At 45.0% G+C, this 72,089-nt stretch overlaps 1 protein-coding gene across 1 annotated transcript; it reads left to right on the top strand.

Moving 5' to 3' along the window:
- The first annotated feature begins 14,037 nt into the window (after positions 1–14,037).
- On the top strand, positions 14,038–38,658 carry SRD5A2 (steroid 5 alpha-reductase 2). The gene is made up of 5 exons (XM_004616070.2): positions 14,038–14,318; positions 28,687–28,850; positions 33,609–33,710; positions 35,633–35,783; positions 38,526–38,658. The coding sequence occupies exons 1-5, from the start codon at positions 14,038–14,040 to the stop codon at positions 38,590–38,592; spliced, it is 765 nt and encodes a 254-aa protein (XP_004616127.1). The 3' UTR covers positions 38,593–38,658.
- Positions 38,659–72,089: the final 33,431 nt, after the last annotated feature.

Genomic DNA, 72,089 nt, shown 5'->3' with positions numbered 1-72,089 from the left:
GCATGTGGAGAGCAGCCATGAGCACGCAGCGATTGAGTTCTGGAGATTTTTGGCTGCCAGGGCTGGGTCCCTTGGGGTGGGGAAGGTCCTCACCTGCCCCACTCCGGGGTGCCTGAATGAAACAGCCTGGCCTGGGGTCTGGTGGTATGGCTATGGCAGTGTTGCTTTATGCTGTGCTGTTAACTTTTTGATTAGGGTTGTATTGTTTCTTGTGCTGATCATTACTTTCGTGCTTTTGGGGGGGAATGTTGATTAGAGAAGGGCCTAATGACTATTCGTCTAATGTAATTGGGGTACCAGACTGCTTTGGTGAGAGTTCTGTATGAGGCTGATTTGTGGATCTTATAGGATACAGTGGGGGAGATTAATTGGCAGCTGCCAGTTTGCTGGTCCCCAGGAAAAATCTTCCCGCTGAGTCATGTCACATCTTTTACTCGCCTTTTGTTTTATTTTATTAAAAATTTTTTTTTTGGTGTTTAGGGGTACAATCTTGTAATGCACTCAATAAACCATGGACACCTAACATACTGCATGACGATCATAGACAATAATATGACATGAAAATATGCAGCATGATAAAATTTGCTTTGATGTTGATCATATTACAATACAATATATATTATGATATGTAGAATACAAAAACATATAATAGTAACACTGTCCACTTTACATTGATACAAATACAGCACTAAATTTATCAAATGTAAAGACATGGAAGGCAGCTGGGGCAGATCCGAGGATCGGAGCAGGAGTGCCATTCTGCTTTGTTCTCCCTTTGCAGAGACCAGCCAGATGTCTGTCCAGTCTCTGCCTTAGACAGATTCTACTTCTCATTTTAAGAATGTATGTGTCAACTTAAGAAGTCTATAACTATCAGGAAGTTCCTTCCCAGATCTTGACTTACCTGTTCCTTTGTGACTTTCCCAGCTAAACTCTAACGTTTTATTTTTGCATCAGGTGGACCTTTAACTGAACCATCCCAGGCACTACTGAAGACTTTTATCTCTGTTGTGTGAATATCTTAATATGTGGCTTAGATTGTGTGGGCAGGGGGAGAGTGGGATCCTGGAATGGCAAGCTAATAATGCAGCTTTGCACATGCTGAGTGGATGTATCAGCTAAGCTGTACAGACAACTGAGTTGTCTGAGTTGTACCACTAGGTGTTACAGAGGCACTGGGAGAAGTGCCCCAAGACAGGAGGCAAGGAGTGCAAGAGAGAACATGCTAGTGGCGCAGATGATACTGGAGGGAAAGCTACACAAAGTCAGAAGGAGATACTACAGAACATTTTCATGGAGGCTAAAATCACTGCCCTCACCACTGTAGCACTGTAGCACTGTCATCCTGTTGCTCATTGAATTGCAATTCAATGAGCATTGAATTGCAGGCACCAGTAACCAGTCCATTTTGAGACTTCTTGTTACTGTTTTTTGGCATATAGAGTACGCCACGGGTAGCTTGCCAGACTCTGCCGTGCGGGTGGGATACTATCGGTAGCTTGCCGGGCTCTCTGAGAAGGGCGGAGGAATCGAACCCAGGTCAGCCACGTATAAGGATAACGCCCTACCCGCTGTGCTATCGCTCCAGCCTACACCCTCACCACCTTATTCATTAATATATAATGGAGTAAGACCATATATTGGTATGACAAATGAAAGCCAGTAATGTTGAAAATAAATAAACATATATGTTTCACTGGCAGCACTCGCTGTAGTGTCCTAGAGCTCTCATCTCCTTTATTTAATTTTCTGATGACTGCTGTAACTTCATTTCCCTTGAACAAATTCTGTGAAATGCTGGAGTTGAACAAAAAGAAGCAGCAGCTCTTAAGTAAAAGAATAGATTTGGAGGATAAGGTCCTTGCCTTGCACACAGTTGATGCTGGTTGATCCCTGGGACCACTTAGTCTCCCAAGCTCCTCCAGGAACACCCCCTTAGCACAGAGTCAGGAGTATCTCTCAAGCTCATCAGGTACATCTTAGTGGCCTCCTCCAAAACAATCAAATGATTATATGTCTTAATATGAGACGAACACCCAAGGACAGTAGAAACAAGGACCAGGACGAATGGTCCATGGTTGGAAGCCTTCTTCAAGGGCTAGGGGAGAGAGCAGTTGAGATAGAGAAGGGACCACTATGTTAGTAATGGTTGGAAGGGGTTGCTCTGGATGGGAGATGTGTGCTGAAAGGGGTAAAGAACCAAATATTATGGTCTCTCAGTATCTGTAATGCAAATAATAGTGCTCAAAAGGAGAGAAAGGGAGAGACAGAGAGAGAGGAGACAGAGACAGAGACAGGGACAGAGAGACAGAGAGACAAACAGAAACAGCGACAGAGAGACAGAGACAGAGACAGAGACAGAGAGGAGAGAGAAAGAGGGGTGCAGGAAGTGCCTGCCATAGTTGCAGGCTGGAAGGTGGGTGACAAGGTACGGGGGATATTGGTGGTGGTAAATGTATACTGATGGGTGTTGAAATATTGTATGACTAAAACCCAACCACTAAAGCATTGTAACTATATCCTACAGTGATTTAATACAAAAGTAAATAAAAAAATATGTGTCTGTGTGTTAATGATGGACATTAACCAGATCTATCCGATGGCCATTTGGCAAAATATACAAATATTAACTCATTAGATGATACACTTGAATAATAGATCACATATTAATGATAACTGAAAGTGTAAAGGTACACTAGTTGGCAACAAAGAGATAAGAGGGAGAGTCTTGGTTGTTCTATAACCAAAAGATGACCCCTTTCCATTTCCACCTCCTGTTCCAGACCCTGGTTTTGATCACAGTTTCTCTTCATACTTCTCACCTCCTTCTCACTTTTTTATTTTCTTTTTCTAATTTTTTTAAAAAATTGAATCACCATGAAAAAAGTTGCAAATCTTTCAGGCTCAAGTCTCAGTCACTCAATGATCAGACCCCCATCCCTTCACCAGTTCACATGTTCCACCACCAAGAACCCCAGCATACCCCCGGCCCCCCCCCGACCTTTTTTGGCTAATGGTCTTCACTTTATTCTCTCTATACTTTGAATACATTCAATATTTCAACAGAAAACTATTATTATTTAGGATTATCCCCCAACAATCAAACCTGCTGAAAAGGCATCATTTGATGATTTGTTTTCCATTGCTGAGAATGAAGAATATAGGAGCTCTTCATTTGGATTTCTGATATTTTAGCTCACTTCACAGTCACTGCCACGTCACTGCAAACTCGTACCTCTGGGCAGTGGGTTCTAGAAGATGGCAGTCACCACATGGGTGCTGCCGCCACCGCTGCCGCCACCCAAGCCAAAAGAAAAGGTCGAGAGAGAAAAAACTTTCCCCTCCCAGGGTGGCATGGGGTTGTAGCTCAGTTCACAGTCTAGATGCATTTCTATAAGAAGCCGCTGGGTGCCAAAAGTAGTTAGTAGACCTCCAGGATCAGAGTCTTTAAGGAGCAGAGGAGCCATTAAATGTGCGGCTGCTCCGGAGCTCATCTGGGCGGAGCTCTTTTGCTTGCCTTTTAAATTGGTTATTAAAGTTTGTGCCTCACAATTTCAGTGCTATTGACTTCGTGGTTTGGATATTTGGCTCTATCATTCTTTAACACCACCAATGTACCTGGGTCCTCTTGACAACTATCCCAGTTGCTTCTCATCTATCTATTCTCCCCCTTCTTCACTCTAGTTCTTTCCTTCTCCCTCTCCTCTGGAATCAAGGGTGATCTAGGCACCCTCTTCCCCTTAAATTATTGCATTTTCTTACCTAGTTACTCTAAATAGCACATATAAGTGATATCATCCTGTGCTTGTCCTTCTTATTTTGGCTTACTTTATTTAACATGATACTATGATTCCAGTTCCATACATGTTGCATCGAATTGCATGATTTCATCATTCCTTACACCTATGTAGTATTATATACCACATCTTCAGGATCCACTGATCTGTTGTTGGACATTTTGGTTGATTCCAAATCTTAGTTACTGTACTTAGTGCTTTATTTACTTTTTTTTTGGCTATACTAAAAATCACTTGTATCACTTGTCAACCCATTGATCTTCGATTTGCTCGAGCGGGTGCCAGTAACATCTCTATTCGTCTCTGTCGCATAATAGTGTAGCCCAATAATAATACTAAAACTGTAACCTTAATTCTAGTATTTACCTGAGTTCTGTGCCTTGAGGGTGAGTGGAACTCTCAAATTTGAGGTCAGTGTTCATAAGTGTATGTGGCATGCCCAAAAGGAAAGGGGGAAAGAGAGGGAGAGAGATAGAGAGAGGGAGAGAGGGAGAGAGAGAGATAGAGAAGAAAAGCACCTGCCATAGAGGCAGGCAGGGGGTGGGGGTGGCGGGTGATGGGAGGGAAACTGGGGACACTGGTGCTGGGAAATGTACACTGGTGGAGGGATGGATGTTGGAATAGTGTATGACTGAAATCCAATCATGAATAATATCTTTGTAATGGTCTATCTCACAGTGATTCAATAAAAAAGTTTAAAAAATAAGTGTATGAGAAGCAGCCGGGCGTTCTGGTGAGCAACTCGGCCAGAGAATGCTCAGGACCTGAAACCGGGCCAGCAACACTGGGGATCCGGACGGAGGAGGTGCAGCCACCACACCTCCAGATGGAGCCCTGGCGACACTGAGCAGCAACTAACACGGCTCCGGGATGCGGGACTTGGGACAACTCTGAACTGCAGGGGAGCACTGGAGTGGGGCGGCGCCAGCCCAGCCTCCAGGTGGCCCCAGCCGCCGGAAGTCACGCCCTCGACCCACCCTTGGCGCCATCTTGCCACATTCAACAGAGAAGCAGCCGGGCATTCTGGTTTAGTGAGGGGGCTTTAAGTGTTTAAGGAAAACCAAACCACGTTAGAAAGGTTGGACTGCAGCTGAATCTAAACAAGACGATGCTCATGAAATAAGAACTAGTCCCTGAAGCTCCATTTGCTCTCAATAGAAAGAACATCTCTGAATGCCGCAGCAATGTGTACCTGTGTCGAAAACTCAACAAGAGGAAGGACTTGGCTCCAGAACTGCGCAGAAGGAAGAGAGCAGTGTGGAACACCTTCAAGAGTATCCAAGAAGTGGTTAAGAGGACAAAGAATCTCTGACTCTGGGCACATCTTTTCGATTCCACCGTTCTTCCTGCACTAACATACGCCTCAGAGACCTGGCCCTACGCAAACAGGATGAGAACGCTATTTGGATATCCCAAAGAGGAATCGAAAGAGCTATGCTAGGAGTATCACGTCTCACTCAAGTGAGAGAAGGAATCTGGAGTTCCGACCTCCATCAACAGTCAAGAATCAGGGATGCTGTCTCATTTGCCAAGGCATCAAAAATCAGATGAGCCAGACATGTAATGTGATTCAGAGATGACCGCTGAACTAGAGCTGTTACCGACTGGATTACACAGGACGTCAAAAGACCACGTGGCTGCCCACCAATGAAATGGTCAGATTTCTTCATCAAAACCCTGAATGAATGGTTTAAGGCTCTTCCTGTTCCTGGAGCGAGCAGATATCACTGGGCTACACTAGCTCGAGACGGGAACAAATGGAGACGTTACTGGCACCCACTCGAGCAAATCAAAGATCAACTGGATGACAAGTGATACAAGTGATAGAAGTGATTCTATGGACACTAACTAATGAATAAATTGCTATTCTTTCCTTGTTTCAGCTCCATGTAACATTTGTTGCTTTCTATATCTCTGTAACTTTAATATTCTCCATACATCTGATATAAATGGAATCATAACAATCTTTTTTATTTATCCCATTTTATTTAGAACAATGATTTTAAGCTTCCCCCCATATTAAATTTTCATCCACTTTAAGCTTAAATTTTATTACTTTTTGTTGTTATTGTTACACCCAGAGATGCTCAAGAGTTTACTTCTGGCTCTATCTTCATTCAGGAATCACTACTGGATGGATTCTAGGAGCCATATATAGGGTGAAGAGAATTAATCCAATATTGTAAATCATGGTGCCTAAAAAATGTAAAAAATAATTAGATATACATATTTTATATCATATAAAGTATTATATTAACTAGCTTAATAATTTTTGAGTCTTGGATTGGAATATTTTTAATAATTCTTGCTTTATATATAGTAATTGGGTCATAAATATAACAGAAAAATATTGCACTTTATAAATCAAAGTAATAAATATCTGGAAACTGCATATTAACAGATATGTTCTTAGAAATAGTGAATTAGTAATCAATGGAGATTACTAATGATACTGCATAATATAACAATTTGTGACATCATCTTATTATTATCATAATAATATGATTTAATAATATAATACAACAGTCATTACTACAATAAAAAAGTAAGTGTATACGGTCAGGAGATCTCTAGATTTGTTGTGTGGAGGGAGGGAAGTTTTGTGTAAGTGTTCCAGCTCTATAAAATTTGACTTGTCTCCAGTAATTGGTGTCAGAAATTGGTGTAATCTGCCTGGTAGTACAGGGGATATTTGATATGGTGAAGGCTGCATTGTTGTCTAAATCTAATGGTTCTCCTTTAAAGGGGATAGGATTTAATAAGTTACTGTGAATTATCTTGATCCCTTTGGGAGTCTTAGTTAACACATTGCTTGTTATTAAGGTAAGCCAAGAATAATATAGTATTTCTATCATTAAGGCATCTACTGGAACTTCTCTTTTTCTTCCCTGTCTCTGTCTCTGTCATGTCTCACTGTCTCTGTCACTATTCTCTCTCTCTTTCTCTTTCTCACACGCACATACATAATTGCACCTGCCATGTTTCACTGTACTCTTACACACTGTACCATTCTTCCACTGATCTAAACATGAGGTATCTGAGGTAACCCTTGAACCCAAGTCCAGTGGAATTAAAAGTAATCAACAATCCTAAATATTCTTATTCTGCCTCATGTTTCTTTCCGATAAAGACACCATAAGAGCTCATCTACATTTTTTCATACCTTCTGTCACCTGACTGATCTCATTATTTTTGTTTGTTGTGCTCCCATCTTCATGGCATCTGTGAGTATAAATTTCCTCCATGACAGCCATTCCTGTGTGTGCTTCTTATTGTAGCTGATTAAAATAAATACTAGGTATTTTAAAAATACACATACAAGGTATATCTATATAAAGTTCAAATACAGGGATAACTAATAATGATGTTAGAATTAGGATAAACATTATTCTGGAAAGCAGTGTATGGGGGAATGTGGGATCTTCTCATACACTAATAAAATCTGTTTTTTGACCTCGGTATGGGTTACAAGGGTGTGTTTGGTGTGTGCAGTGTAAAAATCATCCCCCTAACTAAAATCCCAAGGTTGGAATATTTCCCTGTGTAAAACAGTTTAGGTCCTAGAATATAATTACTTGCAAACAGGGTCTCAAATATGCACCTAGAAAACAAGAGAAGAGCAGGAAAGAATAGAATAAATGACAATATATAATAGTCGCAGACATGTACCCAGAAATGCATAGAATACAGTCGCTTAGGGTCTTAGAGGGCAATAGGGGTAAAAATACAATAGGAAACCACGATAACTTTATGCTATATTTTAAGGGTGCCTAGTGATTGGCTATGTGAAATACTCTAGCCTTTACTTGTCACACACCTACTGAATACTGATATGCTTACAATATTGTCCTTAGTGTTACTGTCAATTTAAATAATAGCTCAAGTGCTGGGATTCCAGGTGAGGGCGTGACGTTGTATTGAACAATTGTCCAGTGTGGAGACCACTGAAGGCTGCCTATGTGATCTTAAAGCTTGGTCAATATTTGTCTCCATATATCTGTTTGTTTTATTCTCTACAACTGGACTGGAGCAATAGCACAGCGAGTAGGGTGTTTGCCTTGCACGCGGAAGACCCAGGTTTGATTCCTCTGTCCCTCTCGGAGAGTATCCTGCCTGCACAGCAGAGCCTGGCAAGCTCCTCGTGGAGTATTCGATATGCCAAAAACAGTAACAACAAGTCTCACAATGGAGATGTTACTGGTGCCCGCTGGAGCAAATCGATGAACAACAGGATGACAGTGCTACATTCTCTACAACCAACACCTCCCACACACACACACTAGATGGAGGTCAAAAGTGCCAATCTAATTAGCATTTGATAGTGCAGCTCAATAATATAGTATATTTACAATTTTGACTCCCTCTCTGCATGTAAGCCAGAATGGTTGCACCATCGAATTTCCTACCTCTTCCATATTTTTGTCCCTTTCTGTGAGTTTCAAAGAAAAAGCTTGAGCTCAAGGTACTTGAGTGTTTGGCTGGCCCATGGCAATGGATGGATGAAGGCCCCAGGGAATGGAGAAACAGGGCCTCAGGCTGGTTGGTAGACATTTATTTCTCCTCCCCAGTGTCATAGTATGATCTCTTCCTTATAGCACAGTAGTAGTCATAGTTTTGGTCGTAGTCCCAATCATTGAAGTTCCATCACTCTAGTGCCATCCTTGTTCTTACAGTCCTTATCATAGTCCTAGTTCTTATCTTCCTCACCTTGTCCTAGTACCCTCCTTCCCCTTACAGCATAGTTATATGTAAATGATGAAGGATGGGGTGCACATAGATGGGGTTGAACATTGTCATAAAAACAAACATATATAAAGCCACTCTTTCAGAGGAAATTCTAGGAGATTAACTCAAGGACAAGATCTCATCTGAGGGTTCAGTCTCTAGATTACTAGGAGATTTGTTCAAGGGTGGGATTCCATCTAGGATGTATTGTTTTCTCCTTTCCTCAGCTAGTAATCCATTTAAGCAATCATAGTAAATTTACTTCTTATAATATTTCTAGTCATTATGTTTGGTTTTATAGTTTTATAGTCTCTGAATGTTGGCCATTGATGCAATTACACAGTGCCAGGGGCAGTTTCTGGGTGTGACTGCCTAGCTACTGGAAAATGGGGGATCTGGGTGGAAGAGGCCCAGTTCCGATCCGAGCAGCCTTGGAGATCTCGACCCTGGGTCCCACACACCAGATTTCCTCTGCCAGTTTCTTCATGTATAGGCTCGTCCAAATGTGTGGAGAGTGGCCTTGAGCATGGTTGTGGCTGGCGCGAAATCCAATAGCCTAGTTCTCCCTCTTGGAGAACCTGACAAGCTACCAAGAGTCTATTACACACACAGGAGAGCCTGGCAAGCTTCCCATGGCGTATTCATATTCCAAATACAGTAAAAGATATATACATAACTCTTGGAGAGCCCGACAAGCTACCGAGAGTATCCAGCCTGCACGGCAGAGCCTGGCAAGCTACCTGTGGCACATTCGACATGCCAAAAAAAAGTAACAATAGGTCTCATTCCCCTGACTCTGAAACAGCCTCCAATCGTTGGGAAAGATGAGTAAGGAGAGGCTGCTAAAATCTCAGGGCTGAGTGTAATAGAGACGTTACTGGTGCCTGCTTGAGTAAATCGATGAATAATGGGATGACAGTGATACAGTGATACAGTCATTTTGTATGAATACGGTAAGAGATATATTAAGTTAAAGGTTGTCTCTTCCTGGGGACATATCCCAGACTATAGTCCTCAGGTCAGACCACTCTTTTCTAACCCCAGAAGGGTCCTTATTCAGTTACTTCTTTTTGGGTCATGACAGAGTTTGTTCCATGATCATGCTCTTAACTTATTGTACTTCTTATGGCACTTAGCTTGTCCCTTCCTGATGCCAGGGTAGATTACAGCTTGCCCTGGGTCCATCCAGTCCCTTTGTTGGTTGTAGGATGACATTACTTTGTCCTCTCCCCCCTTGTCATGAGTAGCTTGTCCCGGTTTTTCCCGGAGTTTAGGCTTACCCCAGTCTCACCCATCAAGGTGTTCCCGAATCTCTCCCATCCCTTTGTTTAGTTATAATCACTTCTCTATGCTCTCTTCCCCAAAACAGTTAATCCGCGGCTTTCCCCTAATCTGACTCTGCTAATTTGTAGGTCAGACCTTCCTAGGACACTGAACATTATAACATTGCCTTTCTCCCCTCTTTATGCCTTTTGAATAATTTACTTTAAAGCTATGTCTATTTTGTATAGACACAAAAAGAAATATTATGTTTTTGTAACTTGGGATTTAATTGGCCTCGAATATTATTCCCTCCCAGGCATCTGCTTTCTCCACTTAAGCCTCAGTTGCCCTCAGTTCCTACCACCCCCAAAGCAGGGTCCCGACGAGGGACGGGACGGATCCAGGGCAAGCGGTGAGTTATGTGCTACCCTGGCATCGAGATGGGCCTGGCCAAAGTGCCTAATGCTTAACTATAAGTTAAGAGCTTGATCATAGACAAATGCTGTCATGATCCAAAAGTAATGATGAGACTAGGACTCTGCTAGGGATAGGAAAGACTGATCTGGCCTGAGCACTGTAGTCTGAGATTGAGATGGCCCCAGGAGAACAATTCCATAAGCTTTAATGCATCTCTTATTGTGTCCATACAAAATGATTAATATTATGAATTCTTATATGTTTGCTGGCTGAGGAGAAGAGAAACACATTCATGGTACTCCGTCCTTGGGTGGATCCTTCTGCTGAAAGACAATTAAGTCGGGGCTGGAGTGATAGCACAGCGGGTAGGGCATTTGCCTTGCACGCGGCCGACCCGGGTTCTAATCCCAGCATCCCATATATGGTCCCCTGAGCACCGCCAGGAGTAATTCCTGAGTGCAGAGCCAGGAGTAACCCCTGTGCATCGCCGGGTGTGACCCAAAAACCAAAAAAAAAAAAAAAAAAAAAGACAATTAAGTCCTAGGAGAAGCATTCCCTAAGGGAAAGGAACCTCAACCCTATTGATGGTGACCACACCTATGTGTACGCCCCAAACCCCTCATGCTGGGGAGATTTAACTAGGCTGTATGAGTGGGTTGGGGGGGGCAGATCCAGTGATCCAGAGAGAGATCCAGAGCCGGGAGAGAAGCAGAGAGAGAGAGAGAGAGAGAGAGAGAGAGAGAGAGAGAGAATGAAATAAATTGATTGAGCAACCAGTTTGGCCTTCTTCCTTCCATCGCCTGCCCTTGACCAAGAGCACACACAGCGGTTCCCGGACACCGAACTCGGGCGGTGAGACAGAGCTGCCCGGAGAGCCCATGAGTGCGTGCGCCCCTTGGTGAGCCTTAGTTTTTTACAGTTGGTACCTTTCTTTTGGGGGTATTAGGAAGTAAGGGCAAATGAGGCTCAAGTCAAGTAAATATGATGAATGCCCAGGAAGAAAATATTATTTGGAGTCAATTAACTTCCATGTTGCAAAAGCATAGCATGAACTGTCTTCCTGTGTCTATACAAAAAGGCCATTGCTAAAGCATGCAAATACCATAAAGGAAAGAGAAAAGCAACAGAAGTTTTAGTGCTTGGTTAAATTGGGTGTGCCTCAGGGTCACTGTTGTGGGAGTAACACAATAAACTTAAGCTCCCTGAGGGAGAAGCAAGGATAACCCAATGTTATACAATACCTTGCAATGTAATTGTATTACTCTCCCACCCTGACTCTGGAGTTTTCTACATGACTTGATTTCACCAATCAAATGAACAGGAAGTAAAAGTATACTATGTCTTGGCCTGAATCTAAGAAGATATCATGTGTCTTGTACTTGAGTGCTTTTGTTAGTGAGACATTTTCCCCCTTGGGGATGGAGTGGGGCCAGAAACACACCTGACTGTGCTCAGGGAGTATTCCTGGATCATCACTCAGTGATCACTCCAGGTGGGCTCAGGGGACAATATGGGTGTTGAACCTGGGTCAGGTTTATGCAAGATAAGTGTCTTAGCTGCTGTACTATAAAATCTCAATACTGTGACTTATGTTATTGAGACTTTATAGACATTCTGAGATTTTATTTACCTTCTATCCTACAAGAGAGCCAAGGGAGGGTTTCTCATCAAAATCCAGCTGGAAACAGAATTTCAAGTGATTCCACAGCATGTGTAAATAGTCAGGATGAGCTAAATCCTGCCTAAGTCAAATGACCCGTATGTGCTGTACAGGTTCATAAACAAACAGAACTGATTTTATTAAACCATTGACCTTTAAGGTTATGCATCAAAAGCCAACTGATACAGTAATAGGGAAAAGATAACTATGACAATTGGGCTAAATTAGGAGGAAAAAGAGGAAGGAACTGAGACAGAAGGAAGCAACAGATATCACTAGTGTGTATTCAGAAAATCTTAAGGATTTTTTTTTTTGCTCTTTTTTTTTTGTCAGCCCTGCGATGCACAGAGGTTACTCCTGGATCATAGCTCAGGAATTACTCCTGGAGGTGCTCAGGGGATCGTATGGGATACTGAGAATCGGACCCAAGTCGGCTGCATGCAAAGCAAATGCCCTACCTGTGTGCTATAGCTCCAGCCCCAACCTTAGGGATTTTTAATTGACCAGAATATGATAAATTTTTAATGATGATTGCCTTGAATGAACAGATTGGGCTTTTTCTTTTCTTTTTCATTTATTGCTGTTGGTTCCCCCTCCTATTTCCATAATATAAGTAAGCATGCATAATTCTATTTAGTTTATTCATGAAGTAGTTTTTTTGAGTTGTTTTTTTTAAAAAAGAATAAAAGGAACTGAGACAGGAGAAAATTCATTGGATTTAAAACATTTTTGTTATTTCATTGAATTGGATTTGTTCTGTGACTGTTTAGATTCCTGATACTGTATGAAGAAGTCTATAACTTGCTAAGTTTACAAGTCTATAACTTTCTAAGTTTACAACTCAGCCCCAGGAAGGTAATGGCTATTTAGGGCAGAGAAGTGGAAGGACAAAGGAGGGTTTGGATGGGGGTGGGCAAGAGGGAGAGATAAACAGATTGTTTGTAGGAAGGTGGAATTTGAGGTCTCTGAAGATATTCAAGCTGTCCAGCAAGGTGGAAATGCATGGCAGAAGATTAAACCTGGGCTAGAGATGGACGTTTGGGTGCTCTCAGTTGGCAGGTGGTAACCTCAGCATGGAGACTGGATCTGCTCCATAAAACCAGTGCAAACACAGGCAGGAGTAGCTGAGAGGCCGAAACTGGTTATTCCTTGGAAAGTACCTGAGACAGCATGAATAAGCTCTTCATGGTGATGAATGAAAACCCAAAGCATGGTTTCTATTCATTCATAATGCAACAGAAAGGTCATCAATACCTCTGCCATCACCCCAATCCACGTACCTCATGAATCAGGAAACCTTGCTGAAGCTAGGCACGTAGGCTTGTGTACTTTTTATTGGAACGGTCCTGCGAGGAGTGGGTATGGTCATATTGAGATGGGGTGGGATCCTGAGAAGCAACAAGTCAGCTCCTTGAAAATCAGGATCCCAGTCAAGGGGGAGGGAGCTAGGTAAGAGGAGCAAGAGTGGGACACACACACACACACACATGCACACACACAGAGACACACACATACACATGTACATACACAGACACACACAGACACATACACACTGGGTCTGTGTCCATAAAGAACCCGTCCTCTCCGACTCTCAGGCTGCCTCAGACTCACTCTACACCTTGGCTGTCTGGTGTGGGGTGCCCTCCCTGAGCCACTCGGGCAGGTGAGTAGGGGTATAATGCGGTGCCAAGGAGTGCCCAGGAAATGTGGAATGGGATGAAAAATGACCGACCCTAAACCGTGCCCCCCTCCCCCGGTTTTTCTCCCAGTACTATTGATTGATTGATTTCCTAATCGATTTTTCAAGGTGTCAAAGGGTGTCCGTTCCTCCCTCCCCCCGTTTTTCTCCCAGTACGATTTCCTAATTGATTTCTCAAGGTATCAAAGGGTGTCGAGGGGAGCGCAGTGGCTGACGCTGAAGTGGGCAGGTGGTGCACTGACGTGGATGCGTCTGGGGGTTCGTAGAAGTGATCTCCTCTCCCCAAACACGTTGTGGCCCCTAAGGACAACCTTGGCCCCCTCCGTCTGGCCGAGCCTTGGGGGGGAGGCAGCGTGGAGGGGCGGGAGCCTGAGCCAAAGGGGGCGGACTCAGTTGGCTTCTGGCGCTCCATAAAGGGGCCGCGGGGGCTGTGCTCTCTCCTGCAGAGCCACGGGTGGCAGCGCATCCCCGGCACCATGCCCGACGGCTGCCAGCAGAGTCCGGTGCTGGCGGGCAGCGCCACGCTGGCCATCCTGGGGGCCCTGGTCCTGTACCAGCGGACGCCCAACAGCTACGGCAAGCACACGACGAGCTCGGCGTCGGCGGCCCCGCTGCTGCCCGCGCGCGCCGCCTGGTTCCTGCAGGAGCTGCCCTCCTTCGCCGTGCCCGCGGGCATGCTGGCCCGGCAGCCCCGCGCTCTCTTCGGGCCGCCGGCCACGCTGCTGCTGGGACTCTTCTGCGCGCATTACTTCCACAGGTAGCGTCGGCCGGGCGTCCCGGGCACCCCTCCGCGCCGCGCGCCCCCGCGGGCCCCCAGCTCCCTGGCTCCCGGAACGCCCCCACGAGCTGGCTGCAGACCCTCGCCCGGGCAGCGCGCGCCCAGAGGTTTTATTTTTATTTTATTTTATTTTTTATTTCTTTCTTTGCGCTCGCCTGAGCCGAGCTGGGAAGTCGGGCTACGCAGGGCAGGGCCACGGGTCCCCCCCCCCCCCCCGCTCTTTCAATGCAGACGGGAGGCCCGGGAGGAGGGGGGTGCGGGTTGCTGTGGGCTCCCCCCCCGCCCCGAGGGTGCGAAAGTCAGTCCCCCCGCAGGAGGGAAAGTGGGCGCTGGCCAGCGCGGGGCCCGCTCGGGCAGATCGGGGACTTGCTGATGGGACCCCTGGAGCCTGGACTAGAGCCCCCCGCCCGCCCGCACCGAGGCTCCGCGCGCAAAGGTCGGTGTTCCCCACGGGAAAGGCGACTGGCGACTGCGACCCCGTTAGATGAGAGCCCTAAGGGGCTCCAGCTGCAAGACCCCGCGAGCTCAGGAAAGCGGTGCCGCTTGATGGGAGCAGGAAAGACAGGGGGTTCGGCAGTGACTCCTTAATAAGAACTCCTTAATAAGAACGGACGCCTTATTCCTGCCCCCACCCCTACAGGCCCCCCCAAACCAAACCAAACCAAACCAACAAATTCCCCGGGAAAGAAGGAAAGGACCAGCGCGCGGTGACTCGGCCGCCCCTGCTCAGGTGTGCCCGCCCGCTGGGGAAGGGCAGCAGCAGCCCACCAGGGAAGTGTGACTTCGAGAGATTGGGGCAGAGCCCGGCCGCGTCTCATCCCGCGGGCGACTCTTCCACCGTATTAAGCCGGCAGGCACCTCCTGCCAGCAGAGAACAGTTTGTCCGCAGAGAAGAGTTGCCAGACCAAATAGAGTTGCTTTGGAGTGAAGAATTTCTAGAGATAAAACATGAAAGAAATTCAGATTGGAAAGGAGCTGTAAAGAAAAATACCTGGGGGAAGGGGTGGTGGCAAAAAGGCACAAACCTGGTTCACTGGGCACACTATTTTCCGCCCACCTTCTCCTAAGTTCGTCCAAACCTTGGTCTTGTTTCCTTGTTGAGATTTTCTGGGGGCGGGGAGGGGGGGACGGTAGGGGAGACAGTACAGCAGGAAGGGCACTTGCCTTGCACGTAAGGAAGCTTGTTCGGATCCCCGACATCCCATATGGCCCCCCAAGCACCACCAGGAGGGATCCCTGACCACTGAGCCAGGAGTAAGCCCTGAGCACCGCAGGGTATGACCAAAAAAAAAAAAAAAAGCCATTTACAAGAAGATTTGATTTCACAAATGAGTGCTCTTTTCTGCAAACATTTATAACAAACCCGGGAAGAGAAACCTCACAACCACTAATTTTCTTCCAGATTTGGGTTTCGTTTGTACAGAAAGTTGCGGGGTGCACGAGAGAATGGATCAGCTTTTGATCTCAGGATGTTTGGAACAGACTCAACAGAATGAGACTCTAATCTTTTCATCTTCAAGTTAACTACTGTCTGTGGGTACCACAGTCCTTTTATGAGGTCATTTTGTGCGGGTGATTTGTGTTTTCTGACAGTCCTATTACAAAAAATTTAGACTTGTTTTTAAAACCAAGAGGCACTCTGCACAATTATGATAGTACTTTCACAAACCGAGGAGATAATTACCTATAAAGGGACTTTGGCCACACTGTCCACCTTGTCTTCTCCAATGGAAAATGTACAATTTCAGGAAAGGGTTTGGGGTTTGTTTCTGAATGAGAGAAAGTGTCTACTGAGATCACTTAAGAGGCAGGAAGATCAGAGACCCACCCTCCTCTCAGATGCACTCTGAGACACTCTTTGCTGATGCTTGTGCTGCCTCCCATAGGTGGACACGTTTCATGTCCACCTTGCAGGTGGGTGGGAAAATGGAGAAAGAAAAGGTTTAAAAGACCTGCTTAAGGTCACACTGTCCCGTGGGGAACCAGACTTCAAATGCTAGGAGATTAAACCTGCATCTCAAGTGCTTAGCTATTGCCATCAAGTTGATTTTTTTTAAACATGTTTTTGCTTTTTTAAAAAATGAGATGATTAATGATTCCTGTAATGATTACTTTTATTTATTTAGTTTTTGCTTTTCTTTGGGTCACACCTGGTGATGCACAGGGATTACTCTTGGCTCTGCACTCCAGAATTACTCCTGGCGGTGCTCGGGGGACCATAAGGGATGTTGGAAATCGAACCCGGGTGAGCTGCGTGCAAGGCAAATGCCCTACCCACTGTGCTATCGCTCTAGTCCAATGATTCCTTTTAAATAAATGAATCCTTACTAAAAGGAAAAGAGAAAACACAAGTAGTTGAAAATTTCAATTAATTTTAGCACTTAGGTTTGTTCTGGAGCATTCCTATCAAGACTTATTTTTCTTAGTAGGAATTTACATTTGTTACATTTGTTTTTTCCTTTTGCTTATCTATATTTTATAAGTATTATTCCACATTGTCATTTTGCTAAAAATTTTTGTAAATATCATCTAACTTCTTACTTCATCCCATGCACAAGCAATAGTTTGCCTTGTGGGGAGTAAAGAAAATTGTGACATACAGTTTTTCATCTAAACTATTTCTAGAAGATAAGGCTATTTTCTTAGACAAGAGGCAGTACCTCCCAGGGGCAGTACAGAGGCAGTGAGTATTCTTTTTACAGTATTAAGGTTTTGGAGTAATTTGGGTGAAATGAGGGTACATTAAAGAAATAGCATAAGTTTGTCTTGATTTCCCCCTGTTCTATAGATCTATAACATGAAGACTAAGAAGCAGGTACAAAGGCATAGACTTTAGAGAAAGACTAGTTTAAGTGTGACTCAAATTCTTGAAAATGATCTCTTGGGGACTGCTCAGAATAGCAATATGTCCTATGAATAGAAAACCCTTTGTACTTCCCAACATATACAAAAGTGACTTACTAACAAGTTTCACAAGGATAAAAATTGTTGTTTCATTGCTCAGGACTGTGCCCCCCAATATAGAGAAATATGCTGTTCATAGCTGGTACACACTGAAATTAGTCAAATGCATGAATGAACACTAATTATGACATAGGCGGTTAGGACTGTGGGAGTAGCTCAACTTTGCATGGCCATTTCAATTGGATCATTATGCTGACTTCAGAATCAATTGTTGTAGATCTTGGGACAGAGTAGCCACATAAAAATGATTGCTATTTGTATATGATGCCTAATCCTGTTGTCACAGTTTTTGTAGTCAGAGTTCTTCTTGTCTCATTCACTTTGATGATAGCTCAGGAATGACCTTTTGCCCACTCTCCCTGATTGCTCTTCATTTTGCCAAGAAGATTTGGTGTTCTGTGCAGTGCTCATCACACTATCTGTGCTAGAGGCACCGATGTCTTTAAAGAATTGAATATTCATGGTAGATCATTACAAAGCTGTTCACGATTGAGTTTCAGTCTCCAACACTCATCTCTCCACCAGTGTACATTTCCCACCATCAATATCCCCCTTTTTCTTCCCACCATCCCCCATCACCCCTACCCCCACGCTCTCCCCAGTCTGCCTCTGTGGCTGGCCCTTTTCTGTTTTCTCTCTCCTTTTGTGCATTATGATGTGCAATACAGGTACTAAAAGTCATCATGTTTATTCTTGGTTTGTTCAGTATTTTTATGGAGAAGATCAGACTGGAGTAGCTTTTTTCAACTGGGTGGCAGCTTTGGGGTGTGGACGTGACTGTTGACGCTTCTGGAAATACAGGGAGAAGGAGGGAGGTAGCCCATCCTGATCCCAAGAAAGCCAGAGATTTCAGTCACAAAACTCGTGCACCTGCATTTTCAGTAGATTAGATCTCGGTGAGGTTCATCACAAGAAGGTGGAGTCTAGCCGGGGGCATGGAGATGATTTTGCATTGTGGAAGCAAGTGGCTGCTGAGGTCTGTGCTTGGCAGGCATCAGGCTGACCTGCCCTCCTCCGATTTACTGCAGTCTGTTCAGCCTTGCCTGGGTCTGAGATTAACTACAGCTTTTGATATCTTTCGAGATTTATTTATGGGTCTCTGAAGCAGGGCAAGTAGAAGAGCTTATATGGTTGCGCTGGGGTTGGTTTGTGGGGCCAGAGCTTCCAGGAGGAAGTGGGAGAGGTAGCTGAGGAAGCCTGAAGATTTCAGTCACAAAGCCTGCATATCTGGATTTCCAACAGGTTAATATCTTGGCGAGGTCCATCCTGAGATGCAGGCTCATGTATGCATCTCCGAAGCAGGTGAGATACATGAGCTCGAAGAGCTGAGCTGGAGGTGGGCGTGGCTCTCACATGGCTCTCACGTGGCTCTCACCTAACTTTTGGCCATAAAGTTTCTCAGGAAACTTAGTCCTGAGTTCCTGGGGTTCAACCAGAGGCACAGCTGCAATTTTTGGGTATCAGGAAACCTGAAGGCTCCATCAGCTGCTGAGCAAAGTCTTGACTGTGACCTTGGCACTTGGATGAGAAAGGAAATCTCAGAAAAAGCTGGCTGCATTGTAAAATGTGGATGAGCCATGTTCTCTTCCACACAGATCCAGAAACAAAGATCAATGCATGTACTAGCATCTGTTTGACTTCAGAGACATCTTTTCCAGGGAATATTTGACTAAAGGAACCGGATTTCCTAGTGAGCCGTGTGCAAAGATGGGTTCTGGAAGTTGTCAATTCATTTTATTGACCAGTTTATTCCAAGGCAGCTTGAATTTTTCCATATCCTCAAGACTCAGGGTGGCATACTTTCTTCTCAGAAGGTTTTTCTGAGTTCCTTCCTGGTAAATCCAGGCATGATGCCATGATGCCATCTCTAGAACTTTCCATAGCAGCCATCATTGCCTCACACGATGGATCGAACAATTATCTGGTTTTAGGATTCATCCTTACTTGATCCTCAATTTACATAAACAAAACACCAGAAATTTGAGTAAATTAGGGGCAAAGAGAGAAGCAGAACTCCAGTCTCCCATTACTTCGTGTTGACGCTCTTCATGCTCCCACGAGGTACGAATGCCTCAAATAATTAAAAGCAATCAAATAGCCTAAAAAAACCCTGTTCTTAAGCTGAGATTATAAAGATGATTAATACCCTCTGTTGAAAACAATGTAACCAAATATCTTCTCTTACAGACTGAGAAGAAAGGCTAGCCCAATAAATCTCATTTTTGTGGACATTTAGCCAGGCATTCAGCACATTTATGAGGCATAATTGGAATCAATTAAGATAAACTAAAGCATTATTTAGATGGGGGGGGGTTAAAAAACTTTTTCTGTAAAAAGCTTGAGCAACTTCTTTAGGCTTTGCTGTCACATAGGCTTTGCTACAGCTACTCAGCTCTGCTGATGTAGCATAGAAGTGGCCACAGATAAAGGTACACAGATGAAAACGGTTATGGCCTAATAAAAGTTATTGATAAAACTAGTCAGGGAACTGCCTTTGGGGTCATACTTTGTCAGCCTCTTCTTAAGAAATGTACATGTGCTTAGTTAGTTTTACACGACTGGACTCCGAGCCAGGCTGTTTTTCACTCTGGGCACCCCAGAGGGGGGTGGGTGAGAATCCTCCCCGCCCCAGGGGACCCAGCCCTGGCAGCCGACCTCCACTACCCAACCACTGCCACGCTCCAGGCCGCTTTCCTGAAACATTATAAGACACTTCCTACCCATTTTCCATAATTACCACACCATATTTGATGGAGTTCAGAAAAATCATAGAGAGTAACATATATATATATATGTATATTATATATATATATATCTTGGAGAGCCCGCAAGCTACTGAGAGTATCCTGCCTGCACCGCAGAGCCTGGCAAGCTACCCATGGCATATTCAATATTCCAAAAACAGTAATGATAGGTCTCATTCCCCTGACCCTGAAAGAACCTTCAATCATTGGAAAACACGAGTAAGGTGGGGCTGGAGTGATAGCACAGTGGGTAGGGCATTTGCCTTGCACGAGGCCGACCCGACCCAGGTTTGATTCCCAGAATCCCATATGGTCCTCTGAGCACTGCCAGGGGTAATTCCTGAGTGCAGAGCCAGGAGTAACCCCTGAGCATCATCAGTGTGACCCAAAAAGCAAAACACAAAAAGAGTAAGAAGAGGCTGCTAAAATCTCAGGACTGGGAGGAATAGAGACATTACTGGTGCCTGCTTGAGTAATTCAGCAGGTGAACAATGGGATGACAGTGATACAGTGATAGTTTTACTGTTAGTGACCTGATAATTATACAATGAAATTTTATTATGGAGTAATCAGTGGTCATATGCCAGAAAATTTACTCTACCTTTAAGTAGAAATTTGGTGGTAAATATTTTCTGAGAGTTTCTGTGTTCTAAGGTTTTTTTTTTTTTTTACCTGAACCATTGTAAGAAATAGGAGTCCTGGAAATTATTCTCAAGATCAGATGACATTATAAGGACATATGGAAGCTATAGAATGATGCTTGCCAAATCTAAACAAATTTTGTAGGTATTGACTTCTATTCAATTGAAGAAAAAACAACTTTTTTCTTGTTTTATGTCTAACTTACAGTCAATTACAAAGAACTAAGAAGATAAGGAAATAATGATTTAAGTTGGCGAGGTATCATGCGTGCAGTTTTCCTTTTTTTTTTAAGGTTTATTTTATTTTATTTTTAATTTTATTGAATCACCATGAGATAGTTACAAGCTTTCATGTTTGGGTTACAATCACACAATAATCAAACACCCATCCCTCCACCAGTGTACATTCCCCACCACCAATATCCCGGGTATAGCCCCCCATCCCACCCTCCCCCTGCCTCCATGGCAGACAATATTCCCCATACTCTCTCTCTCCTTTGGGGCATTATGGCTTGCAACACAGACACTGAGAGGTCATCATGTTTGGTCCATTATTTACTTTCGGCACATGCACGCAGTTTTCATCATGAGGAAGGAGCAGAGCGAGACCTCCTGATTTTTCTTTTCTTTTTTTGGGGGGGTGGATGGGAAGTGGACTATCCCAGCAGTACTCATGTCTCACTGCTGATTCTGTGCTCAAAAACAATTTCTGGCAGTGGAGGACCATGTGTTGTGTCAGGGATTGAACTTGGGATCAGCTGCATGCAAGGCAGGCACTGTACTTATAGTACCATCTCTCCAGCCTTTATACTTTACCAGAATCCCACTTGCTCATAACTCTGCCAGCTTACGTTGGCGACATAAAAGATGTACCATACCAGGTGTTTGCTCTCCAGACAAAAGGCAGGAGAGAACTGTCAGTGTGTGCTTATTACTTTTTTAGTGTCACAATAATGTGGCAAATGATGCCAATATTAGACTCTGAATAGGCGGAACAGTACAAACAGGGCCATAGGAACCTAAGGAGGCCACAGTGATGCCACTAACCCTGTTAGAGGTTCTGATGTCTGTTTGGGTATGCTGGACTGAGAGAAGTTAATGGGTATGTTTGAGGGAGTCCAATAAATGTCACAACTCTTCCCCACCCAAGTTCTATGAAAGGGCATTCACCAAACAGGAGTGAAAGCTAAGGTGGTTTTGGTGACTAGGTAGAATTTAAAAGTCACATATTGATTTCTTCTAGAGCCTCCTATTTGGTTCTGGGACCTGGAGTACTTTCCATTCTGCTTTTTGATTTCTTGCCATGTATGGCCATGGGGACATTAAAGTCTCAAGTCAAGCTGTTGAATATGTCTCTGTGCTCAGCACAGGATCCCTTAACACGACCCAGCTCGCAGTAGGACCTCTAAAATTTTAAACCCTCTGAACTCGAGCCAAAAATGCAATTTACCTTACATTGGGTTGTGGAAGGGGAGAAAGGGAAAAGGGAAGGCAATAAACATTGAGGTCCTGGTGCTCTAGTAATTAGATGATGTGTTTTACATCGGCTCTCTTGTTTGTTATTGGGACAATAATTTATATTGTTTCCCAAGTGTCTGCACCTTATAAGATTTAGTTATTTCTGGGGATGAATGAAGTGATGATGGGTAAGCACCTTTGCTTGTCTGCAAAGGATAATCTCTTCCTCGATATGTTAGTGGGAATATGGTGGTCAATCAGGAAATGGGTCTGGTTAGTGAGTGCTGACTTAAAATGCTCTCTACTCCATATACTCCATCTCCTAGTACCTCACTCTTCTAAATTCCAAATATCTTTTAATTTTATCCCTTAGTATCTGAACCTACTCTTCAACTGTAAAATCAGACCAAGGAGATTTTGAAGATTCTTTCATTTTATTTGTTCCATGTTGTCAAGGTTGACTTAAAAGTTATCATGAAAAAAAGAGGTGACTTTCTATGGCATTTTTTTATCTGACCATGAAATATCCCCCAAATTCTTTTCTGTGTTTATCCTCTGTTCCTTGCTTCTTTATGCCTCTATCTGTCCCCCTAAAACAGCAATAATGGTGTTCAGTGTAACAGTGATGCTCTTTGTTGGTCAAAAGTTAGATATATAATAAAAATTAAAATTCAGTATGTTTTGTAAATAGTGGTGCATAAATGAAAAAAATCTAGTGTATTTGGCTCTTTACTTTCTTACCGAGTTTCAAAATTCTTTATGTAGTTTGGATATAAATCCTTTACCAGGTATACGCTTTGCATATATTTTCCTGTAGTTGATGTGGCTTGTCTATTTCATTTTATTAACAGTGCCTTTTGAGAAGCAGACATTTTGGATGAAGTCTATGTTTCCTGTTTTTGTATCTTTGGTGTCATATTGAAGAAACCTTTGCCTAACTGAAGATTGCAAGAGTTTTATGTATCTTTGTGAAATATTCCTAATTTCAGGTTTTATGTTTATGATCTATTTTGCATAGGTTTTTATAAGATTAGGAGTCATACCATGAACCAAATAATTTTTAATGTTATTTGTAAGCCAGTATAAATTGTTGAAAAATATTTTTATTTCTATGATGAATTGTCCTGTACTTCTCATATGAGCAGATATTTGACTAGAGAAAACATGAATGGTAAATAAGGCCATGAAAAGGTGCTCGACATCATTGGTTATTAGGAAAACACAAGTTAAACCACAGTGGGATATTAATTCACTTCCACTAAAATTGCTAAAGTGAAAAACGCTGACTATACCAAGTGTTGTAATACATGTAGGGAACTAGAACTCTTATGCATTGTTGATGGAAATGTGAAATGGCAATCACATTAGAAATATTTTGGTAGCCCTTTAAAAAGTTAAACACTAACCCAAATCCATTATATAACTGAGTCATTCTATTGCCAGTGATTTTTCCTAGAAAAGTAAAGGTACATTCAAAAAATTATTTATTTATCTTTCTATTGAATCACCGTGAGCTACAGTTACAAAACTTTCATGTTTGAGTTTCAGTCATGCAATGATCTTCCACCACCAATGTCCATAGAATCCCCCCTCCCACTTTTCCACCTGCCTCTTACTCTCAGACAATTGGCCTCTCTCTCTCTCTCTCTCTCTCTCTCTCCTTATGGGTATTATGGTTTGCAATACAGATTACAGTTGATGAGATGCCATCATGTTTGGTACTTTATCTACTTTCAGCACACATCTCCCATCCTCCAACCATTATTGACTTGGTGATCCTTTCTCTATCCCTGCTGCATTCTCCCCCAACTCAGAAGGCAGGCTTCCAACTGCAGGGCAGTCTTCCTGGCCCTTGTTTCTACTTGGGTGTTAGCCTCATATTACGATATTTTACATTCCATAAATGAGTGCAGTCATTCTATGTCTGTCCCTTTATTTCTGACTCATTTCACCTAGCTTGATACTCTCCATGGCCATCTACTTATAAGTAAGTTTCACGACTTCATCTTTCCTAATTGTTGCATAGTTTTCCATTGGTAAAATCACGTAATTATAAAAGATTTTAAAATTTATAACAAGACAGTCACTATAATTTCTTTTTACTAGTTAACATGTATGCTTTCCCTCACCCCCAGTTAACTCTTAATATGTTTCTGTTTTTTGAATTTGATATGTTTCTTTAAGGTAGCATATAATTAAGCCTTAGTTTTTGCTCAACTCTGGAAATTTGTTTTTCATTTGTGAGTGGTAGCTAATGTGTATAGCTAATGAAATTATTTATACAGTGTGGTTAAAATCTATTCTACAAGCATTTGTTTCTATTTGTCTCTTGTTATTTGTTTCCGTTTTCTCTTAATCTTCCACCTTTAGGATTGGGTACTGGGTTTATTGTTTTTTGTCTTTTGGGGTCACACAAGGTGATGCTCGGGAGTTAGTCCTGGCTCTGCACTCAGGAATTACTCCTGGTCGTGCTTGGGGAACCATATGGGATGCCAGAGATTGAACCTGAGTTGGCAGCGTGCAAGGCAAATGCATGCCTTACCCACTGTACTATCGTTCCATCCCCAGTTGGGTGCTGCTTTTGTTGTTCCCAAGTTTCAGATCCCCAATTGCAGAGAGTCCCAGTTCCACACACGATAATGCAAAAGCGAAGGGACTTTATTACTAGCCCGAGCCTGAGCTAGGGTTCAAGTCATCCATCGTAGTGGATGGTTGAGAGTGGATGGAGTCTTGACAAGGACCTCAACTCCAAATCACAAGCACTTTATATAGGGTTTAGGGTTAAGAAGCAATTCATATGCTGGTCATATTTTAGCACTGGCCCTATTACAATGGTGGCCAGCAATTAGACAGTGATTAGCAACAATTTCTAAGGAGGGTACAGTGACCCTTCATGACCAGCCAGACCCAACTGCCCAATTCCTTATCTTGGCAAATTACTCAACTGGGAGTTTACCAAAGACTGCGAGTCCTGCTCCAGGGAAACAGAAACTGAGGCCTAGCTGAGACTTGATGTTGGCTGCAGCTTGTCATGCCATCTGTTTCGCCCTCACACTTTATTCCATGTTATGTGTTTATTGGCTAATTTACTATAAGTTTTTCTTTTTTATTTGGCCCCTCATCCCCACTCCCTATTTTTTTCTTTTGCTTGTTTGAAGGTTTATGGAACCTATCTTTTATTTATCACTATCTGTCTTCAAGTAAGTATATAGTAAATGTATGGTATGAGAATATGAAATAATGTTTTATTTTCTCTACTCTTGATTTTTAATTAAATTAAAAAAATTGAATCTCCATGAAATGTACAGTTACAAAGTTGCTCATGATTGAGTTTCAGTCATTGGATGCTCCGCTTCCCCTGGAAGCCCACCCATTGGAAGCCCGTCACTTCACCAGTCTACAGTTCCCCCCACCAATGTTCCCACTTTCCCTCCCACCACCACCAGACTGCCCAGACTGCCTCTATGACAGGCACTTTTCTTCTCACTCTTTCTCTTTCTCTCTCTCCCTAGCCCCTCCCCGACCTCTCTCCTTCTAGGCATAATGGTTTGCAGCACAGGTACTGACAGGTTATATGTATATCCCTCTACCTACTCTCAGCACTCAACTTTTGTCCAGAGCGGACATTTCCAACTATCACTGTCATAGTGATATATTTCTCTATCCTAAATGCGCCCCTCTACTTGTGGCAAGCTTCCAACAATGGACCAGTCCTCTTAGCCCTTGCTTCTAATGTCTTGGTATATTGATATCATATTTTCAAAATATCCTACAAATGAGTGCAATCACTCCATGTCTATCCCTCTTCTTCTGACTTATTTAACTCAGCATGATATTCTCCAGGTCCATCCATTTATAAGCAAATTTCATGACTTTGTTTTTCCTGGTGGCTGAATATATTCCATTGTGTAGATGTACCATAGTTTCTTTATCCACTCGTCTGTTCTTTGTCACTCAGATTGTTTCTTAATATTGGGTTTAATATATACACATATGTATAATTTTAGGCACCACAATTTACAGTGTTAATGATAGGGTTTTATGAAAAAAAAAATTTCAACCCCACACCGTCCACCAGACGTTTGTCTCCACTGTTTGTCTCAGTGTCCCTCCGTTCCACACCATCCCTTCCTTCTGAGGATCAGTTTTAACAACATTGTTTCACGTATACTACAAAAAACTTCAAGAGCTTGCTATTGTTTTTAATATAAATCAGCTTTTCCCAAAGTGGGTGATTTTATTCCAAAAAAGTTAGACCCTCCCCTCCTATCGAAGTGGGGACAGTGTCTGTTGTTCACTTATAGGCCCCCAGATGGCACCCCAACGAGGAGGTAGCAGGGATGAAGGTGTCTCTATGGGTCTAGGGAAACATCGAACTTGTTTGTCAGGAGAATGGTCGACCTGACTCTCTGTTCCTTTCCTGGACAGAATCCTGGCAGAGGATTTCAGTGCCTCTTGGAGTCTGAGAGTGTAGTGGCTGGTGAGGCAAGGTGGGGGCCTTTTGCTTTTCTGGTGGGGATGCAGTAGGGAAGTTATTTTCAATGTATTTTTATCTTGCAAGTTTCCTTCTTTTCCTGGCAGTGTGGCTAGGGGGAGTACGTTTGTCTTGGAGCTTTTGGTCTTTGCTTGTGGACCCTGAGTGCTTGCTAGTTCCTTGTCCTCTGCATCCCAGAGAGATGAGGACAACGGAACCCAGAGAAGTTACTGCCTTTTCCTTCAAGTCCAATGTCTCTAGCCTAGACCAGACTGAGGTTTTTGGGAGCATAGGGCATCATGGATTTATCTTGGGATGTATCAAGGCTGAAATCCTTTAAACTAGATGTTGAGTAGGAAGTTGGCTGTCTGAGTCTGAAGCCAATGTTTCCAGATATCTGTCTGAAGACAAAAAATTGGAAGTTGTTATTCTATAGATGATATTTGAAGATTGGCCGTCATCACAGAGATAAAGGCTCTAAATAAAGAGGAAAAGACATATGGGGCACACCAATATTTAGAGGTCAAGAGGATGAAAAGAAAGCAGCAAAGGAAATTGATAAATTAGTCAAGAAGGAGAAAAGAAATAAGGGAAATTTATATGCTAGAGACAAGTTAGAGAAAGTAATCCCGAAAAGTGGACTGATTGGCCTATCAAATAAAAATAGTACTAAAGTTTTCTCTTAGATTTGGAAATGTGGAAGTCTTTGGTGACGTGGCCAAAATAAGTTTATATAGTCGGGTAGGAGGAAAGATGGGAGTAGAAGGCATAGAGATGATGACAAATATATATTATTCTTGGAGAAATTTTACAACAAAGGAAAATAGAAAACTGGGATAGCAAATGGAAGGGAGATGAAGTAGAGGAAGGATTTATTACTGTACATAATTAGAAAATATATACCTGGAAACCTTGTATTTAGAGATAGAATTTAAATTTATTTTGATTGACAATGAACTATGAAATTTCATATAGTGAAAAGTCATCATTAGGCTTGATCATCTTAGCGATAGTTTTATATTTGAAGAAGGCTTAGTTAAATATGAATGTTCCATAAAAACTATCATTTGAAAGGTGGCTTCTTTGGTTTAATGTGGATTTGCAATTTCAGTTAACACTTTCCAATAAAACTCCCCCACAAATGAATATTTGCTTAGCAGTGAGAGGGAACTTTACAGTAGAATTTTAGTCTCTGAATCAAAACAATACTAAAGAGTGAAAATTTACAATAGAAGGCAAGGAAACTGAGCATCCTGACCAATGTGGAGTGTGCGATAGGAAGATTACTACTATGGATTTTAATGGAAGAAAAGAGTAGGACTCTGGGACCAAATAATTATGCTATTTTATTGCACAAATTTAGGGACCATTGTCTGTCCCTCTTCTTCTGACTTATTTTACTCAGCATGATATTTCCTAAATCGTCCCATTGTTCATTGATTTTCTCAAGCGGGCACCAATAATGTTACCATTGTGAGACTCCTTGTTACTGTTTCTGGCAGTACAAATCGAATACACCACGGGCAGCTTGCCATGCTCTGCCGTGTGGGAGGGATACTCTTGGTAGCTTGCCGGGCTCTCCGAGAGGGACGGAGGAATTGAACTGGTCAGCCGCGTGCAAGGCAAACACACTACCAGCTGTGCTATCATTCCAGTCCTATATATATATATGTATATATATACATATATATACATATATATGTACATATATACCATTGTCCCTAAATTTGTGCAATAAAATAACATTGTTTGGACAATGGTCCCTAAATTTAAGAATACTTTTTTCTTTTTGGGGGGCTTTTTTTGTCACACCCGGTGATGCACGGGGATTACTCCTGGCTCTGCGGTCAGAAATTACTCCTGGCAGTGCTCGGGGGACTATATGGGATGCTGGGAACTGAACCCAGGTCGGCCGCATGCAAGGCAAATGTCTTACCCACTGTACTATGGCTCCATTCCCTAATAATACTTTTAATGGGACTGTCTGAAAATTTTCCTTTTTTTTTTTTTTTTTTTATTGTTGTTGTTAACAATTCATCCTGACCTTTTTCTCTCTGCTATTCCAGGACATTCATTTACTCTTTGCTCACTAGAGGGAGACCTTATCCAGTTCTGTACACTTTCAATGGCTTTATTTTCTGCATGGGAAACGGACTTCTCCAAGGCTACTATCTGATGCACTGTGTTGACTACCCAGACGAGTGGTACACAGACATCCGCTTCAGCCTGGGTAAGTCCATCCCACTCCCTCCCTTCTCCTCAGGATACCCTTCTCGGCATCTAGGTGTCCCTTCCTCTGCCACTCAATTGAATGAATTCCCAACCATTGCCATCTCTTCTCCCACTGCTACCCTGTCCCCTTGTCCCTCCTACACCTTCATGGAATGCAACCCTCCCTCAGCCTGGGACTATAAAATCACACTTCCTCAGAAGGACTTGTCCTTACCATTGGTCTGAAATAGCCAAGAATACTGGGCTGGAGGGCTGGAGCGATAGCACAGTGGTAGGGCGTTCGCCTTTCATGTGGCCGACCGGTGTTCGATTCCTCTACCCGGCAAGCTACCGAGAGTATTGCGCCCGCAAGGCAGAGCCTGGCAAGCTACCCGTGGAGTATTGGATATGCCCAAAACAGTAACAATAAATTTCACAATGAGAGACGTTACTGGTGTCCGCTCTAGCAAATCGATGAGCAACGGGATGGCAGTGACATCCCAGTGACTGGGCCGGAGTGATAGTACAGTGAGTAAGTTGCTTGCCTTACATTTGGCCAACCTGGCTTTGACCCCAAGCATCCCATGTGATCCTGAGAGTACTGCCAGGAGTGATTCCTGAGTGCAGAGTCAGAGTAGCCCCTGAGCATTGCCGGGTGTGACCCCAAACAAACAAAAATAGCCCAAATGCCTATGATTGAATTTCTCCATTGGCTGTGGAAGGAATTCAAGTGCAGAAAGGTCGGATTGTGTTTCATTTGGGCTGAAACAAATAATCCAAGGGCTGATATTAAGCTTTCCTCTTTCTTTCAAACATCACACTCCCCATTAACTTACTATTCAGCCTCAAGCTCCCCAGCAGACCCTCCCTGGGCTTCCTTCTTCCCCACTGCATGGCCCTCAGCCACAGCCATGCCTCCCTCGATGTCACAGTGATGGTCACAGTGACTACTGGCCTGGGCTCCTCGCTATCAGTAGCCCCTTCTCACCCTGTAGTCAGCACAGACATTTGAGAACACAGACCACCACAGTCTTGTCATGTGAAGGATGACGTGTGCATTCTGGATCATAACAAACAAAACATACAGACTGCACAGGACCTTGATATGTTCATGTGACAGCAGTCCCCGAGCATGTGACAGATGGCAGCACATCGTGTGCAACACAGATGCTATTTTAGGTAAAAGTCAGGTAGAAGGAAAGTGTGTGTATAATCAGAAAAGGAGATACTGGATTGATTTCTTAAAATGTGCAGAAAGTTCCCTGTGGACTGGCAGTAAAGAAACTGAAGAAAGATCTTTGCCGGCTCACAGCTCATGCCACACACACACAGACACATGCACACAGACACATGCACACACACGTGTGTGCACACACATGCATACACGCGTGTGTGGGCACACACACACACACTCATGCACCACACACATGCGCACACAGATATCTAATGCCACCAAGCAGAAGTAAACACTAGAAAAGAACATACAAGGGACAACTTGATCTTTTCACAGAGTTAGTACATTAGAATGGGAGGTAGAGTTGAAGTAAGATGGCACCTTTATTTATTTATTTTATTATTTTATTTTTTTTTTTTGCTTTTTGGGTCACAACCGGCGATGCTCAGGGGTTATTCCTGGCTCTGCACTCAGGAATCACCCCTGGCAGTGCTCGGGGGACCATATGGGATGCTGGGAATCGAACCCGGGTCGGCTGCATGCAAGGCAAACACCCTATTGCTCCAGCCCCCAAGATGGCACCTTTAAGGGTGCATGCATGGAGTGGATGCCAGCTGCACCTTCTGCCCCCACAGCCCATCGGCAGGGGACACCTGAGCAGCTGAAATAGGGGCTGGAAATAGGAAAAGATGGTGCAATGCTGGGAATGTTGGTGGAGAGGAGAGGTCTTGGTCTTTTTTCCGCCAGTGTTTAGGCCCTTGCATCGCTTATGTGCTTCTTTTACAATAAGAAGAAAAGGATCCCATTTTCCAATTATTCAGTGTCACCCTGCCCATACTTCTCTATTGCACATAGCAATCCACCCTGTGGGGCCAGAGTGGTCGTACAGGAGCTCAGGGGCATCTGACCCACCCGGAAGCCCTGATTGCCACCTCAGGCCTTTGCACTGAACCGCTGGCCCAGTTGACTGAGACTGTGGGAAGGACTCTGTGGGCGTCCTGAGAAACATTTGGAGAGACATTTATTTGGGTGCCGGGAGGGGGGTGTTCAAGGCAGAGTTCATAGGCCCTTGAGTGTCCCCCACCCCTCCTTGCAGAGCCAGTCCAGGACTGAGATAGCGATGGTGGTGGGGACAGACCCATGAGTGTCTGGCCTGTGGGTCAGCCTGGTGGCCTTGGGGCTGTGGGGCTGGGAAAATGGGCTGGGAGGCTGCGGGCCGGGTGGAGGCACTGGGGTAGCTGGGGCGGCAGCAGGACCCTCTGGGGGCCCCATCTATGCTCATGGTCCCTCTTGAGTCTTCCTGAATCTGGAGCTTTGGTGCAGAGCCCAGGAAAAATCTTTGCTCAAGAAGAGCCTGGTGACCCTTCCTCCCCCGCTCTCTTTGAACCCAAGGCCTCAGCCAGCAGGGACAGTCAGTCCCCACCTGGGGTTCAGGGGCCTTGTCAGGAGTACCCCATGATGCCACCTCCACCACTGACTTTCAGAGAAAGCCCCAACACACACACACACACACACACATACACACACACACACACACACACTCACACACACACCCCCCAAACTCCTCACTGAAGTCCCTAATACTGGATATTTTTTTTCCGTGTTGCCATCCTCATCCCTTGACTTCTTCCTCTTATCAGAACTTAGTGGCACCAGCCTCCCCTCCCGCACCCCACCCTTCTTAGAGAAGAGGAAGTTATCCTGATGTCAAGGCCTCCTTACCTTCAAATCCCTCTACTTGATAGCTCTCCCTCAGACCTATGCACCCTCTCGATTCCTATCACAGGACAAATGTCAGATGTTCACCACAGCTTTCCCCAACAAACTAGTCTGAGGTAGCGGCACCTCCCACCCTCTGGAGTCCAGTTCCTCTGTGGATCGTTGTTCCACTTGGACTTTTCTGGATCCAAGTGATCATCTGTGTTTTTAGAAACTTTGCTTCTTTCATTCATTTCTGAGTTCGGCACTAAAATGTAAGCCCCATGGGGGTGGCCCTGGACTGGGCCTCACTACTGCCCCGCTGGTGCCTAGGACAGGCTGAGTACAGAGCATGCCCGCAGTAAACGTTTGTTGATTGGAGTCTGATACTGTCTTTGTGCGATGAGCGCTGTTAGAATCGAAGTCTTAGAGATGAAGGAATGGAGGTTGAGAAAGGTGAGGTGACTCATGCCAGGCACACTGACCTCCAGTCTCCATCCTGTCAGCTTTTTTACCTGCTATACACACAGTGTCCCTTCCCTGCACAGATATCCCTCTACTGAGCTTCCAACTAGACAAGATTGCCAACCACTATTCCATTAGGAGTGAGCAAGGTGGTAGCAAGCAGCATCTCAGAACTCCATGCTTTTTGCCTCATGTTTTGATGAGGGCAAAGACACATGGTTGAGAGGTGAGGTGGAGTATCCTTATGGGACAGTACCCTTGGGCTGTGGTAACGCCCCTGGGGAGGCAGGATGCTGCTTACTGATTTGGTTTCTCCCTTCAGACCAGGGCCTGTTCTGTGTCAGTGAGAGGGAGGAGGCTTGGGCGAACTGGGAGGGACAGAAACCAGTTCCCCGAGGACCAAATTCTCCTGTCTTCTCCCGGCACCCTCACAAGAAAGACGTACCAGTAAGGCGTGGGCCCTGCAGGCAGTCATGAAAAACCAATCACCACTTTACTAAGAATGTCAATTTACTGAGTAACAGGGATGTTCGAGGGATGGTGGACAGCTTCGTGTCCCTTTAGTTGTTGGTCAGTGCCACTCTGATCCAGGTGCTTCCTCTTCCTGCTTTTTTCTTCTTTGCGAGCTTGCCTCTAGTTACTGGGAGTCACTTCATGGTTGTGAGGCAGTAGTAGCTCAAGGCATTATATCTTTGATGAAAAAGAGGAAGAGGGGGCATTGTTGCCTGTCCCTTCAGAAAAGAAAAGAGATTGCACAAACATACCTGGAGGACTTCCCTGTACATTCTTGTGGTAGAACTGAATTACCTGGCCACCTTTCAGCTTGAAAGGAGAAGGGAAAGAGGGTTGGAATTGTGGCTGGCCATTGAGTTTGTCAACCACAGTTTGAGTATTTGTGAATGAGTCAGAAGTTTGCCCGCCACCCATCCATCCACCCATCCATCCATCCATCCATCCATCCATCCATCCATCCATCCACCCATCCACCCATCCATCCATCCATCCATCCACCCATCCACCCACCCACCCGTCCATCCACCCATCCACCCACCCATCCATCCATCCACCCATCCATCCATCCACCCATCCATCCACCCATCCATCCATCCACTTATTTACTTAACTACTGGACAGTAATGTCTCACCCCCTCCTCCTCCCCACTCACTCATCTTCAACCTCCATCACTGACTCATGTACTTTTAGCCTTTCGGTCAATGAAACAGCACAGCCCCTCCACCCAAACTTGGCATCATATCTAATTGTCTGCCTCCACTGCTACTTTAATGCCATCACTCATTACCATTCCTAAGAAGTTAAATGCCCTTCACTTCATTTTTAGAAAAAAAAAAAACCAACAACTTACCTTGCTTACCTTGAGAGAAAAGCACTAACATTAGATACATGTTTTAATTCTTCCCTCTTTCCTCTTCTTTTCCAAGGTATCTTCTTATTTTTTTTGGGAATGGGAATCAATATTCATAGTGACCTTATACTGCGGCAGCTCAGGAAGCCTGGAGAAACCACCTATCAGATTCCGAAAGGTAATCTCTCTCCTTCCTGAAGGTCCTGCTCTTCCTTGGGATCCAATCTTGTGAATCACATTGAATGACACAAGAAAGTAGACAGTGGGATCCAAATCTCCCAACTTTCCCTTGACCTCTCCTCCACATCCCATCCCAGTTTCAACTCATTTTTCTCCTCTTTAATCACAATCCAGAGACTTAGGAGAGGTGTACAAGTACTCTTAGAAATGTGCAAGATCTAAACTCCTAAAGCAAAAGCAGTGTGAGGTTTGGGGTGGACATAGGCTGGCACCTAGTTTGGGGAAGTGAGATAATCACAGGCTCAATCAAAAATTAGGATGGAGATCATACAAACATAAGTACATTTTTTTTTTGCTTTTTGGGTCACACCTGGGGATGCACAGGGGTTACTCCTGGCTCTGCACTCAGGAATTACTCCCAGCAGTGCTCAGGGGACCATATGGGATGCTGGGAATCGAACCCAGGTGGGCAAATGCCCTACCGACTGTGCTATCGCTCCAGCCTCTAAGTACATTTTTAAGAGATAAAAACACAGCAAATATGAAATCTATTGGTTCATGAGAAACCAGAATGTGGGGTTGACAAATAAAAGCAGGTAGGAGTGAGTCTGTCCAAGTAGTCCTTCAATATTTTTTTATTGACTGCTTGCTTAAGCTCTCCTCCTCTTCAAGTAAATAGAAGCCATGTAAATGACACACAAAGTTCTTTCATAATGATTTGGTGTTAATGAAGATTAATATTCATTGACTAAGAAAATGATAAAAGGTACTATGAATTCTAGAATACAGCAAATGTTACTAACATCCTAGCATTAGCTACATCAAAGAGGAAAAAAATGCATCGTAAATAGAATGACATCTTGTTACTTCCAGAGATAATTCATAGGCCTTTTGCAATAAATAGGTCAATGGCTTCTCTCTGTGTCTGGGGAACCACCAATCTTGAACCACTAAAGCAATGCCATTTTCAAGAAATATAATGTTAAAGGAATTTTATTTTTTGTCTCTACTAGAAACTAGACAAAGGAGAGTGAAGAAACCTCTCAAAAGCTAGGCCAACAAAGCTAGTTTCCAACCATTGAGAGTTGTTACAATGATCTAAAGACAAAAGCAATTCTTATATAACTATGAAAAGAAAAATGACTTTGGGTGAAACTTTCTCAATTTCATGTAGGGCCCAGAATTTTCAGTATATCTCTATTTTATTATTGCTAGAAAGAGATTTACCTTGATATGATTCGGATATATATATATATATATATATATATATATATAATTTCAGAAGCATGTGTTTGGTTGGCTAAACCTTGAAAATCAACAGCTTGACCCCTGAGCCTCCTGCAGGGTATAGACTCTGGATTCTTTTCCTGAGTTTAAATATGAGCTGAGGGGACCGCGTTGCAGAGGTCGGGGGCAAATGTTAAAGGGGGATCGGATTTGCTTTCCCGTCGGCTGAGGTTTGTGTTGTCACAGCAGACAGCAGTGCGTTATTTCTCTTTGCGGGAAGAGGGAATGAGTTTCCCAGAAGTGTTGGGTCCTGGGAAGAGGGGGTTGATGAGAGCCACTTTGAAAGAATGAAGTGTTAGCGCTGTGTCCACCCTGTCCTGTCCGGAGTGAGGGATGGGGCTGGAGCCCGATGCACTTGGATGCCCCTGCTCTGTCTTCCGGCGCGTTCACAGCAACACAGGCTGCCGTGGCTCTGTTTCCCCTGTGACTCTGTTTCCCCGGTGGCTCTTTCCCGCTGTGGTTCTGTTTCCCCGGGTCCCCAAGACCATGCCTCCAACGGCCCTGGCTGCTCAGGTCCAGATCCGCGTTCCCTGGAGCTGCCCTTTCCCGTGCTGGGATTCAGCGGAGGGCGGGTTTGGCTGTCCCGGGGATCCCTCCGGAGAGGACTGACTTTCTGATTTTTTGGCCCTGCAGGCGGCTTGTTTACGTACGTTTCCGGAGCCAATTTCCTCGGTGAGATTGTGGAATGGATCGGCTTCGCCCTGGCCACCTGGTCCCTCCCAGCACTCGCCTTCGCATTTTTCTCGCTCTGTTTCCTCGGGTTGCGAGCTTTTCACCACCATAGGTAAACACCGGTCAAGGTGGACTGTCATTGCCCCATTGCTGCTCCAAACAGGCTTTTAGCACTGAGGGTTGGAGTTAGAACTCCAAGACTGATGTCGGTGGGTCCCACGGGTGACTTAGGTGAAGCGGGGAGGAGAAAGACGGTCACTTTCTCCCCAGCCGCCTCTACCACTCGGGACCCAGAGTTACTGGGTTCTTGTCTCGCTCTCGGAAAAGAATTTCAGGAGTAGACAAGCAGTGAAGTAACAGATTTTATTTAGAGGTTTCTGAGGGAAGGAGGAAGGGATGAGTGGGAGAGAGAATAGTGAAAATAACGCGCTCAAGGGAGAACGCGGGCTTCTCCAAGGGTGGAGGAAGCCCCTACACATAACCGAGCTTTAGACACAAAAGTATGAAAACATGAAAGTACACATCTCAAGAGGGGAGATGCGGGCGACACATGTGCTCGGCCACGGGGGCGCAAGCAGCACATGGGCTCAGGCAGCATATGCCCGCGCTTCCTTAGTTTAAGGTGTCTTTTATAGGGTTTCTTCAACCTGCCCCCCTCCCCCACATGGGGTTTCTTTCCAGGTTGGTTGCTAAGGTTACCAGGGAGGTTGGGAGTGGTGATGGCCTTCTTTGGGGAACCTCCTGGGGAGGGGTCCATTATCCTCAGGGTCCGCTGATGGGGTTTCCTCCGGGTCTTTTGTTTTCTTCAATCTGCAAGTCTTAAGAGTCTCCTGCCCAGAGACTCTGTTAAATCTCAATTTTCATTGCCAAGGGCCTTTCCCTATCTACCCGCCTACATCGAGACCTCTCCTTTTGTCAAATAAGGTTGATACAGTCATCCAGATGGGCAAATTCTAAGTTCCTGGGCTTACACTGGAGTTGGAATTTAGCCAGACAATGGAAAATAGCTGCAATCCCCTGCCCTCTCCACCCCCCACTCTCCAAACAAAAATAAACTCATGTAGGTGGAGGTGCCCCAGATGACATAGGGAGCCCCTTGCTACTTTCTTGAAGAAGACTTCCCCACCAGAAGCACCTGTGTCTATCAGAGTTAATGGGCCCAGGCTTTGTGCCTCTCAGCAGGGCACCAGGCGATGATTGCTGGCTGACTGAGTTGTCTGGGGGAATAAAGGAGTAGGAGAATGGCCTTCATTCTGTGCCTCAGTTAGCCCCTGCCTCCTTTCCCAGTGTGTCCACTGGCTGGGATCCGGGGCCGTTGCTATCGGAAGCTTCCCTGTCAAAGCTGAGGGACAGTCAGGATACTCAGCCACTAGGGACAGTGCTAGCCCTGGCCCCGGGAGGCTGCTCTGTTTCGCTACCATCTCCAATTCTGGATGTCCAGGCGATCAGGGCGCCCTAGGATCCTAGGAGGTTCTGAATCTGTGTAACACCAGGGCTGATTTGGGTTTTCTCCACTTCTCCCAGCCCCACACTCGGAGCTGACTTCCTAGGAAAGTGGGATTAGCAACTGCTAGTGGGGGCAGTTTCAGAATTTCCCTTCACAGGTGCTGCCTGGAACTGCAGAGAATCTTTCCTGTTGGTCTAGCTGAAGCTTTCCTGTCCTTAACCTCCCCTATGTTCCTCTGGAATGGGTTTGTGGTACTAAGGGGCCAACAAGAGTACCCTCGAGGGGAGGAGTAACAGTGTAAACTGCATCACACTCTAAGCTTTGGGACTGGAAGAGGTGAACGGCTGTGATTGAATTTTGGAGTCAGTTGTAAATGTGGAATTTCCAATTCCTCCATTCTGGTAAATAAGAAAACCTTCGATGGACACAATCTCGGGTGACCAGTAATCGGGGTGCCCTGTGGCTCCCGGCCACTCCACCTGGCTGTCTACCTTTCCAGTCAGCCTGCCCCTCCCTCCTTCTAAGAAGCGGGGTGTTTCGGGCCTGACCCCACCTTTGTAAGTCGCACCTACAATGATCCCATTTCCATATTCTTCATCCTGGGGATCCCGACTCAGCAGGTATTTTTGGAGGAACACAAATCCACCTAAAATACAAAGTGACATTTCCAGGCCTCCTGAAGGAATAGTTTTCTTCTTCTTTTTTTTTAATTAGTGAGTCACAGTGAGGGCACAGTTACAGATTCACATATTTTCGTGCTTGTTTTTCCCTCATGCAATGTTCGGGAGCCCATCCCTCCACCAGTGTCCATTCTCTACCACCAATGAACCCAGTATCCCTCCCACCCCCCAATCCCATGCCCCCCACCCCACCCCGCCTCTGTGGCAGGGCATCCCAATTTGTTCCCTCTCTCTCTCTAAAGGGATAGTTTTCTGAGAGAATCCCCAGTTCTCTAGAGTAACCTGGCCCATGTCTTTCAATATGATGGATTTCATGATTGAAACCATCTAGTGCTTTTTGTTGATTACATTTTCAAATTGTCGATTCTGTCACATCACACTTAAAGATTCACAAACCGACCATTTTACCCATTGGAATTACCCATGGTCAATTTTATCCGTTACATTTTTTAAAAATATGCAACAAATGACTGTTTTGTCCATGCAGTAGCACTAGTTGAGTTTGTAACAGGGTGCAGCTGCCATGTTCTTGGGGTTGCCTTTCATTTCCTATTTCTAGAAGCTTCTTCATTTACAAGAGCTGGCATGGAGGGGAACTGGGGGTGGATGGGGCGGGCAAGCCTGAGCTCCTCTGGTGACCTGGTTTCAAGCAAAACCTGGTTTTATGGCTTGATCGTCTTTCTTTTCATAATAGCCATACTCAAATGGATTCCTTTCCTGTCTGCAGGTTCTATCTCAGGATGTTCAAGGACTACCCCAAATCTCGAAAAGCCCTCATTCCATTCATCTTTTAAGAAGCTCAAATCAAAGACCAACAGAGCTGGCACCACCACCAAGCTGCTGAACCTACAACTCCCAAGGCTCCCTCACATGCAGACGGACACACTACAGGCTGGTTTCTGGGATCTCTGACAGCCTGAAGAAGCTGATGGTTCCCTCTGTGTCTACAGCGCCTGCCACCAGACACTCGCTACCCTCATTTCTGCCCGAGCCTCTGCAGAGCTCCACTGCACACAGAGGAGTTGGCCCCGAGCTCCCCTTCCTAAACAGTGCAAAACATATCTCTCTGCATTTTAATTTTTTTCCACAGGGGCAATTCTTCTTTCAATATTTAATCCAGTCAATTCGTGAAAGATAACTCTGTAGTTAAGAAAGGTTTTTTTTGTGTGTGTGTTTTGGTGGTGTAGGGTGAGAATACTCACCAGCTTTGTAGAAGAGCTGCATTTTACAGCTATGCAAACAAGCAGAGATTTAAATTCAGAAGTCCTTGCATGCCAGAGCAAACACACTCTCAAGTGAAGATGGTGATTATGGAAGATGAAGGTGTGGATAGGCTGCCCTCCCGATGGCGGAACTGCAGGCCAGCTCTGGACCCACATCCAATCTGTGTGCTTGGAAGAGGCTTCCTGCCTCTTCCTGTTGATTCTCTTGGTTCTGGGCAGGCAGGTGGGTGCTTGATGGAAACCCAGGTTTTAATAACTTCAAACTGGAAGGACATGATTCTGGAGAGCCACAGAGTGAGCAAATCTTACACGATAGACTCTTGCACATGGTTGCCTTCTTGGAAGTGGTGGAAATACAGACACTGACAAGACAGTATTGTAGCACTGTAGCACTGTCATCCCATTGTTCTTCGATTCGCTCGAGCGGGCACCAGTAACGTCCCCATTGTGAGACTTGCTGTTACTGTTTTTGGCATATCGAATATGCCGCGGGGAGCTTGCTAGGCTCTGCTGTGCGGGCGGGATACTCTCGGTAGCTGGGCTCTCTGAGAGGGATGGAGGAATCAAACCCAGGTCAGCTGTGTGCAAGGCAAACGCCCTACCTGCTGTGCTATTGCTATCTCTCCAGCCCAACAAGACAGCATTAAGGGAACAAATGACTGGGTCCACAGGCTGCTCATCCTGATAGAAATGTACAGTGAGTTTCTTCATCACAGTTCTCAGGATTGGATATAGAGGGTGTCTCTGAGCGGAAACATCCTCCAACATCCCAGAGCTAGACATTTCACGTCTCATTCATTTTTTCTTCTTCCTCTTCCGCTTCTTCTTATTTTCCTTCCTCTTCCTCTTCTTCCTCTTCCCCTTCCCCTTCACTTTCTCCTCGTCATACTTGACCTCGACCTCGTCCTCATCGTCCTCGTCCTCCTCTTCCTCCTCCTCTTCCTCCTCCTCGTCCTCCTCCTCGTCCTCCTCCTCGTCCTCCTCCTCGTCCTCCTCGTCCTCCTCCTCGTCCTCCTCCTCGTCCTCCTCGTCCTCCTCGTCCTCCTCGTCCTCCTCGTCCTCCTCGTCCTCCTCCTCCTCCTCCTCCTCCTCGTCCTCCTCCTCCTCCTCCTCCTCCTCCTCCTCCTCCTCCTTCTTCTTCTTCTTCTTCTTCTTCTTCTTCTTCTTCTTCTTCTTCTTCTTCTTCTTCTTCTTCTTCTTCTTCTTCTTCTTCTTCTTCTTCTTCTTCTTCTTCTTCTTCTTCTTCTTCTCCTTCTTGTCCTCCTCCTCCTTCCCCTTCCCTTTCCTCTTCCTTTTCCTCTTTTCCTCCTCTTCCTCTCCTTCTTCTTCCTTGTCTTCTTTTTCTTCCTCTTCCTCTTCTTCTTCTTCCTCTTTTCCTCCTCTTCCTCTTCTTCCTCTTTTTCTTTTCCTCCTTCTCCCTCTCCTCCTTTCCCTTCTATTCTCTCTTGCTCTTACTTCTTCTCAACATAAAAGTGAGATTTTTTGGGGCTGGAACGATAACACAGCGGGGAGAGCGTTTGCCTTGCACACGACTGACCCAGATTCGATTCCCAGCATTCCATATGGTCCCCCAAGCACTGCCAGGAATAATTCATAAGTACAGAGCCAGGAATAACCCCTGAGCAATGCTGGGTGTGACTCCCAAAGCAAAACAAAACAAAAGTGTGATTTCTTTATGTTAACTTCCTGAAAGAAGTTGAAGAACTGGGGTCTCCAGCTGATAACGATCAGCAGAAACTCATTGGCATTTGCAACCTGGTTGGAGGGGCAAGTTTAGGTACTGCTGAGACATGGAACTCTGTCTGGGGAGGGAGCTGGGCACTGATCATTGACTGAGGCCAACTGTTTGTCCCCAGTGGCTTGGGTTGCATGAGCATTGAAGATACTGCACAAGTATTTTGGGAAAAGGAACAAACTTTGTTCAGTTGCACTGAGTGCAACTCTTTGCTCCTTGGAAGAACTTGGAAGAGTTACAGAAAATCATGCAATGTTTGCACTGTCCATTAAAATCCCCTTTAAAACATGAGTGCTGTGTGATGTTGCTGGAATTGAAAGATGCATGGTTTTGAGTTGGACAGCCCCCACCCCTCTTGAGGACTGGCTCCTTTCCTCTCCTCTCTTTTTTCTCCTGTTTGCCAACGTAAAGGCTCCTTAATGTTTTTGTGCTGAAAACAAAACAAAAAAAATGAGACTGTAAAGTTTCTCCATCAGAGTTTAGAACTCCCAGCAGGTGTAATAAAGGTGCAGAAAAAGTGCTCCAGCTAGGTTCCCCACACCAGATGCCTTCCCTAGAAACCATCCCTAGTGTTTGGTCAAACACCCATCCCTCCACCAGTGCCCGTTTTCCACCACCAATGTCCCCAGTATCCCCCCCCCCACAACATCCCACCCCTCCCCCTGGCTCTATGGCAGACAATTTCCCCCGTACTCTCTCTACTCCTGGGCATTGTGGTTTGCAGTACAGATACTGAGAGGTTATCATGTCCGGTCCTTTATCTACATTCAGCACACACGTCCCATCCAGATCGATCCCTCCAACCATCGTTGTCTTAGTGATCCCTTCTCTACTCCAGCTGCCCTCTCCCCCAGCTTATGAGGCAGCCTTTCAACTATGGAACAATATTCCTGGCCCTTGTGTCTACTGTCCTTGGGTGTTAGTCTCATGTTACGTTATTTTATATTCCACAAATGAGTAATGTGCACATTTTGACAGTAGAGGGCGCTCTCCAGAATTTTATTGGGGCCAACAAGATTTAATAGGCAACTCACACACATGAAAACATGTTTTTCCTTTTTTCTTTTTGTTTTTGGGGTGTCCTGGCGGTGCTCAGGGCTTGTTTCTGGTTCTGTGCTTAGAGATTACTCCTGGCGGGCTTGGGGGACCATGTGGGGTGCCAAGGATGGAGCCCAGGTTGGCCGTGTGCAAGGCAAACTCTACCTTCTGTATTACTGCTTTGCCCCCCTGGAAACTTTTTGTTTGTTTTATTTTTTTAAAGCAACACAACCTATTGTCATTTCTGAAGAATGAAATGACAGCAGGCTGAAGAATGTGACTGAGGACCTTAATTTAAGTGGTGTGCAGAATTATTTCCCTCCCATCTTGCCTTTCTTTGGTGACTGAAGTATTTACAGGTTTTTGTTTTCTACCCAAGTTTCTCTGTTTGGGGATATAACTTGGGAATATATTGAATTCAGCTAAGGTCTGAATATGTGCGCATCCATGAGCATATGTCTGTATTTCCTATTTCTCAAAATAAAAAAAAGAGTGCAACAAAGATATGGTTAATTTTGGTTAAATGGAGGACAATGCTTCAGCTCTGCCATGTTCCCACAGAAACCTTCAAGGAAGAATGGTTTCTGTCTGACACTGGAGAAGATATTCTTATTAACATGCTTGACATACACATATTAAATTCATATATGCAATACAATCTGTAACTGTATGTATCATAAAATTATCACCATAAAAATCACCACACAGCTACATTTCTTTTTTTCTTGTAATGAGGACCTTCAAGATGTCTCCTCAGCCACTTTCAAATATGCACTTAAACTACTGTGTTGTCGACCACATCATATAATAATTATATTTATTTTATAATTAGAAGTTTGTGCCTCTTGACCTGTCCTCAATTTTCTCCCAACCCTACTCACAGAGCCAGAACCAGAAATAAACCTGGAGCACTGCCAGGTGTGGCCCAATCCCATAATATCTATCTATCTATCTATCTATCTATCTATCTATCTATCTATCTATCTATCTATCTATCTATCTAATCTATCTATAATCTATCTATCTATCTATGATCTATCTATAATCTATCTATCTATGATCTATCTATAATCTATCTATCTATGATCTATTATCTATCTATCTATCTATCTATAATCTATCTATCTATCTATGATCTATCTATAATCTATCTATCTATGATCTATCATCTATCTATCTATCTATCTATCTATCTATGTATCTATCTATCTATCTATCTATCTACCTATATCTCAAATCACCTAATTAAAAATGAACAAAGGGGATAAAGGATTCCGGCATTTCTGGAACAAAGAGAAGTCTATTAGACGTTTTCTTCAAACAGATATGAAATGCCTATTTCACCCCTCGGACAGGCCAGGTCTAACAGCCCAACCTGCCCGACAGGGCCTGACAGGGACGCAGGGAACCGGACTGCGCTAGGACTGCCCGGGGAGCAGGAAACGGGGCGCCCTTTCGGGAAAGCGGGGTGTCAGTTCCTGAAAATGTCAAGCGCAGGGTTACCCCCACTGCCGGTAATTCCGCCCCTAGGCTTCCTCTTGTTTCCTCCTGGGCTAGACGCCAAGCGACAGGAAATGAGTAAATGTACCTTGGCAGCTTTGTGCCCTCGGCGGAGGCGGAAGGTGGGTTAGGAAACAGCAGGAGGGATAAGGACAGCGGGGAGGGCATTTGCCTTGCACGTGGGCCACCTGGGTTCGATCCCCGAGCACCACTAGGAGTAATTCCTGAGTACAGAGCCAGGAGTTAAACCCTGAGCATCGCCGGGTTTGATCCAAATAGACAAAAAGAAAACAAGCAAAAAAACCCTCCAAAACAGCAGGGCGGAGCCAGCAGAAGCAAATCCGAGCCGTGCGCAGCGCGTCCTCTTGTGGCAATATCCTGGAATTGCAGGTGGGATGGGAACTGCGGGGTGGGAATTCCAAGGAAGACACTCCAAGGAAGGGAGCGCCCCCCGAAAGAGCGGGGGCTGGGGGCACACCTCAAGGAAGAGAGATTTGATTGGCCTTTAAAAACTGGTTTTGGAGCCACACCCGTTGATGTTCAGGGGTTACACTGGCTCTGCGTTCAGGTGTAATTCCTGGTGGTGCTTGAGGAACCCTAGGATCCCAGCTCCGTTGGCACTGTGCAAGGCTAGCGTTCCACCCACTGTACTACCGCTCTGCCTTGGCGCCGGAGAGCTGAATGATCTTCAAGGCGACAACGAGGGTGACCTTGAGCTCCTCACTGCTGGAGTATTTCAAATGGAAGCTGAAAGAGAAAAAGAAGGACCAGAAAAAATGAAAGCCAGGGTTTGGAAGGGGTATCTCTAACCCACCTTGTGTCTCTTAAGTTTGTGAATGCTGAATACGAAGCATAGGAGGCAGCATTCCAGGTTGACCTGTTTTCCTGTGTTGATCTGATCTGCAGTTCTGGGTGGCTTGGGGGAAATCTTCCAAGGCATAATAATTTGCCTGTGCTGAGCTCAGAGACGGAGCCAGTGACACTAGATATGAAGGTACAACACATAGTTATGGGCATAAACATGCAGGATTTACGAGGTTTACCTCACGTCAATGAACAGTGTGTGTCCTGAGCAACAAATTCTGGCCATAGCAACAGAAGCTCTATTGGCAGATGAAGGGGTTAAAGCTTTCAAACTTGCCTTATGTGCCATCAAGGGGGCTGGTGAAGCAAAAAGGATGGAGAAAGAAACTTTGCTAGCTGGGAAGGCACGCTAATAAAACAATCGATCATGGAGGTGATCACGCAGATAGCGTTCTTTCTTTCTTTTCTTTTTTTTATTGAATCACCATGTGGAAAGTTACAAAGCTTTCAGGCAGATAGCTTTCTATCTTTTTTTTTCTGTTTTATTTTTAAGGCAAAAGAACACCATAAGACAGCAGCCTATATTAGAAATGTCTTTTTGTTACAAAATTAATGGGATATAGTTTTAGAACACATATGCAAACACTGATTGCAAGCACACAATATGATGCATTGGATGGTTTGATCCATTTGTGAAATAACTTCTACAATCAAGACTCGAAGTACTAGGGCTGGAGCAATAGTACAACGGGTAGGGTGTTTGCCTTGCATATGGCCGACCTGGGTTTGATTCCCAGCTTCTCATATAGTCCCCCAAGCACTGCCAGGAGTAATTCCTGAGTGCATGAGCCAGGAATAACCCCTGTGCATTGCCAGATGTGACCCAAAAAGAAAAAAAAAACACAGAGTACAGTACTGCTTTTTGCTGAAAAGATTCCTTGTACATCCTTACAGCTTGTCCTTCCCTCCACCCCTGGCTTCAGAAAACCACAGATTGGCTTTTTTTCTTCACTTAGGTTAGCTTTCATCTTCTGTAAGTAGAGCCAAAGGCTATGTACTACTTCAGCATGAAGCCCAGGTGGTTACACAGATGGCTCATTTGCTATATTGCTCAGTAATATTGCATTACATTTGCCAATTATATGACTTGTGATTACTCTTTGATATGTTGATGGGTATTCAGGCCACTTGATTTACTCTTTTATATCACTGTATCACTGTCATCCCATTGTTCATCGATTTGCCTGAGTGGGCGCCGGTAACATCTCCATTTGCCCCTGTCACGTGATTGTGTAGCCCGATGGCATACTGGGGGCTTTTTCAGGGGGAGGGGAATGAGGACCATTGTTGTTACTGTTTTTGGCATATCAAGTATCCCACGGGTAGCTTGCCAGGCTCTGCCGTGAGGGCGGGATACTCTCAGTAGCGTGCCGGGCTTTCCGAGAGGGACAGAGGCTTTTTGGGGCGGCCTCTAATCACCCTTTATAGGTGTTCCCAGTCTACCGAATGTAAGCTTTTGGTCGACTGGCATGTTGTTACGATCTGCACACTGACAAACACAAACCCACCTGTGTCTCTGGGCAGCACCTGGGGCATCTGCAGCCTCAGGTTGATCTCCTTGAGGTTGATGAAATGCGCCCAGAGGTTGTTGAGCAGCTGGCAGAGCAGGACCGTATCACGGAGGGTCTGTGCCAGGTCGAACACCTGCACAGAGTCCCAAGTCACCCGGTTGGCTCACAGCACCCCTCAGTGGATGAGCCTCTGCGTGCATTGCCACCACGGCTCTATGTGCGCCCGGCCGGGGCAGGTGGCAATGCTGTGGCCACCACCGTGGTTTCTCCATGCCCCGCCAATGCCATTTTGTCTGAATCTTGCAGAACAGCTGGGGAGGTCCAGCAGGAATCACGCATTGAGTTCCAGGCCTGGCGTGCTGAGCTGCACACTGTCTCAGGCGAGATGGTGAGCCGGGTTTGGGAGAGCCCGGGGGGGGGGGGGGGGGGGTCGGTCGGCATCGACGCCATCTTGCACACTTGCAACCCTTTTATATGTTGACGGATATTGAAGTTGGTCACAACTACACCTGAAGCTGCTGGTCACTGTTGGGTGGGCCCAGAGAAAGACACCTGCAACCAACCAGCAAGTCCAGCTCCTGAAACCACCACCCTGCCCCGGGGATTTCCTGTCTCCAGAATCCCTGGAACCCACAACAGAAGGCTACTTGCCTGACCTGGCGCGACTCATCAACCTCTACCTCCAGCCTCCCGCGCTTCAACATACAGCCACCCTCAAACACAGGCTTGTGGTCTTCATTAGTCTCTCTCTAGGGTGTCACCAAAAACACCCATTTCAGCCTAATTCTCCTCTTGTGTTGCTTCCTTTTTGCAGCCCCAGACCCAGACCTTTCCATTACACTGTGTTACAGGTTTTTGTGGGAATTTATGGCTAATTTCTTTTGAATAAATACCGAGAGGGTTTCTAAGTCATGACCTGGGTAGATGGGCATACACAATGGGCAGACTGTTTTTCCAAAGTGGCGGCATCATTTTGCATTCCTGCTAAAATGCAGTAGGGTGGCTTCAGTCTGGCATGAAGCAGGGGACCAAATGCCAGCCAGGTGTAAGGGGAACCCTGAAGTGTGAGAGGAGATGAAGAGAGAAATGCCTGTGCAAGAGAGAACACGGCTTCTCCAGAGCAGATGAAGGCTTTGGGGAGAAGCTTATACACACTTTGTCCAAATCATTTTGTCCTGGAGTTTTCAATCTGCATGTTAATCTGGGTGTCCTCCCAGGGAGAGCTTTGCTCTCAATGGCCTTTCATGTTCTTATCAGGACTTTAAAATTCCTCTACCTACAGTGGTTCCTTTGGGTCGGCCACCCCCACCCTTCCTTGGTTTTGGTGTCTCCATCTCCACAGGGCTCAGAATTTCAAAAGGATGTGTTCTTCATGCCTGGGGCAACTTTAGTACTGGGAAATTTCTTTTTTTTTCCTGCTTAATTAATTTTTTATTTTATTTTAAAAATTTTAAATTTACATTTTACAAAGTTGTTCACAATAATTTATTACATTCAGTATTCCTACATCAATCCCACCACCATTACACCTTCCCACCACCATTATTTTGAATTTTCCCACACCTGCCCCAATAGTAGGCCCTACATAATTTATTTTGTATTGCTTGTTATGAATAACGTCTCCATTGTGAGACTTGTTACTGTTTTGGGCATATCGAATATGCCACGGGGAGCTTGCCAGGCTCTGCTGTGTGGGTGAGATACTCTCGGTAGCTTGCCGGGCTCTCAGAGAGGGGCGGAGGAATCAAACCCAGGTCGTTGCGTGCAAGGCAAATGCCCTACTTGCTGTGGTCCAGCCCCAAAGGAGAAGTTATTGGTACCCACTCAAGCAAATCGATGAGCAAGGGGATGATAGTAATACAGTGTTATGAATAATTTTTCTGCCTAATTTAATTAAATACTGTGGTTTACAAAACTGTCTATGATGATTTGTTACAGGCAGTCAGTAATACCAACCCCAATATCACCACCACTATCACCCTCCCTCCACCATTGTCTCCATTTTCCCACAATCACTGTAGCACTATCATCCTGTTGCTCATCAATTTGCTAGAGCGGGCACCAGTGACGTCTCCATTGTGAGACTTGTTGTTACTGTTTTTGGCATATCTAATACACCACGGGGAGCTTGCCAGGCTCTGCCATGTGGGCGAGATACTCTCGGTAGCTTGCCAGGCTCTCCGAGAGGGATGGAGGAATTGAACCCGGGTCAGCCGCATGCAAGGCAAACACCCTACACGCTGTGCTATCGCTCCATCCCCAGTTGATCTTTTTTGAGATTTATTTATCAGTCTCTGGAACAAGGCCTTAGAAGGGCTTACATGATGGGGGTGGTGGGACCTGGGCACAGCGGCTGGGTGAGATCTCTCACCTGGCTCCGAAAAGGCCTAACTTCTCAGGGAGCCGAGGGCTCAGGCTGGAGTGAGGAATTGCTCTTGGCAGGGCAGGAACGCCAGTCGAAGGCCTTACGCAGGGTTTTCAGGGCTTCGCCCTATCTGGCAGAAAGGAATTTCAGGAGTAGATGCGCAGCAATGTACAAAACAGATTTTTATTTGGAGGTTGTGAGGAAGGGAAGGGAAGAAGAGAAAGGTGAGAGTAAGTGCTCGTAAGAGAACGCCAGCTTCTCCAAGGATGGAGAGAGCCCCAGGACACATCTCAAAAGGGGGGATGCGGGGGGGCACTGAGGTCAATGTTTCTTAGTTTTCCTTTTGTTTCAGGTCTTAATGCCTTTACCCCATAGATCTTTAAAAGCACTGTCCTTAAAAATAATCAAAACCATTAGGGGTGGTATGGTATCTGTGGTCTCTGATGACTCCTGAAGTTTTGTGTAAGAGATGGAGTCCTCGGGGCTTCCCTCCCCTGAATTATGCCCTATACTGGCAGCTGCTGATTGTGAGGGCGAAACTGATGCCATCACGTGCTGCAGCTAACAGTAAGTCTCAGCGAGCCTCAGTGTCTGTTTCCCCAAAAGGAACTGGGCAGTTGGATCTGACCAGTCATGAGGGGACTTTTTGGAAAAACCCCAAACTGTTACTGGCACCTGCTGCTCACTTGCTGACCGATGTTGTAATAGGGCAATGCTAAAAATAGACCACTATATAAACCACTTCTTGACTGAACCCTATATCACTGCTTGTGATTCGGAGTCGGGGTCCTTGTCAAGACTCCACTGTGTTGGATGGGACTTGGACCCTCTCCCGAGCCAGCAGTAAAGTTCCTTTGCTTTTGCAGTGTCATGCATGGACTTGGTCTCTCCGCAGTTGGGGATCTGAAACTCGGGCACAACACCGATAAACTAAGAAAACTCCGAATTCCTGAAACGTGAAACCAAACCAACTCACCCTCTTGCAAGACCTTCTGTGGCTTGACTCTTCTCTTATGGAATGCTTGTTTATTTCCCATGAATCTCCAGAACTCCCCAGCCCCCAGCACTGCCTTCTCCACCCACACCAGGAATGTCTCTCTTTCCCATTCCTTCTTCTCTGCAGCCCAGTCCCGCACAGCTCTGCCTCACCAGTGACCTGACCTCTGATGGAAGGTGAGATTCTCTCCCCTGGCCATCTGCAGAGTATGCATTTCCTCTCCGTCCTGGCCACGGGGTCTGTAATCATATGCTGTCAAGGTGGGGTTCTTGAGTAGGTTGTCTGTGCCCATCTTGTTCTTCGCTGTCCCTGGATCCTCTTAGTATAAATCAGGGTGACAAGCCCCAGAGGATTCCGTCACAGCTGTCCGTTTCATGGTTCTGTCATGGTGGATGCTGGCTATCTTCTGGGCCCTTGTCTACTGTGTGTAATGTTAGCAACACAGAACAGCAGAACAACAGAACAATGTCTTTGGTGTGGCATTTCTTTTATTTTTCATCTCTCTCTTAAGCAGATACACTTTTTTTTTTATCATAGAGGCTCTTTACTTTTAAGTGCCAGCATCAATAGCACATAGAATCTATTTTCTGTTAATCCACCTTCATTTTTTAAAAAAATTTTTTATTGAGTCACCATGTGGAAAGTTACAAAGCTTTCAGGTTTAAGTCTCAGTTATACAATGCTCGAACACCCATCCCTTCACCAGTGCACATATTCCACCACCAAGAATCACAGTATAGCTCCACCCCACCCCCCACCCCCACACCCCTAGCCTCCCCCGCCCGCCTGTGTAACTGATAAATTTTACTTTTCTTTCACTTTGATTACATTCAATATTTCAACAAAACCCACTATTATTATTTGGAGTTTCTCCCCCCTAAAGTTGGACCTTTAAGCAGATACACTTCTGTAGGTTGCAGCAGCCATAGAAACAGGAAGCTCGAGGTTTGGGATGGCAGCCCACTTGCTGATCCATTTAGCTGCTATTCTTTCCATCTAGGTCTACACTAGCCAATCATATCTGCTGCTTAACTATTTGTGGGCCACATGGTTGGCTGCTTGGTGTTCTGTGCAGCCTTGTCCCACAGGCTTATTGTTTTTATTTTTAGCTTTTTGGGTCACACCCAGAAATGCTCAGGGGTCATTCCTGGCTCTGCACTCAGGAATGACCCCTGGCCATGCTCAGGGGACCATGTGGGATGCTGAGAATCGAACCCGGGTCTGCCGCGTGCAAGGCAAATGCCCTACCTGCTGTGCTATCACTCCAGCCCCTTCTTCTTGTTTTCCATCTGTGCACATGTCTGTGATAGAACCTACCCGTTGTCTTCCATTTATAGCTTATTTACCCCATGCTTAGCTCTTTTTATTATCTGACTGGCTACACTCCATGTAAGCAAGATTTAAAATGGCCAGTTAGATCATCTTGATTATCTGCCCTTCCTCCTCACTTTCACTGTAACTCTTCCAGCACCCTTTGATGTGTTCTTTTCCCTTTGCTTCTTCTTCTCCCTGCCATGCACCTCACCCCCCATTTTTTTGTGACCCTGGTGATGCTCAGGAGTTACTTCTGGCTCTGCACTCAGGATTTACTCCTGGTGGTGCTCGGGAGATGATATGGGATACTGGGACTTGAACCTGGGCCGGTCACATGCAAGGTAAACACACTACCTGCTGTTCTATAGCTCCCGCCCCATTTAGTCAGATTCAGGTTAAACCTTTGCATAGAAGCTCTAAATTCTAGGTGAGGACCTAAAGCAACTGGGTGATGAAGTTCCTCCAAACTGATGCACATTCATGACTTCTGCAAGGCTTGTAGTAACTCCACATACACAGCTGATTCCTACACTCACATCTCCATCTTATGCTAGTGGTGGTGAATGGAGGTGGGGGAACTGTGGGCAGTGACTTCACTTCTTTCCTGGAAAGGCGACACTGGGTTCAGGATCTGTGAGATAGAGGGTAGGTGGTGTTGTCCCAATGCATCTTCCCTCCTCAGACAAGACTCTCACCTGTTTGCTGCTCTCAGCATCAAGTGATGCTGTCTCTTATGCTCCTGGTGTCACCCCAGGAAGGAATGAATGCACAGAGAACACTCCAAGGATGCACAGAGGACTCTACATGGATGCACAGAGGACACTTCCACAGACGCAGAGGACACTGCCTGCACACTGAAGGGTTTCTCTGGCAAACAATCCCCTGAAGTCTTCTTGCAAACCAGAGAGCTCCAGCACTTCATTTCCCTCGAGTAAAGGAAAATCTGACCCGGTCCTCTCAGCTTTTGTTCTGTAAGTTCATCTTCAGTGCCTGAAAGAGAGCTGAGAGTTTGAGCAAAGAAAACCATCACTAGGCTGCTAATGGGTGCTCAAACCTTTTCCATTTGTGAATGGACTTTTAATTTGCACTTTCTAGTCTATGAATGAGCATTTAATTTGATCCTCCTATGTTAATAAATGGACGTTTAATTTCTCACCCCCAGAATCCTGGAATAAAGGACAACCTAGCGCTGTTGTACTGATGGGGCCTCTTTAGAAGGACAGCTGAGGGAACAGGCAGGGGAGTCCCTAAACCCCTATCTCATGAGAGGGGCAGGAGGATGAAAGCCTGAGGGGAAGGAGGAAAGCACTTCCCAGGCTCTCTCTCCTCAAGGCTGTGTGCTGGGGGCTGAGCATGGGGGCTTCTGTGTTGGCTATTTCAGTGGGTCCCTTCTCGCCAGCTCCAGCATTCCCCAGGAGGGCCTCTGGCTAGCAAGGCTGTTCATCCTGCTGAAACATGAACAATTCTTGGAAAAACATGGTCCTCCGGCTCTCTCCCCCCTCCTCTAAATCTGCTCTTTCTCCTCTCTCTCATCCAGTCTCTCTTTGCTCTCCCTTTCTCATTTGTCTGTCTCTGTCCCTCCCTCCCTCCCTCCCTCCCTCCCTCCCTCCCTCCCTCCCTCCCTCCCTTTCTCTCCCTCCCCTCCCCTCCCCTCCCCTCCCCTCTCCTTTTCTGTTCCTCCCTCTCTCCATCGCCCCCTGGTGGTCATAATCAGGGAAGAGGGTTCTCACCAGAAACTGAATCAGGGACACAATCTTAGATATCCTGATCTCTAGATTTGTGAGAAATCCTGTGTTTAAACCATCAGGATTGTGGGGTTCTTGCTACTGCAGCCAATACCGACTGAGACCCCAAGGAAGGGATTGTGATCCGAGATGGCGTCTTTCCTGCCTAGACACTCCTTCCCCCACCCTCATCATTTTTTCTTGGTGTTGTTTCTGCATTCCTGATTTCTGCCTATTTCTCAGGCACTCTCCACTCCTCCTCACTCTTGCTCAAGTATTGGTGGACTTCCCAGAAGGCCCTGCTTTCCTCTCCCAAACCCAGTGACCCCAAGCTGAACCCATAATCCTCTTTTTGTGCCTTTTCTTCTAGGGTCTCCTTACCAGGGCCTGGTCTGAAACTCACAGCCTCTCTATAGCATCAGGGATCTCTGCATTGTTTGAGAGACAGAGCAGAATCAGAGGCAGCAACATACATCATCTGAGGGATGCTGGGTTAGAGCAAATAGCATTAAAATAAAAAAAAAACCCAAACTAAAAATTTTCATCTACACTTGCAATCTGAATTTCCATCAGACCATTGTAAGTGGAAGTCGGTAACGACAGAACGGCTGCTCCTTTATTCTGGGCACGCACCGTCCAATCTGTGTTGGAGCTGGCCATGGCCCTCACTGTTAGTTAACCTTCAACAGGACACTTGGCATGTCTCGTTTTTCCTGTTATCTGCACAAACATCACAGCAGTAAGATGTGTCATAGATTTTTCTGGAAAATGCTGGTGGTTTGGGAAAAAAACGATGACAGAATTATTTATTGCACGGTCTAAAAATAAAGTCATGGTGGCAAGTGCATAGGAAATGTGGGATTTACGTTGCTCCAGTTCAATCTCCCAGTGAATAATGAAGTCAGGTTTCCTGTAAGTCACAGTGGGACTTTCACTTTTGACTGCTGCTACCCTGGGCGCCTCCTGTTAATGATAAACACGGCAAAGCAGCTGCCTGCCAACTGGCTGGTGATTATGCAGCAGGTAGAGAGAGAACTTAGGGCATGCTCTGTTCAAAGCCCACAGAAAGTGTTTTCTCAGGCTCAGTGATACATCCCCACCCAACGCACTAGCCCAGTCACTGCAGCTCTATTCCTCAGGCCCACTTACTGGAGTTACATGGGCCATTGCTGAACCAATGTCTCCAAATTCTGGGTTTCCATCAAAGAAATTGAATCGGTAATAAAAAGTCTCCCCAAGCACAAAAGTCCCGGCCCAGATGGATTTGCTAGTGAACTCTTCCAAACCTTTAAAGAGAACTTACTCCCAATCCTCTTTAAGCTTTTCCAGGAAATTGAAGTATCAAAAACACTTCCGAACAATTTCTATGAAGCAAATATCACCCTGATACCAAAAACAGACAAAGATACCACAAAGAAAGAGAATTACAGACTGATATCCCCGATGAATACAGATGCAAAGATCCTCAACAAAATATTAGCAAATAGAATCCAATGACTCATCAAAAAGATCATACACCATGACCAAGTAGGATTCATCCCAGGGATACAAGGATGGTTTAACATTCGCAAGTCAATCAACATAATTCATCATATTAATAAAAGAAATAATAAAAACCATATGATCATATCAATAGATGCAGAAAAAGCATTTGACAAGATTCAGCACCCGTTTATGATGAAAACTCTCAGCAGAATGAGCATCGAAGGAACTTTCCTCAATATAGTCAAAGCTATCTACCAAAAGCCCACGGCAAGTATCATTCTCAATGGGGAAAAATGGAAAGGCTTCCCTCTAAGATCGGGCACAAGGCAATTTCACCACTCCTATTTAATATAATACTGGAAGTCCTGGCCATAGCAGTTAGACAAGAAAAAGAGATCAAGAGCATACAGATAGGAAAGGAAGAGATCAACTCATCACTATTTGCAGATGATATGAACTATACTTGGAAAACCCTAAAGACTCGACAGAAAAGCTCCTAGAAACAATAAATAGATATAGTAAAGTGGCAGGCTACAAAATCAACACCTAAAAGTCCATGGCTTTCCAGTAACAATTAAAACAGCATGATACTGGAACAAAGGCAGAGCCATAGACCAATGGAACAGGGTGGAATACCCTTACACACAACCCCAAATGTATGATCATCTAATCTTTGATAAGGGAGCAAGAGATGTGAAGTGGAGCAAGGAAAGCCTCTTTAGCAAATGGTGCTGGCACAACTGGACAACCACATGCAAAAAAATGGGCGTAGACCTTGACCTGACACCATGCACAAAAGTCAGATCAAAATGGATTAAAGACCTCAACATTAGACCACAAACCATAAGGTACATTGAAGACAAGGTCGGCAACACCCTCCATGATATTGAAGATAAAGGTATCTTCAAAGGTGACACAGAACTAAGCAATCTAGTAAAAACAGAGATCAACAAATGGGACTACATTAAACTAAAAAGCTTCTGCACCGCAAAAGATACAGTGACCAGAATCCAAAGACTATCCACAGAATGGGAAAGGATATTTACACAATACCCATCAGATAAGGGGTTGATATCAATGGTATATAAAGCACTGGTTGAACTCTACAAGAAGAAAACATCCAACCCCATCAAAAAATGGGGCGAAGAAATGAACAGAAACTTTACCAAAGAAGAAATACGAATGGCCAAAAAGCACATGAAAAAGTGCTCTACATCACTAATCATCAGAGAGATGCAGATCAAAACAACCACAAGATACCACCTCACACCACAGAGACTAGCACACATCCAAAAGAACAAAAGCAACCGCTGCTGGAGAGGATGTGGGGAGAAAGGGACCCTTCTACACTGCTGGTGGGAATGCCGACTGGTTCAGCCCTTCTGGAAAACAATATGGACGATTCTCAAAAAATTAGAAATTGAGCTCCCATTTGACCCAGCAATACCACTGCTGGGAATATATCCCAGAGAGGCAAAAAAGTATAATCGAAATGGCATCTGCACATGTATGTTCATCGCAGCACTGTTTACAATAGCCAGAATCTGGAAAAAACCCGAATGTCCTAGAACGGATGACTGGTTGAGGAAACTTTGGTACATCTATACAATGGAATACTATGCAGCTGTTAGAAAAAAGGAGGTCACAAATTTTTTATTTAAGTGGATCGGCATGAAAAGTTTCATGCTAAGTGAAATGAGTCAGAAAGAGAGAGACAGACACAGAAAGATTGCACTCATCTATGACATATAGAATAACAGAGTGGGAGACTAACACCCAAGAATTGTAGAAACAACTACCAGGAGGTTGACTCCATGGCTAGGAGGCTGGTCTCACATTCTGGGGAAAGGGCAACTCAGAGAAGGGATCACCAACTATAATGTAGTCGAAGGCCATGTGGGAGAAGGGAGTTGCGGGCTGAATGAGGGCTAGAGACTGAGCACAGTGGCCACTCAACACCTTTATTGCAAACCACAACAGCTAATTAGAGGGAGAGAACAGAAGGGAATGCCCTGCCACAGTGACAGGGTGGGGTGGGGGGAGATGGGATTGGGGAGGATGGGAGGGATGCTGGGTTTACTGGTGGTGGAGTATGGGCACTGGTGAAGGGATGGGTTCCCGAACTTTGTATGGGGGAAGCATAAGCACAGATGTGTATAAATCCGTAACTGTACCCTCATGGTGATTCATTAATTAAAAATAAATAAATTTTAAAAAAATAAATAAAAAAGAAGACAAAAAAAAGTCCATGGCTTTCTTATATACAAATAATGAAAGAGAAGAAAGAGATACTAAAAAATACAATCCCATTCACAATAGTACCTCAGAAGATCAAGTACCTCGGAATCAGCTTAACCAAAGAGATGAAGGACCTATACAAGGAAAATTACAAAACATTACTTCAAGAAATAAAGGAGGACACTAGGAAATGGAGACACACTCCCTGATCATGGATAGGGAGAATTAACATTATCAAAATGGCAATACTGATAATGTTGTATAAATAATGTATATTTAATACAATAAAAAATTAAATATACAAATTTAATGCAGTCCCTATCAGGATATCCATGACATTTTTCAAAGAAATAGACAAACACTCCTGAAATTTATATGGAACAATAAACCCCCATGAATAGCTAAAGCAATCCTTGGAAAAAAGAAGATGGGTTGGCACCTTCCCCAACTTCAAACTCTACTACAAAGCAGTAGTAATTAAAACAGCATGGTATTGGGATAAAAACAGACCTTCAGACCAATGAAACAGAGTTGAATATCCTAACACAGACCCCCAAATATATGACCACTTAATCTTTGACAAAGAAGCAAGGAATGCAAAGTGAAACAAGGAAAGCCTCTTCAACAAGTGGTGCTGGGAAAACTGGATAGCTACCTGCAAAAAAATGAACTCTGACCTCTGTCTAATGCCAGGCACAAAAGTCAGATCAAAGTGGATTAAAGACCTCAAAATCAGACATGAATCTATAAGGTTCATAGAAGAAAATGTAGGCAGAACTCTCCATGACATTGAAGCTAAAAACATCTTTAAGGATGAAACAGCACTGACTATACAAGTGGAAGCAAACATAAACAAATGGAACTACATAAAATTAAGAAGTTTCTGCACTTCAAAAGGAACAGTGACCAAAATACAGAAAGAGCCCACAGAATGGGAAAGAATATTTACCCAATACCCATCTGATAAGGAATTAATATCAAGGATATACAAGATACTAGTAGAATTGTATAAGAATAAAACCTCCAACCCCATCAAAATATGGGGCAAAGAAATGAACAGAAGTTTCCTCAAAAAAGAAATACAAATGGCCAAAAGGCACATGAAAAAATGTTCCACATCGCTAGACATCAGGGAGACACAAATCAAAACAACAATGAGATATCATCTCACATCACAGAGACTGGCACACATTCAAAAGAACAAAAGCAACCAGTGCTGGCATGGATGTGGGGAAAAAAGGACACTCCTTCACTGTTGGTGGGAATGCCAACTGGTCCAGCCTTTCTGGAAAACAATATGGACAGTTCTTCAAAAGCTAGAAATTGAGCTTCCATATGGCCCTGTAATACCACTTCTGGGAATATATCCGAGGATGCAAAAGAGCACAGTAGAAATGACATCTGTACCTATATATTCATTGCAGCACTGTTCACAATAGCCAAAATATGGAAACAACCCGAGTGCCCTAAAATAGATGACTGGTTTAAGAAACTTTGGTACATCTACACAATGGAATACTATGCAGCTGTTAGGAGAGATGAAGTCATGAAATTTGCTTATAAATGGATAAACATGGAGAGTATCATGCTAAGTGAAATGAGTCAGAAAGAACGGAACAGACATAGAGGGACTGCACTTTTCTGTGGAGTGTAGGGTAGCATCACATGAGGCTGACACCCAAGGACAGTAGATACAAGGGCCAGGGAGATTGCCCCATAGCTGGAAGACTGTTTCATGATTGGAGGGGAGAAGGCAGATGGAATAGAGAAGGGATCACTAAGAAAATGATGGCTAGAGGAACCAGTTGGGATGGGAGATGCATGCCAAAAGTAGATAATGGACCAAACATGATGACCTCTCAGTGTCTGTGTTGCAAGCCATAATGCTCAGAAGTAGAGAGAGTGTGTGGGGAATATTGTCTGCCATGGAGGCAGGGGGAGGGTGGGAAAGGGGGGTATACCCGGGATATTGGTGGTGGGGAATGTGCACTGGTGGAGGGATGGGTGTTTTATCATTGTGAGATTGTAACCAAAACATGTAAGCTTGTAACTATCTCATGGTGATTCAATAAAATATAAAAAATTAAAAACAAAACAAAACAAAACAAATTCTGGGTTTCCTCAAAGCTCTACATGCCTCTTCCCACACCGGCTTGTGTGGTGGTGCGGTGGGCAGGGGGGTACTCCTCCAACAAGCTGGGCCTTTTCAGGAGTTTAGTTGCTTCCTGAGCTGTGAAGCTCTTCTAGGTGAGAGGGGTACCAGGCTTTGGAGAATTTGGCTGAGAGATTTTTCAGGCTCAGTTCCAGAGATGCTAAGGTCACATGTTGGGTACCCATACTGCCACTTCTTTAAAAATAAAACTGAAGATGCTCTTTTGAAACAGCCACCAGGCCATTTGAGATGAGCTTCATTCTTTGGTTTTGTTTGGGCTCAGAAGGCCAGAGCTAACCTTCCCCCGGCGGCCTGAATTACGGCGGAGTCATTTCCAAATGTACTTTTATTCTACCTTTTTTTGGGGTGGGGGTGGTGGTGGGGAACACCTGGCATTCCTCAGGGCTCCCTCCTGGATCTGGACTCAGGGATCACTCCTGGTGGGCTCAGGGGACCATATATGGTGCTGGGGGTCAGCCATGGGCGAGGCAAATGCCTCCCTGCTGCCCTATCTCGCAGGCCCATCTACTATTAAATCAGGAGTAAACTACACATTGGAGTAAATTATAACGGGAGGAAACTTCTATGCCTTGGTGGCAGGACTGCCCAGTCTCTTAATTCCTTGATGATAGTGCAAGTGGCATGAGGCTTCTCCCCCGTGAGGGTCAGGCCACCTGCACTGAGCTGACCAACCAGGTGTGGGCATATTTATGATCAATGCATTTCCTTTTTTTTTTTTTTTTTTTTGCTTTTTGAGTCACACCTGGCGATGCACAGGGGTCACTCCTGGCTCTGCACTCAGGAGTAGAGCCGCGGTGACTGGGCTAGTGCGTTGGGTGGGGATGTATCACTGAGCCTGAGAAAACACTTTCTGTGGGCTTTGAACAGAGCATGCCCTAAGTTCTCTCTCTACCTGCTGCATAATCACCAGCCAGTTGGCAGGCAGCTGCTTTGCCGTGTTTATCATTAACAGGAGGCGCCCAGGGTAGCAGCAGTCAAAAGTGAAAGTCCCACTGTGACTTACAGGGGACCCTATGGGACGCTGGGAATCAAACCTGGGTTGGCTGTGTGCAAGGCAAACAAACACCCTACCCGCTGTGCTATTGCTCCAGCCCCCGATCAACATATTTTTAGAATGGTAAGACTTTTTTTTTAATTGCCTCTACTCCACCTACACCTAATGCCTTTTGGAGTTTCCAATTTCCAAGAAAACCATGGGAGCTATTCCACATTCCTCTCAGCAAATAGTGTGGGAGCTCTCAAGAACAGGAGTGTTTTAAAGGGTTTACCTATACTTTCCTTTTCACTATACTAAATAAAGTGTATGTCAAATAGACTCGTAATTCCACCAAAATTTCTCCCAGTAGGTACCAAGGTTCAGTGTCCAATCAGCAGGACCACCCTGCGTTCTGTTCTCCAGGACAGCGTGTTCCGGGGGTCTTAGTGCTTTGTATTATAGCAGAAACTCTGGCAGCAATGCAGGCTGCACAGGAGGAGTCAGACTGGTCTTCTGGACTCAAACACAACTGGAGAATGGTGCCCGTCTCAAAAGGCCTGTCCACTGTGCCAGCCTAAAGCCGAGCTCACACCCTTGACGGAGAGCTCAGGAGCACCCGGCACCTTCAGTTCCGCTCTAGCCATGCCTCCTTCCACTGGTGTCTGCAGGTTGACTCCCAGTCCAGGAAGAAAGGGACTTGAAAGAATAAGAAAGGGGCGGTAAGCTATGAGGTGGCATACAGGGTCGGGGAAACATATCAGCATCTGTGTGACTGATACGTTTCTGAAAAAAGGAGTTCCATGCACTGAAAAATTTCATCCTATTCATTTTTAGGTTTTGGGGCATACCTGGAAGTGCTCAGGGCTTACTCCTGGCTCTGTGCTCAGGGCTCACTCCTGGTGGTGCACAGGGGACCATAGATGGCACCATATGCAAGGCAAGCACCTGATGTGTATTACTCTCTGGCCCCTCTCAGCTCACTGAATGTCATAAAACCCCGAGAAGTAAGTACTTTCCCCATTCAGCTGGTGACAACGTGAGGCTCTGGGTTTTGACGCCTGAAGCCCAGAACCACCTTCCCATTATTCTGGGCCACCTGGAGAAGAAGGAAGAGAGAGAAGGAAACAGCTGAGAAGACAGAGGTTGTGCCAACAGGGGCCAGGGCACAGGTCACGGCAGCAGAGGGCAGGGGAGAGGTCACAGCAGCCTCAGGTCAGGGCTTTGGTCACAGAAGCTAGAGACCAGGACAGTGATGGGAGGGGGTGGAGTAAGACCCTGCATGGCTATGTAGGAGAGGATGGGGATGGTTTGGTTTGATGGCAGATTTGAAGATCAAAGGTTTAACATCAAGACTGGTGCATCTGAGGCACAGAAGTCAGGGAAAACAAGCTATTGATTGAAAATAATTACAGTAATTCTGAAAGTAATTACAGTACAGGTAATATCAGGAAAGATCCCAAAACCAGGCCAGCAACACCAGGGAGCCGGACGGAGGAGGTGCAGCCACAACACCTTCTCCAGATGGAGCGCTGGCGACACTGAGCAGCAACTAACACGGCTCCGGCTTGCGGGACTGGGACATATCCAAGCCGCACAGCCGTGTTAGCGGCCGCGCGACCTTTTCTAAAAACTAAAAACATGCAATCTTTTAATGGAAAACCAATTATCAAATGCTTCCTTAGTAGGGCTGTCTTTCTTGGGGGGAAACTCCAACAAGAATAGTGAGTTTTGTGTTGAAATATGGAACGTAATCAAGGTAAAGAGAAAATGAAGTGAAATTCTTCAGTTATACAGTTTGGGGTGGGGGGCGGGGTCAGTGGGTATACTGGGGATTTTGGTGGTGGAATATGGGCACTGGTGAAGGGATGGTGTTTGAATATTGTATAACTGAGACATAAACCTGAAAACTTTGTAACTTTCCACATGGTGATAAAATAAAAAAAATCAGGAAAGATACTTGGGGAGGGGGTTTGGAGCAATAGTACAGAGGGGAGGTTGCTTGCCTTGCATTCAGCAGACTGGGTTGATCCTTGGCACCACATATGGTCCCCCAAACCCCGCCAGGACTGACTCCTGAGCACAGATCCAGGAGTGATTCCTGAACACAGCCAGCACTGCGGCCAAGACTTGAAAGGGGCACGGAAGGAGGTTCCCTTCACATTCCTCCTGTCTTGCCTGTTGACACGGCCAGGAGGCAGGTGGTGCTGAAAAATGACTGTGCATTTCTGGAAGCGTTATTAGAGGTGATTGATTGTCAGGGCAGCAGGAACCTGGCAGGAGAGGGTGCCCCAACAGGGAGACTCAGACTCCTATTGTTCCAACCTGCTTATTTGGCTCAGGACCATTTCTACACAGTCATGCGGTGCCCCGTCCATTGCTATATGCTCTCAGTGAACACTCCGCCTGAACACCTGTGCCTGCACACTGGGCTTCAAGGTCAGGAACACCCATCTCCCGAGAACCCCTCCCTGCCGCAGGACTTGATCCTGAGCTGCACTGTTTCTACAAGGACAGTAGGTCTTTAGGAGGAGGACAAGGTTTTGCTCCAAAACTGCCACCAGTGCTTCCCAGGAGTTCCATGCAGAATCTTATCCAGCATCCTGATCTGCAGCATTAGGAAGCACACAAGGTTGGGAAGCCCTTGCTCCCGGGACTAATTGCAGAGGATTTTCTTGCTCTCAGCCTAATCTACATGTGGCAGCCCTGTGAGTTTCTTGGTAAATGAGTCAGAGTAACTACTACATTTTTGAAGTGTGATTCTGAACCAACACCGTCTCTCATGGTTTATGGACAAACCATTCCACTCCTAGAGGCTCACCCCCACCTTCCTCTCCCGGAAAGATCACTCTGTCTCCTCCATAGAGCTGCTTCTGTCTCCTTTGGGCAGAGTCTGTGCTCCTTTAGAGAGCAGTAAGAGTTTCTGGAGCAAATAGGTGCCCTATTTTGACTATATTTTACCTGCATTTGCTTATATTTGGTATTTGGAAAGGATACTTCAGGATGGTGAAATTGAATTGAATCAATTCAACTGAGAATCATAGGGGTTACTTCCTTGCTGGAGGTTCCTCCTCTGCTGTCTTCAAAAACATTTTCAGAGGATTCTTATTTCATATGTATCTAAGAACTAGGCGTTGATATATGGTGAGTGTTGCAATCCACACCCCAAGTTGGTAAAGGCTTACCCTGTTCCTTCTTGCAAAGCACTTAAAAAAAATTGAATCACTGTGAGATACAGTTACAAAGTTGCTCATGATTGGGTTTGTTATACAATGTTCCAACATCCATCCCTTCACCAGGGTACATTTCCCACCACCAATGTCCCCAGTTTTCCTCTCTCCATAACAAACATTCCTTCCTCCCCCCGCCACACCTTTATGGCAGACATTTCTCTCTCTCTCTCATTCTCTCTCTCTCTCCCTCCCCCCTTCCTTTTGGGCATTATGGTTTGTAATACAGGTATTAACAGGTTAACATACTCCTTTCAGCACTCAGTTCTTGTCTAGAGTGATCATTTCCAACTACCATTGTCACAGTGATCCTTTCTTTATTCCATCTGCCCTCCCTCACCACCACTTGTGGCAGGTTTCCAACCTCGAACCAGTTCTCCTGGCCCTTGTTTCGACTGTCCTTGGGTGTTAGTCTCATACTGTGTTTTTTTATGCCTCACAAATGAGTGTGGTCATGCTCTGTATGTCCCTCTCCTTCTGACTCATTTCACTCAGCATGAATGAGCGGTGCATTTTGCCAAATATTTTCTTTGCATCTATTGATATAATCATATGGTTTTTACCTTTTCTTTTATTGATATGGTGCATTATATTAATTGACTTGCAGAGGTCAAATCATCCTTGCATCCCTGGGGTGAATCCTACCTTGTTCATAGTGTATGTTTTTTGGGTGAGTTGTTGGATTCTGTTTGCTAGAATTTTGTTGAGGATCTTTGCGTGTTTTCATCAGAGATATCAGCCTGAATTCTTTTTTTTTTTTGTGGTCTCCCTGCTTTTGGTATCAGAGTGATATTTACCTCATATAAACTGGAGTGTTTCTGTTTCTTCAATTTTAGGGGAAAGTTTGGAAAGGATTGGAGTAGGTCCTTTTTAAAGGTTTGAAAGAATTCACTAGTGAATCCATCTGGGTCTGGGCTTTTGTTTTTGGGAAGACTTTTGATTACCATTTCAATTTCCTCTATGGTAATAGGTCTGTTCAGTTATTACAAATATTCTTGGTTTCAGCCTTGGGAGATTGTAGATATCCAGGAATTTATCCATTTCTTCTAGGTTCTCTCATTTCATTGCATTAAGTTCCTCAAAGTGATCTCTGATGATCTTTTGAATTTTGAATTTCTGTGGTTTCTGTTGTGATGTGCCGCCTCATATCTGTTTTGCTTATTAGGATTCTCTCTCTCTCTCTCTCTCTCTGAGTCTTGCTCATGGTGTATAGTTCTTGCTCATTTTCTCATAGAACCAGCTCTTGGTTTTGTTAACCTTTTGAATTTTTTTTTTTTGTATTCCAGCTCAGTAATTTATGCTCCAAGTTTTATTATTTCCTTCTTCCTGCCTGGTTAGATGTCCTTTTGTTGGTCATTTTCCAAGATCTTAAGCTGTGAAGGTAAGTTATTTATGTGAGCCCTTTCTTCTTTCCTGATGAATGCTTACAGAGTTATAATCTATCTTCTTAACACTGCTTTAGCTGTGTCCCACCAGTTCTGGTAGTGTGTATCCTCATTCTCTTTTGTTTCCAGGAATCTTTTTTTTTTCCTTTTTGGGTCACACCAGCGTTGCTCAGGGATTACTCCTGGCTCTGCACTCAGGAATTTCTCCTGGCAGTGCTTGGGGGACCATGCCAGGGATTGAACCCAGGTCGTCCTCATGCAAGGCAAACGTCCTACCTGCTGTGCTATCACTCCAACCCCCACAGGAATCTTTCAATTTTCTTTCTAACTCTGGTTGTTCAATAGTGAGCTTTTAATTTCTAGGTGTTTATTTTCTTATCTGTTTATGTGTGTGATTAACTTCTACTTCCAGTGCATCATGGTCTGAAAATATAGTTGATACAAGAAGTTGTGTATTCTCTTAATTTTATGAAGGTATGTTTTGTGGCCCAGCATGTGGTCTATCTGGGAGAATGTCCCATGTGCACTGGAGAAGAAGTCACATACACTAACTCCCTCTCTTCCATTTCTCCCCTCAAATAGAGTATTTCCTTGAGGAGCTTTAGTCTGGTTGATCTATCAAGAGTGAAAAAGCAGTGTTGAGGTCTGTACTATAGTGTTATCAATGTCTTTCTTCAAGTCTATTAGCAATTGCTTTAAGTGTTTTTACTGGTTCTCCATTAAGGTGCATAAGTGTTTAGGAGTGTGAGTTCTTCCTGATGTATAATTCCTTGTTCATTAAGAAATGACCTGCACTGTCTCTTATAACCTTTTTCATTCTGAAGTCTATGTCATCTGATACTAGTATGGCCATCCCAGCATTTTTTAGGGGGTTGTTTGCTTGAGGAATTGTTTTTCAGCCTTTGACTTTGAGTATGTGTTTGCTCTGATTGTTCAAATATGTTTCTTGCAGGGATCAGAGAGTTGGGTTCAATTTTCTAATCCATCCTGCTGCTCTGTGTCTCTTATTGGTGCATTTAGCTCATTGGCAAGGAGAAAGATTATTGTTATGTGGTATTGTGTCATTGGTCTACAGGAGTTTGATATTTTTGTGGGACTTTTTTTTTTTATCTTGAAATAGCCCATTTAGTTCTTCATGTAACAATGGTTTTGAGTCTATGAAGTTATTGAGTTGTTGTTTATCTGTGAAGTTGTGTATTGTTCCTTTAAATCTGAATGAGAGTCTGACTGGGTTAAATATTCTTGGTGAGGCTTTACCTCATGAGATTTTTCACTATATCCCACCACTGTCTTTTGGCCCGGAGACTTTTGTCTGACAAGTCTGCTGTAAATCTTTTTTCTTCTTTTTGCTTTTTTTTTTTTGAGTCACACCCAGTGATACACAGGGGTTATTCCTGGCTTATGCACTAAGGAATTACTCCTGGTAGTGCTCAGGGACCATATGGGATGCTGGGAATCGAACCGGGTCAGCCGCGTGCAAGGCAAACACCCTAACCGCTGTGCTATCCTCCAGCCCCTGCGGTAAATCTTAAGGATGTTCCTTTGTAAGTTAATTTCCTTCTTAAATTTTCCAGCTTTCAGTATTCTATCTCTATTGGTGGTTTTCACCATTCTAATTAGGATGTATCTTGAAGTATTTTTATTTGGATTTTTTTTTAATTTAATTTTTTAAAAACTTTTTATTAAATCACCATGTGGAAAGTTACAAAGTTCTCAGGTTTATATGTCAGTTATACAATATTCAAACACCCATCCCTTCACCAGTGCCCATATTCCACCACCAGAAACCCTAGTATACCCCCGCTCCCACCCCCTACCCCCTACTGTATAACTAATGATTTTCACTTCATTTTTTCTTTACCTTGATTACATTCCATAACTCAACACAAAACTCACTATAGTTGTTGGAGTTTCCAACCAAGAGAGACAGACCTACTACATTTGATAATTAGTTTTTCATTGCTGGAAATGAAGAGATATGTAGCCCCACTGCTACAAGTACATAACTCTCTCTCTCTCTCTCTTTTTTTTTCCTTTTTTCCTTTTCCCTTTTTTTTTTAGCTAGTATCCTTGGGCCTCCTAAATCTGGGTGCACGTGCTCTTCAGCTCTGGGAACTTCTCAGCAATGATGGCTTTGACAGCTGCTTCTTCACCAGGGTTTTCTCCCCCCACTCCCCCTGTGCCTCCCCGCCCCTCCCTTTAGGATCTCAGTGATTCTTCATTTCACCTACCAGAAATTCTAAATTTCTTGTCAGAGAGGATATGTAGTTCATTATTACTGGTTGGACCATTTTGGGCTAGCATCTTCCCTCACTAAGCCTGGTGGGTTTCTGTGTTGCTTTACCATTGTGACCTTTGTAGTTTGGAGTTGTTTCTTGTGCGTTGTTGTGAGGTCTGGAGCCTACAGTTAGGGTGTCTATTTGTTTATGGTGACTTATGAAGAGGTGAAGAAATGCTGCACTTTGCTTCCTGCTCCTCGTAGGCAGAGATCACTCCTACCTGCGGAGCACAGTGGCACGTCTGAGCTTAAGGCAGAGTCCCTGAGGTCACGCCTGCCTGGCCACCTAGTTTTCAGCTACCTGAAAGCACTTTTGTCAACAAACATCTGGAGTTTTAAATTCACAGTCTGGAGTTTTTTTCTGTTTCTACAACAGTCCTCCCCTGCCACTCCCCGTCACATGATCTTCTAATCTGAGAACCTGGGAAGCTTGGGACCAGCCACGCAAGGTAAGATCCAAATGTCCCCGCGTGTATTCCGATCATCTGGCGATCTGGATTGGCCACACTAGATTACCTGGACTGAAATAAAGGATGGAGGAGAGGAGGCCACAGAAGGTGGACTAGGAGGCAGACAGTGGTGGGAATTAGTAGCAAGGGAAAGTGCAGCAAAGGGTGAGGAGAGGAAAGGCTAAGTGTGGGGCTCAGTCCAAGGCCTTGCCCCTTGCCTCAGAGCCGGTCACTCACCAGGAGACGGAAGGTTTGCAAGAAAAGGTGATGTTCCCATCTACATCCGGCCAGAAATCAGGCCCTGGTGGCCCCATCTACTGGCCTCCCGTGAGGGTCTGCAGCCGTGGAAGTCGATGATACCATTGACGTGATACCTGGTTTGGCGGCCCGCCAGCCTCTTGGACAGAGATGCACAGCAGCCCGGGAGTATCCAGCCTTTGTGCCACTTTCTCTGTAATCATCCTTTCTTTCTTCTCTCCTGCTTCCTGAGTGCTGTCTGCTGCGTCGGATCAATGAGGCACAGCACACATTGATGTCAGCCGTCAGGGGCGCCGGGGAGCAGCACTCTTTGGGGAATGAGCCACTGCTCCTTGGCCGGACAGACATTTATTGAGCAAGGACAAAAATGGTTCCTTGCCAAGGGAAAAGGGCTGTGGGTGGGAACAGAAAACAAAGCAAAACAAAAACAGGGAAATTAAAAACAATCCCTAAGATTAATGTGTAAGCCAACATTAGTGTCCTCCTTAAAGGATGCGGGCTGTGGGCACTGGTGCAAGACCATCGGGACAACAAGACCATGCTCGCACGTTGCCTCCGTTCCCGGGAACAGTGCCTCATTCTGTCAAGTCGCCCGTGACCACTCCACACCCCCCACAGCCTGCTGCTGTGCAGGCTCCTCTACTGCTGAAGGGGTAGGAAGAGGCAAGACCATGGCTTCTGGAATCTTCTGAGTGATCTCCTCAGTCTGCCCTCCCTCCCCAACCCCTCCACTGAGATACAATCGTCCTCCTTATCCAAAGGCAGCACCACACAGAGCCATGTGCCGAATGCAAATTTTGCTTGCGCCTTTGCAAATTTTGACCTGGAGTGAAATGAGAAAGTTATTCCCAAACTCCATATTTTTAGTCTCTCTTTAATGTTTGCTTCTTTCTAGGACATTATAGAAGTTGAACAAATACATTTTGAAAGACTGATAAGCAGTCACATTAGAATACATATTATTTTTAGTTTGAATGGTTTATTTGTGACCCCCTGATTCCCCGCCCACCAGAGAATTATCATGGAACTCTCTTGGCTTTGGTGGAAGCAAGGTCAACATAGACTCTGAAATCTACTTCTGGAAGAAATTAAAGTATAAAATAAAAGTAAAAGTAAAATTTCAACACTGTACCATATTGTATTTTTCGCAGTAACTTTGATTTCAAAAATATTGCTTTAACAGAGTTCTCTCGATTACTGAATTTGGGGGACACCCCTGAAGTGTGGTGGCTGAGGCAGGTGCTTCATTTGCTTCCCCTGAGAGCCGGTCCTGAGGAAAGGACACTGTGTTCTAGGCAGGAGTAGGTGAAGCTCATACACTGCTGATAGCAGACCGGGGGGATTATTCACAGGGCAGAGTGAGCCCATGGGGTTCCCACAGAGCAGGAACACAAGGCTGCCAGACAGGAAAGATCACAACTGAAATTGCTTTTCCTTCTTAGTATTTGTTCTTCATGTTCTCTCCCCTCTCCACACACATTATTATTTTCAAAACCATTTGAGAGTAAGTTGTTCCATCTCTTTAAAGGACATTTTACTGTTAAAGAGCTGAGTGTACAGATGTCATTTCTACATCTCTACTGTGCTTTTTTGCATATATGTTCATTGCAGCACTGTTCACAATAGCCCAAATCTGGAAACAACCCGAGTGCCCTAAAACAGATGACTGGTTTAAGAAACTTTGGTACATCTACACAATGGAATACTATGCAGCTGTTAGGAGAGATGAAGTCATGAAATTTGCTTATAAATGGTTAGGCATGGAGAGTATCATGCTAAGTGAAATGAGTCAGAAAGAGGGAGACAGACATAGAAGGACTGCACTCATTTGTGGAGTATAGAATAACGTCACATGAGGCTGACACCCAAGGACAGTAGATACAAGGGCCAGGGGGATTGCCCCATAGCTGGAAGACTGCTTCATGAGCAGAAGGGAGAAGGCAGATGGAATAGAGAAGGGATCACTAGAAAATGATGGCTGGAGGAATCAGTCGGGATGGGAGATGTGTGCTGAAAGTAGATAATGGACCAAACATGATGACCTCTCAGTGTCTGTGTTGCAAGCCATAATGCCCAAAAGTAGAGAGAGAATATGGGGAAATATTGTCTGCCATGGAGGCAGGGGGAGGGTGGGAAAGGGGGATATACTGGGGATATTGGTGGTGGGGAATGTGCACTGGTGGAGGGATGGGTGTTTGATCATTGTGTGATTGTAACCCAAACATGAAAGCTTGTAAGTATCTAACGGTGATTCAATAACATTAAAAAAAAAAAGAGTTGAATGTATATTTTCCGAGGACAGGAACCTTCTTGTTACCACAGCATAGGGATCTAAACCAGGCAATTCATGTGGGTGGAATGCCCTTAGGTGCTCTTTTTAACCCATGGGCCAATCATTTGATTTATGCATGCTCCTCACCAGTTTCCTTTGCATTAGATTCATTTCTTAGCCTCTAACTTGTTGAAATTCTGATGTTTTTGAAGAGCTCAGAGCACTTGTTTTTATTTTTTATTTTTTAAATTTTTTTTTTTTTGCGCTTTTTGGGTCACACCTGGCAATGCACAGGGGTTACTCCTGGCTCTGCGCTCAGGAATTACCTCTGGCCGTGCTCAGGGGACCATATGGGATGCTGGGATTTGAACCCGGGTCGGCCGCGTGCAAGGCAAACGCCCTACCCGCTGTGCTATCTCTCCAGCCCCGAGCACTTGTTTTTAAAGGACTTGTCACCTGAAGCTTGTGTGATGCTTCTTTATCTTGATTTTTCAGATAATGCATTTTGAATCACCCCAGGCCAGAGTCCTTAGTATGTTTTTTTTTTTTTTTTTTTTTTTTTTACAAAGGAGCACAGCTTTCTGCCTTGCCTTGCTTTATTGTGATGCTGCATTTCACTACAAGGTTAAAGAATAACCTACCCAGTTTCTCCACTAAAAAGTAAGCTTTTGCAATTCAAAAAAATGATTGGTAGAGGAGTTGGGAAGCTAGCTCAAAGGGCTGCGCAATTGGGAGTCCTGTCTGGTTTCCTAAGCACCCAACCTTGTGGAAAGATACTTTGAGACTCTAAATTGCCTGCCCCTCATGAAACACTGCCCCAGCAAAAACTGCATCTCAGGGTGATGTTGGTAGGCCACACGGGTGGCTCATGTGAAGTGGGGAGGAGAAAGACGGTCACTTTTTCCCTATCTGCCTCTGCCCCCTGGGACCCAGGGCTACTGGGTTCTTGTCTTGCCTCACAGAAAGGAATTTTAGGAGTAGACGCGCAGTGAAATTAGTTTTTATTTGGAGGTTTTGAAGGGAGGGAGGGAGAGACAGTGGGAAGAGTGGAGAGTAACGTTCTCAAGAGAGAACCCGGGCTTCTCCAAGGGTGGAGAGAGCCCCTACACACACCCCAGCATTAGATAGGGCAGCACGAAAGTCCACATCTCAAGATAGGAGATGCGGGTGACACATGTGCTCATCCATGTGTTGCCACCCTTAGTAGTTGTTAATTATAAGCAACACATGGGCCTGGGCAGCATACGCACGCCCTCCCTTTGTTCAAGGTGGCCTTAATAGGGTTTCTCCAATCCGCCCCCATGTGGGCTTCTACCTGGGTCAAAGTCTGTTGCTAAGGAGGTTGCCTGGTGGGGGTGGGTAGGGTTGGGAGATGTGATGGTCTTCTTTCAAATTCCTTTCCTGGTCTTTTTTTTTTTTTCTGCAGGAGCTTCTCTGGGTCTGTTGCTGTAGATAGGTGAGGGTCTTATCAGGCCTTAGGTTCTGCTTTTTCCTGTTTTCTGCAAGCTTTTGCCATAGCCTTGGGAGGGGGCCTTCCCTATCCAGCCTACATCAAGGGTGTCTCCAGTGCACCCGGTCCTGGGCACTTGGATGGGTTGTGCTCTTCCTGAGTATCTATCCAGAGCAACGAGACACACAAGGGAGCCCAGATCTACTGCAGGTGCATGGCTTTGGCTCCACTGCCTAGTGGTCCAGACACTCGGCCTAACTATTCCTGTAGGAGGCTGTGGGAGGGAGGCGCCTCAGCTCCTCAAGCTAATAGATACCCATCGCCAAATTGTCTCCCATGTGGCTTCTGCTGATTCAGAACAGAGCAGAGGCTCTTGCTTGGTGGGTCATCCTCTAGCATTTCTCAATGTTTGGAGTCACTTATAATTAACATCTACTGGGGGTGGCCATTTCAAACCTGGGAAATGTGCTGGTTCTGTTTAAGGATCTGATAAGGTGAGGATGTAGGTACTTCTGGGGAGGAAGTGTGCTAGGCTGAGGACATGGGTGAGAAAGAGGAAGGGAAGGGAGTCAGGTCCCAGGCCCACTTGACAATAACCTACACAACAGTGGGGGGAGTAAAGGAAGGGGAGAGAGGGAGGGAGGAAGAAGGAAGGGGAAGTGGGGCAAAGAGTGGGTGAAAGAGATAAAGGAGGGAGGGAGAAAGAGCAAGAGTGAGTGAGAGAGTGCATGAGCCAGAGGTGACACGAGAGAAGGAGAAAAACAGCGAGAGAACGAGAAAGACAGTGAGAGAGAGAAAGAGTGAGAGAGATTGAGAGAGAGTGTGTGTGCGAGAGAGAGCGTAACAGTGAGTTAGGATTTCAAACTTGGGACGCAGGTGGGGGAAGGAAACCCAGTCTCCTGCATTACTCCCCTGGGCCTCCAACGTTCCTGTCTTTCTAAAGTGATACTGATAACATCCACGTTTACACCTCGGTTTCAGACATCTCCCTTTGTTTCCACACTTGCAAAACCTAAGTAAATAATTAAACTTGAGTATTTAATGGCCTCCAGTGGTGGTGGTGGGGGGGGGAGCAGAACTCAGTGTCACCATCCTCAGAATTAATAAGTGCTTACAGTCCTAGCTGAGCCTGGGAGACTTAGTTGTTCAGCAGCATAGAGATAACATGCTTTATTTGTTGCCTTAGGGTGGCCATAACAAATACCTACAAAACCAGGAGACTGAAAATAACAGATGTTTGTTTGCTAATAAATCCGGAGACTGGAAGTCTGACATCCGGTGTGAGTAGAGCTACACTTCTCTGCAGGTGCAGGAGAGAATTCTTTCTTGTTCATCCAGTTCCAGGGTCCAGGCACCTTTTGATTGGTAGCTACATCACCCTGTCTGCCTCCCTCTCCACACAGTTCCATCCTCTGTCTTTGATTTTTCCTCTTCAGTCTCCTAGAAGATACCTGTCATCACCTGAAGCTTACATTCAAGATCTCACCATCTGTAAAGCCCCTTTTCCCAAATAAGGTCACAATCACATATCCTGGGTTAGACCCTAGCTCTATTTTTTTTTTTTTTTTGCTTTTTGGGTCATACCCGGCAATGCACAGGGGTCATTCCTGGCTCATGCACTCAAGAATTACCCCTGGCGGTGCTCAGGGGACCATATGGGATGCTGGGACTCGAACCCGGGTCGGCCGCGTGCAAGGCAAACGCCCTACCCACTGTGCTATCACTCCAGCCCTACTTTTTTTTTTTTTTTTGAATTATCCTTCAACCCAATACATACATCATTTCTTACCAGGATTGATGGGGGAAAGTCTTAAACTTGTTTATATCTC

Source organism: Sorex araneus, chromosome X, assembly GCF_027595985.1.
Source record: "Sorex araneus isolate mSorAra2 chromosome X, mSorAra2.pri, whole genome shotgun sequence".
Classification (NCBI taxonomy): Eukaryota; Metazoa; Chordata; class Mammalia; order Eulipotyphla; family Soricidae; genus Sorex; species Sorex araneus.
Note: the sequence above shows the minus strand (reverse complement) of the source record. Positions and strands in the feature narration are given on the sequence as shown.

What these genes read in the sequence shown, in the direction of transcription:
- SRD5A2 (XM_004616070.2), top strand. Translation starts at nt 14,038, where the DNA reads ATGCCCGACGGCTGCCAGCAGAGTCCGGTGCTGGCGGGCAGCGCCACG. An exon ending in TGCGCGCATTACTTCCACAG is followed by an intron (nt 14,319 to 28,686) that starts GTAGCGTCGGCC and finishes CTGCTATTCCAG; the next exon opens with GACATTCATTTACTCTTTGC. An exon ending in AGACATCCGCTTCAGCCTGG is followed by an intron (nt 28,851 to 33,608) that starts GTAAGTCCATCC and finishes TTCTTTTCCAAG; the next exon opens with GTATCTTCTTATTTTTTTTG.